Source organism: Ceratotherium simum, chromosome 22, assembly GCF_057802395.1.
Source record: "Ceratotherium simum simum isolate JZ-2026a chromosome 22, ASM5780239v1, whole genome shotgun sequence".
In the NCBI taxonomy this organism is placed as follows: domain Eukaryota; kingdom Metazoa; phylum Chordata; class Mammalia; order Perissodactyla; family Rhinocerotidae; genus Ceratotherium; species Ceratotherium simum.
The window spans coordinates 16,198,508-16,266,676 of record NC_141921.1 but is presented as its reverse complement, the minus strand read 5'-3'; the positions used below and the strand labels follow the sequence as shown (position 1 = coordinate 16,266,676).

At 50.6% G+C, this 68,169-nt stretch overlaps 1 protein-coding gene and 1 long non-coding RNA gene across 2 annotated transcripts; one reads left to right on the top strand and one right to left on the bottom strand.

Moving 5' to 3' along the window:
• Positions 1-7,621: 7,621 nt before the first annotated feature.
• On the bottom strand, positions 7,622-36,413 carry SLC2A1 (solute carrier family 2 member 1). Its single transcript, XM_004443143.3, has 10 exons — positions 36,193-36,413; positions 24,314-24,409; positions 13,001-13,161; positions 12,602-12,842; positions 11,740-11,902; positions 11,463-11,650; positions 11,119-11,223; positions 10,544-10,645; positions 9,113-9,316; positions 7,622-8,720 (listed from the first exon to the last, which is right to left on the bottom strand). The coding sequence occupies exons 1-10, from the start codon at positions 36,208-36,210 to the stop codon at positions 8,520-8,522; spliced, it is 1,479 nt and encodes a 492-aa protein (XP_004443200.1). The 5' UTR covers positions 36,211-36,413; the 3' UTR covers positions 7,622-8,519.
• Positions 36,414-36,586: 173 nt separating this feature from the next.
• LOC147914075 (uncharacterized) lies at positions 36,587-46,026 on the top strand. Its single transcript, XR_015555768.1, has 3 exons — positions 36,587-39,565; positions 40,228-40,365; positions 45,192-46,026. It is a non-coding gene; the product is annotated as an uncharacterized LOC147914075 (long non-coding RNA).
• Positions 46,027-68,169: the final 22,143 nt, after the last annotated feature.

Below are 68,169 nucleotides of genomic sequence, written 5' to 3'. Positions count from 1 at the left end.
AAGAAGCACAGTTTTTGTATCTTATTGAAGCTAAGCTGTTATAAATTCAAACTAGAGTGTTATAACTTAGGATGTTAAATAACTTAGGACCCCATGATGATCACAAAGAAAAGAGCTATAGAACGTAAACAAAAGGAAATAAAGGAATTTAAATGTTTTACTACAAAAAATCAACTCAACACAAATAGAAGACAGTAATGTAGGAAATAAGGGACAAAAAAGCTATGGGGCATATAGAAAACAAATAGCAAAATGACAGAAGTCCTTCTTTAATCAGTAACTACTTTAAATGTAAATTTTCCAATCAAAAGACAGAGACTGGCAGAGCGGATAAAAACACACAACCCAACTATATGCTGTCTACAAAAGACTCATTTCAGGTCCAAAGACACAACTAGATTGAAAGTGAAAGGATGGAAAAAGATATTCCATGGAAACAGTAACCAAAAGAGAGCAAAGATAGCTATCCTGATATCAGATGAAATAGACTTTAAATCAAAAAAGGTTACAGATTACTAGGAGTATTAGCAGGAAGTAAGGATGTAAGAAAGTGCTGGCCAGAGAGTACAGAGCCTTAAACGGCAGGCTAGGTATTCTTGCTGCAGTGTACAGTCACCAAGGCCATCCAGCGAGGAGGAGCGATAATCCCAAATCTGAGTAAGAAGAACTAAAACGAGAAGAGTGTGAAGAAAGTGAACGTGGTTGAGGAGATATTTCAGCTTACTCAGAGAACAATACATCTTTTTCTATAAATATCCTGACTTAAAATATCCCTTATAGGGCCTGCCTTTGAAGATACGTCTCAAAGAGCTAGACCTGATTTTGTTTTTTTTGTGAGGAAGATCAGCCCTGAGCTCACATCCGATGCCAATCCTCCTCTTTTTGCTGAGGAAGACTGGCCCTGGGCTAACATCTGTGCCCATCTTCCTCTATTTTACATGGGAGGCTGCCACAGCATGGCCTGACAAGCGGTGCATCAGTGCGTGCCCGGGGTTCTGAACCTGGGCCGCTAGCAGCGGAGTGCGTGCACCTAACCGCTGCACCACAGGGCCGGCCCCCTAGACCTTATTTTTGAAAGAATAAAATGAAAGGCTACAGCTCGCCTGAGCTCCAGCACCTAATGCCCACAGAACAAAAGAACAAACAAATTTACAGATTTTGACCCAGATGTTTTTGATCTAATTGGTTTTTAAGAGAGCCAGCACAGGTTGGCTGTATAGTAATATTTAACAAAAATAATTATAGTAACCATTTAATGAGCACTTGCTATGAGCCAGGTACCATAAATCTTCCTCATTCAATACTCACAACAACCCTGCGATATAGATTCAGTTATTATCCTTATTTCATAGATAAGGAAACTGAGTCTAAGAGAGGTCACAGAGTGAATATGCAGCATTACTTAGATTAAAACTCTGTGCTTCCTCTTTGAAAATCATGCTCTTAGCCACCGCACTTCACCTACCGAGCAGTGGCACTTGACAGAGAGCATTAGCACTGCCCCTAGGGATGATGACCTGACAAGATAAGAACTGCTTGACTTCTTTGTGTCTCAATTTGTTTAGCAATAAATGGAAATAAGTGCTTCTTTTCTGGGCAGAGTAATAGGAAATAAGATGGGGTTTCTCTCTTGATTTGATTGCAACGGAGGCAGCTAAGTCATGATGGAAACAGGAGGTTGAGTGTGGGTTATGTTGGTGGCCTGACTGCAGTTACCTCATCTATACAGTGGGCATAACAATAATAGTATCGACCTCCTAGGGTGTTTGTAGGGCTCCAGAGTATTAATATATGTCATGGATTTAAAACACTGCTTGACAAATAGCACTCACCACCTAACCACCAGCTACCACTGGTGTTAAAGATAGAAACTTGGCCACCAGGGATCACTGTGGCCGTAAATACATGTACCCTCCAAGCAGAGACAAAGGAGAAGCTTGCCCTCACCTTGGCTTCCTCTCAGAAGGCATTTAGTTTGGAAGATTAGCTAGCCATAGAATCTTGGCCAATAGAAGGCAGAGCTTGAAGATATGACAGGGATGGAGAAATAAAGTGTCAGGAAATAATAATAGCTCCTAAGTTTTACCATTTTTATGGTCAAGCACTACATTAAGAGTACACCAACTTGGTCTTGTCTAATCCTCACAGTTCTCTGGGGCAGGTATTATCAACTGTGTCCCATGTCTTAGCCTCCACTCCCACATCTGTAAAGAGACAAAAAAAGTGATGAAGATTTGTGCCTAAGCAATATGACCCAGAACCCACACTTCTCACCTCTACCCTCACTGCTTCTTGAGGGTCTACCACTGAGAACCAGATGTCAAGGCTGTGAGAGGGACTGAGACACACTGTAACTACATCACAACCTGCACTAGGGTGTGTGGAAATAAACTATAAGCCCTGAATACTTTGATGTGCCTTGTTTAAAATTAGATTTTAAACCTTGGGCCACAAGTGTCTATGGTATGTCATGAGAAACTGTGAGTGAAGCCTGTTAGCAAAAGCCCTTTTGAAAATACAAAGCACCAAGAGATCTTGTACTCCTTGCTTATAAAGAAAGGAGAGAAGTGAGAGAATATTTACCTACCAGTTTTTATAGTTTAAGTTAAATCTATACTTATTCTTTCTACTTATTTCTATCTTAGAGAGCAACTGAATTTCAGACTCCTTACTAGAAAGGGCGATGAAACTCTCGAACTAGTCACAGGTTTGTTTTCCTAATTATCTTCCATGAGTGTTGTAACCTTACAACTGTACTTTTATATAGAAAACTATCTATGTTGAAATGTGAGGAATTGTGTTGGGCCCCACAAAGGTGTAAAATATGCCATAGGAAGTGGGATTTGCTCACCAACCCTACAATAACTAACCTGCTGAACATAACCACTTACAATTAACACAAGTAAAATAACAAAACTGAGAAGTCTCTTCTTACATTAAAAAAAGCAAAACAAAACATAAAGTCCTCAGGTGATCTACAAGGCCCGACAGGATCTGGCGTCCTGCCACCTCTCTGACCTCATCTACCTGTCACCCTGGTCCAGCCACGCCGGCCTCCTGGTCGTCCGACACACCGAACACGGTCCCACCTTTGCATCTTTGAACTCGCTGTTCCCTTGACTGAGATGTCTTTTGCCCCAGAAACGTGTATGATTTGCTCCCTTACTTCACTCAAGTCTGCGTTCAAATATCACTCCCTCAGGGAGGCCTTCAAATTATCCCATCTAAAACCTACCCATTCATCCCTGCCCTCACAGTCCATCATCCTCTATCTATCCCCTTAGATTGCCTTTTTTTTCCCATAATGCAAATCACCATCTGACACTGTATTATACACTTGTTGATTGCTGACTGGGTTTTGCCCATCAGAATGTAAGCTCCATGAGAGCTATGCTGTATGCGTACGCTGTACCCCAGCCCTGCAATGAGACCTGGCACCCAGTCGGCACTCAGTAAATGACTGAAGTGAAACTAAAGAAAAGATTTGAGGTCCACGACAGGAAACAGCTTGCACTGGGAACCCTGTAACAGGTAGTTTAGGAGATGCCAGAGATGACCTTGAGCATGGAAGAGACCCCTGGGAATTCACAGAAATCTTGGGGGTGATTTTCTGAATGGGGTGGAAAGGGGAATATGGAGTAACGCCAGCTGATACCTGCACTACACATACATTATCTGATTTCATCTTAATATCACAACAGATGAGGGGACTGAAGACCGGAAAGGTGAAGTGACTTAGCCAAGGCTATTCAGGTAAGTGGCAGAGCAGGAATCTGAAATCAGCTCTATTTGACTCTAGAAACCATGTTCTTTCCATACACCACATAGCTTAGGAGAAAGCTTGGCAAAGAGTGTATGCTCAGTTAAGTAACAGTTGAAGGGATAAACAAATGCTTTGTGGAGAAAGTGACAATTTGGTCTTTTTGAGATCAAACAGCCTTTGAAAGGCAGACCAGGAGAAAGAAGGAGCTTGAACAAAAATTTTAGGGTTAGACAGGGGAGGAGCTGTCCAGGGAACACTGAGTACATCGCTTGGCTGGATCTTAGGGTGTCGAAGGAGTGCATTGGGAGATAAGGTCTCAAAGGACCAGAATGTGAAAGATCTTGACTGCTAGGTTTAGGAATTTGGGCTTTACCATGAGACAGCAGGGAGCATTAAGCCATAGAGTAATGTGGTCAGCCACTGCTTTAGGAAGGTCATTCCAGGGTGCCATGGACAGGGTTACCAACGGATTTGTTGTAATAGTCCCAGTGAAAGGTTATCGCCAAAGCAATCTCTTCTCTCTGAAACCCTGAGAGGTTGAGGTTAAAACCTGCCCTGACCTAAATGTTTACACAAAAGCCCCTAGTTGGCAGCAGTGTCCCAAGGAACCGATGAGCCAGGCCCCCAACTAGGAGCTTCTCCAGCCAACTCCTTAGGCTGTGATGGGATGTGATCACCTGGTGGAAAACAAGAGGAGGTGGGAGGGCAATCTGTATGGAGAGAACCCCAAAGGCCTATAGGGAAGGGAGTACATGGAGGTCAGAGGACAGAGTGATGAGTGTCTGGAGGATGGTTGGGGTGGCGTGGGGACAGTGCCGAGATGAGTCTGCATCTGAGAGAAAGAAACTGATGGTGAATGGTCTTGAGTTTCTGGGCTGAGGAAGCTGGACGTTATCCTAAGGGAAATGGGGACCCAGGGAAGATCTTAAGTAGGAGAGAGACGCGACTAAATCTGCGTTTTAGAAAGACCACCAAGACTGCAGTGTGGAGAATGAGAGGAAAGAGACAGGAAGTGGGGAGGACAGGGAGGAGGAGCTGCAGTGATCTTGGGAGAGATGATGAGTGGCCACACAAGGGCCAGCAACTGCAATGGACAGAGAGGGTTAGATTTGTAGGAGATTTAAATAAATTTCATAGAATGAGACGGGGGCATTAAAAATGTAGTTTTGAGGGGCTGGCCCCGTGGCCCAGTGGTTCAAGTTCTGCACGCTCGGCTTCAGCGGCCAGGGTTCCCGGGTTGGGATCCCGGATGTGGACCTACTCCATGTCAGCCATGCTGTGGAGGCATCCCACATGCAAAATAGAGGAAGACTGGCACATATGTTAGCTCAGGGCTGATCTTCCTCAAGCAAAAAAAAAAGAGGAAGATTGCCAATGGATGTTAGCTCTGGGCGAATCTTCCTCACCAAAAAAAACCCACCAAAAAAACCCCCTAAATATAGTCTTGACAGAAGAGAATGAATGTTTTTTCCGTTATTAAATACATTCTGAATTGTTGGGTTTTCTGCCTAAAATCACACTGGAAGAACTCAGATTGTGGAACTTTGAGTCTAAATTCTAGTTCATTCATTCAATAATCCTGACCAGTCTGTGGTGGGAACTGGGGACAAAGGGCTCACTTAGCAGTCGCCTCCCCAGTCTGGTGGAAGGACAGTCAACTCCTGTACAGTGTGGACAGCGCTTTGATGGAGGAAACAGGATACCGTGGGGTCCAGCGGGGGAACCTGATCCGGAAGGTTTCCAGGTAGAGGAGACTTTTAAGCCCAGGATATCAGATAAAGGATCTCACAGAACAGTCAGTGAACTTAACTTAGCCCTGGAAAAGAAGGGGACCTGGAAGGAGCGTCGTTGTCTATTCACCCCTTTTCGTCAAAAACCGTAGACGTCACCTTATGCGCCACAGGTAGCCCAGGTGAGCTACACTCCCCAGGGGCCCGGCGCTAACAAAGCCACTGCAGCTCGCTCTGGGAGCGAACGCACCTCCCAGACTACCACGTGTACAGCGTCCATAAGAGCCGGGGCCGGGACCAGAGCCCGCAGCAGCCAGGCTGTGATTGGAGGAGGCCTGGAGCCCGCCCCTCGCCAGCCCAAGAGTGCGGCTCTGATTGGTGGAGACACCACATAGCTCCGCCCCTCCTGCGGGGACAGAAAATGAGGCTAAGGATGTGGGTGCACGATAGCTGAGCCGGGCGTGGGGCATGGCTGTTAGGGTCTGCGGAGGATAGAGGGTCGCTCCGGTCCCGTCTGCACCCGCGGTGGACTGCTGCCCATAGAGAAAAGGCGTCAAGGGACCGGAAGCTGTGCCTCCAGGAGCATTGTGGGCCACGGCTGGGGCGGGCCCGGTCTCCCGGCGCCTGCGCGCACCTCGTAGTTTGGGAAACGGCCGGCGCTCTGCACGGTGGTGCGATCCTCGTGCGGGGAGGGAACCGGGGGGTGAGCTCTGGGGCCTTTTCAGATCCGCGTCTGGACCCTTGGCCCGGGGTAGGGGTAGGGTGCCGCCGGGCTCTGCCCCGCTTCAGCGCTTCTGGCGCGCGGACGCCGAGCAGCGGCACGGGCTCTGCGCGCCATCTGCTTTGCACACTTAAGCTCTGGTCCCTGGTGCGCCCCTCCCGTCCCATCCCCACCCCACTCTTGTGTCTTTTCCAGTCAGTGGGAACAGCCGCCAGGGTGCCGGCATAGATTTTAAGAGCCCCGAGTGCAGCCCTGGCACCCCGGGCTCCTGACTTTCCTTTTTGCGCTTCCCCTCCGGGGGAGCCCCCGTGAAGCTTACCGAGAGAACTCCTTTCAACAGAAGCTTTTTTGGGTACACATAAGGCTTCCTCCGTCCCACTTAACCTCCCACTTGACCCCAGCCCTTCTCTGACCCTCACTCCTCACTTGTGAGGTGGGGATGGATAACTCCTCAGATTCTTTGTACCTAATGATAATACATATATTCACTTCCATTTACTAAATACTTCTTTTCCCTTCTCACTCCCTCCTGAGAACCTCTTCATGTCAAGATTTTATAATTTTGCCTGTGCGCAGTTATGAAGGCTTCAACAGGCAAATTACCGCCACCACCCCCCCCCGCCCCCCGCCGTTTCGACCGCTGAGCCTCTAGGGACAAATATCCTTGGTGCTTTATTACATCAACTATTTTCTGAGTGCTCGCTGCGTGCCAAGCCCTACATTTAGTGCTGAAGACCCAGCTGAACCAAATCGACTTCTTTCCGTATAATGCCACAGGAAAGGAACAGATGAAGTGCTCTTGAAATTCAGGGGTGAGAGATGAGGGTCAGAAGTCTTTAGAGAGGAGGCAGTAACATATAAGCTGGAACCAGAGGGCATTTCCAAAAGAAATGTGTGGGAGAACATAGCTTGACAGCTCACTGGGCCCATGAAATGAACATGGTTCATTTTGCTTATATGGGGGTCGGGTGGGGCTAGGGAGTAGTTGGGTATGGGATAGGGGTTGTGTAGTATAATTGCTAAAAAGCAGGGGTTTTAGCATATTTGCTGTGAGACTTCAGGCATATAAGCTCTCTGAACCTGTGAAATGCATATATAGTACTTACCTCACATTCAAGATAATGCATGTCAAGGCCTGGGCATCAAGGCCAGCACATAGCTATCATTTTTTGAATACCTTCTATCATATGTGAAGGAAAATGGGAATGCCTTGAATGCCAAGATATTTAGATTTTCTCTGGGTAAGAGGGATCATACAGATTTTTGAGCCATAGAGGATACTGATCAGAGGTGCTTGGAAGGGACTGGATCTCAAGTCAAAAAGTCTAAAGCCACTCTAGCAGCTGCTTCTCTCCCACTCCCATCCAAATCTCCCTACCCTCAACCCACAAGCATTTCAAAACCATGTTTCTAAAAACCAGCCATTTATATCTGTTTAGGTAAGTTACAGAGGGAGTAAGGTGGTGTATTTACAAGTTGGTTTGTCCAGAAATACTATAACTTAGTGTCTGTATTTAATATTGACAACCAAAAAAATATATATAAATATCTTCCATCTATACACAGCAGGGCAGGAGTGTCCGTGTCTTCTTGAGCAGTGAGTTAGCCTCCCGGCGGCCCTCCTCTGATAGTGATGGATCGTCTGGCCCTCAGTGCAAAGGAGGCTAGAACCTGGCAGCCCATTCTGGCCCTTCCTCTCTCCTCCCTGCACTCCAGTGCTTCCAACTGGTCTCAGGCAAGGAAAGCCTAATTTGAGTGGTTGGGTAGGAAGAGATAAGAATGGGCAAATCCTGATGGAGCCTGACCACTAGGGTGGGGAGATCCAGGCCAACAGAAGGGAGTGGCCAGAGCCACCTCTTGAGTAGAAGCCTCATAGTTCATAGTTCGTAATTTGATTAGTGTGTCCTTGGTCACGGGTCCAGCCCTACAGATTAGCTTGGTGAAGAAGGCAAGTGTCTAGGCAGGGCTTGGTCACCACGCTCCGGCACTGAGCCATTCAGGGTGAAGCCTGGGGGGTGGGTGCAGGAGATTCTGGCTGATAAAAAAATAATAACAAAATCAGTAATAAAAAAAATTATAAAATCTGTTGCTTGTCTGAATAGATCTGAGCAACAGTGTTGCTTTTGTTAAAATCCTGGAGCCAGTAAAGTCCTGAATATTCTTCTGGACATCATTGCTGGCTGAAGAAGAGCCCCAGGCCCGGCCCTGCTGAGATCTGTCAGTTTGGAAGTCTCATCCAGCTGCCTGTGCTCTGAAAGATACTTGGGGCTGCCAGGAGCAGGCCGGGCTGGTGGTGTGGGGCGCCTCACACTTGGGAATCAGCCCCCAGCGGGTGGAACAGCTCCTCGGGTGTCTTGTCACTTTGGCTGGCTCCCCCCTGCCGGAAACCAGAAGCAATCTCATCGAAGGTCCGGCCTTTCGTCTCGGGAACTTTGAAGTAGGTGAAGATGAAGAACAGAACCAGGAGCACAGTGAAGATGACGAAGACATACGGACCACACAGTTGCTGAAAGACACAGACACACTTGGTTGAGTCCTGACCCTACATCCTGGTTGTAGGACCTTGGATACATCTCTACCTCTGGGCCTTTGATCTGAAAAAGGAAGTAACCACCCCCAACCCAGGAGGGCTGGGATGACAGATGCGACTCTGCCTGTACCTGGCAGGTCACAGACTCCAGGGAGTAGTTCCCACTACAGAGCAGTATGGAGATAATTCAAAGCTGAGGAAAGAACCCTGGACTTGAGGTTAGGATTCTTAGCTGTGTGACCTGGGCCTCTGAGCCTTAAGTTCCTCCTCAGCGTGATTCCAATGAGAATAGCTGGGGGAGCACTCTGCACAGCACTATGGCGTCCTGCATGTGAAATGCTGAGTAGGGAGACAATGGGGGTTCTCACCTCCACATACTGGAAGCACATGCCCACCAGGAAATTTGAGGCCCAGTTGGAGAAGCCAGAGACAGCAATGGCAGCTGGGCGAGGACCCTGGCTGAAGAGTTCAGCCACAATGAACCATGGGATGGGGCCAGGGCCCACTTCAAAGAAGGCCACAAAGCCAAAGATGGCCACAATGCTCAGATAAGACATCCAGGGCAGCTGCTCCTGTTGAGGACAAGAGAGAGGAGGAAAGTTAGATTGGGCTGTGATAGAGCCTCAGAGGAGAGAGAAACTGCAGAGGCAGCCAGCCCAGGGCAGGGCTAAGGGCTCTGGGCTGGAAGGCAGGAAGCCTGGGGTTGATCCTGGATTTGCAGTGTGACTCAGGTACCCTGCAGTGGGTCTCAGTTTCCTCATCTGAACAAAATGATCTAAGTCCTGCAGTGACTGTGAGCTCGAGTCTACCCTCTGGAATGGTAAAGTGGTGTGCATGTAGGAAGTGCTAAGAGGAGGTCCCTGTGGTCCCTTGGCTCTGGCTGCAGAGCCGTTGGCCTGCAGCAGGAGGATGTGGAAGAACATTCCTGAGGATGAGTGTTAGAAGGCTTGTAAGGTGCTCTGCTCAGGGCTGGCACAGAGGAGGCCCCAGGCATGTGGTTCTGTACAGAATCATTCTCCTTGAGGAGGCCACAATAGAAAAGTTACAGGCTTTGGTTCAGATTCCGGATCTGCCGCTCATCACGTGCCAGACGTCTCGGCAGTCACCAGACTTTCTAAGCCTTAGTTCAGCTGTAAAATGAGCACACGAGTGCTTTTCTTGCCCTGAGGTTGGACAAGTGAGTGTTCATGCATGTGAAACACCTGGCACAGGGTTATGACAGAGGTTACAGGCACAGGCGTGGGGCCAGCAGACCTGAGGTCCTTTCCCAGCTTCGGCCTTTATCTGCTGCGTTACTAACCTCATGAAGACTAGGGTTCCTCACCTGTGAAATGGGAGTACTCATTGAACTACACCTGCCAATCATGAGAACTGAGCGAGATGGGGCATGTTTCCACGCCTGTGGTGAGGTAGTGAGGAGGGCAGTACTTTCTAGGGCAGTTCTGAAGATGAATTGAGGCTACAGATGAAGACCTGGAAAGGTTTAATATTGGGCAAAGCAGCTCCCTGGGGAGAGGGAACTTGGGGTCTGGGGCCAGAGGTGCTGTCGTGAGAAAGCCCCAAGCAGGGAGGAGCCAGTTCAAGACAGGAAGTGAGGGGGCTGGAAGAGACAACCTAAGGAGCCAAACGGTCAGGTCGGAGCCAGGAGAGCACGGAACCAGGGGGAAGGCAGCGCCCCCCGCCCGGCCTCTGGGTGCTGCTGGCCAGGTTGGGGCTGAGCCAGGCACTCTGGGATCTGAAACCCATGTGAGCTTTCCACCCACCCCCTGCCGCCTCACCCCGAGAGTGTGGCAACTCACCAGCAGTGCCAGTGCGATGGTCATGAGCACAGCACAGCCCGCCATGCCACCCAGCCCGATGAGGTGCAGGGTCCGCCGGCCGGCTCGTTCCACCACAAACAGCTGTGGGCAGAGACAGTGTCAGTGCCACCCCTGCCTGGTGCCCCTCTGAACCCCTCTTCCCAGAGGCTCGCCCCAAGTGCTGGGAAAGCCACATGGCACTGCAGAGACCGAGAGTAAGATGGTATCACCTCCTCCCTGGGGCTTGGCTTGGGAACCACATAGGATCCAGAGGAGAGAGCTGGCTCTAGAGCCCGACAGCAGTACAGAGTGGGAGAGCTGGCCCTGGAGAGCCAGACAGCTGAGCATCCTGGCTGTGACCTTGGGCGAGCCATTGCACTTCTCTGAGCATCAGTGTCATCAGCTGTTTGATATGTGTAATGAACTTGACAAGTTGTTGAGGATGAAATAAGATAGCACTTATGGAGCATGTGACACAGGCCTGGCCCGCAGTAAATGCTGCCATTCGGTCATGAGGCCCTGAGGCTGAGCTGGACCCTGGCTGTTGACTGGTGGGGGCAATGACGCAGACTCACCGACACGACTGTGAAGGCTGTGTTGACGATGCCAGCGCCGATGGTGGCATACACAGGCTGCTGCACCCCCGCCTTCTCAAAGATGCTTGTGGAGTAATAGAAAACCTACAGGACAGAGAAGTCGTTGGGGCTCAGCCGGGCCCTGCCCCTGCCTCTATCCCAATGGGTGCAGGACACAGGGTGAGTCAAGAGTGCAGGGGACACTGCACAGTGCCCTTATGGGTTTAGGTTCTAAGGGAAAGCTTCTCCTTTGGCAGGGGCTTCTTAAGTTAGGGATCTGTTCGCAGCACACACTTGACCAGAGTTTGGCTGGGGCCCCGGGAAAGGGTGTGTGGGGCACTCACGGCGTTGATGCCTGACAGCTGCTGGGACAGCTGCAGCATCACGGCGATAAGGATGGGCTGGCGGTAGATGGGTGAGCGGAACAGCTCCAGGATGGTGACCTTCTTCTCCCGCATCATCTGCCGACTCTCCTCCTTCATCTCCTGCAGGTCGCGGGTCACGTCTCCCGTCCCACGCAGCTTCTTCAGCACTGTGGGGACCGGAGGGAAGGCGGGGGTGGCTCAGCGGGAATAAGGCCAGGGCCAGGGGCTGGGGAGCAGGGCAGGGTCTCGCCCGTACCACTCTTGGCCCGGTTCTCCTCATTGCGGTTGATGAGCAGGAAGCGGGGGCTCTCGGGGCAGAAGGGCAGCAGGATGCACTGGATCACGGCTGGGAGGAAGGTGATGCTCAGCAGCAGGGGCCACAGATCCTCGGTGCCCATGATGGAGTCCAGGCCAAACACCTGGGGAAGCAGGGCAGGGGGTGGGGGAGGGTGGCCACGAGTGCCCTCATCTTGGCCCCCACTCCAACCACGGTGGCCTTCACCTGCTTTGTGTCAGCTGCTGCTTTAGAGGAAGGCCTCCAGTAGTTCTGGAGGCTCTGCCACTAAGATGTGGCTTAACTTCTCTGACCTTCAGTTTCCTCATCTGTGACAAGGGGCAAGTAGGACCTACTTTACAACGTTAGTGGAGGACAAATGGCACAACTACAGATGTGTCCGGCACAGGGCATGGGGGCTGCTCCTCTGCCACAGGACGATTTTAAGGATGGGGAAGGGAAAGCCTCCTGGAAAGAGGATAGTCTATCTATAAAGGCCTCAAGGCCTGGAGGCGTGGAAGAGCCCGGCATGCTGAGGAAGCAGTGGGCTTCCCTGTGGTTGGATCCCCAAGGTGAGAGGAAAGGACACGAGGCTGAGTGGGCTGGGACGAGAGGGTCAAGTCATCTGGACTTGCTTTCCTGCCAGGGAGGCCCTGGGAGCACCGTGAGTGGTGGTGTGTTCTCTGGGCCCTGTGCCTAGGATGTGTACCATGAGGCAGGCTGTCCTTTGCAGGGTTGTGGAAGGCTGAAGTCTAATCAGGGGACTGTCTGGACACAGGCCCAAGATTCACTGGAGCTGTGGGGTGGAGGCAGAGCTGGGCGAGCAGACCCTGCCCCAGCTTACCTGGGCGATGAGGATGCCAATGACGACGCTCAGCTGGTGTAGGGTGCCCAGGGCCCCGCGAAGGGCCGTGGGGGACACTTCCCCCACATACATGGGCACGAAGCCCGTCGTCAGGCCGCTGTACACACCGATGATGAAGCGGCCCAGAATTAGCATCTCAAAGGACTTGCTCAGTTTCGAGAAGCCCATGAGCACAGCAGACACGAAAGCCAGCACGTTCACCATCAGCATGGAATTCCGCCTAGGGGTGGGGTCACCGGTCAGGTGGGTCCCTGGATTCCCCCCAGACTCCCCAGGGGCTGGGTCCTAGAGAATACCCTGGAACAGGCAGGGAACTCTCCCCCATCTCCCACTCCCATCTGGGACTCCCTGGGCAGGGCCAGGACCCCTTCTGCTCACCGGCCAAAGCGGTTGACAAAAAGGCCCACAGAGAAGGCACCAAGCATGCCCCCTATGGAGAAGATGGCCACGGAGAGGGACCAGAGCGTGGTGAGTGTGGAGGGCGAGATGGGTTCCCCATAGCGGTGGATCCACGTCTCGTTGTAGAACTCCTCGATTACCTGCAGGGGGAGAGGCAGCCTGGTGGGTGGGACCAGGACCCAGTCTTCTTTTCCCCTTGCACTCTCCCTGCAAAGGCGGCCATTTCATCCCGAGATGCCGGAGAGGGCCCTGCATCCATCCAGGCTAGGCCCCAAACTCACTGCATGTTCTTGAGCCAAGTCCCTTCCCTTTTTCCAGCCTCAGTTTCCCCATGAGAGACACAAGAGACTGGCTCCATCTCCGAGAGCGGGGCCAGTGCTCACGCTTCCCCCAGGTGTGGTTTCCAGTGCCCTGTGGTTTCACAGGCTCCACAGGACTTGCTGGGGATGATGGCAAATGAGCAGTTGTGGAAGTTCAGGCACAGAGCAGAGAGAGGTTCAGAGAGGAAGTTCTTTTCCCACTGGCCCCTTTTCTCCTCGAGGTGCCTAAGGCGCCAGTTCCTGCCAGCTGGCCCTCTCCTCAACCCCCCTGCTGGGGAGGAAATACAGCTGGACAGACAGGTCCTGCCATTCCCGAGGCCCTGGGAGAAAGGGAAGGGCAGGTTCTCTGACTGTGCACTCAGAGCCTGGTGTGACCAGAGTGCACACAAACCATGCTCGTGAGACTCACGCTGCTGCGTTCTGTCCCGCAGGCCCAGCTCCTCGTGGCTGGCCTAGGAGTTCCACCTTGAAGGACCTGTGGCCTCCTCCCCTCTCCCAGATGCCCAGCTGGGAGGTAAAGGGAAGGCTACAGACAAAGAAGCAGTTCCAGGAACTGGAGACACCTGCTCTAGCACAGGACTACTCGCCAGCTTTGCCCCTACCCAGGGAAGGGTCTGGCCGGCTGCCAGCAATGGGGCAGGTGGGCAGCACCTGTTCTGCCCGAGCACACTCACCCTACTCTCAGGCAACGCAGACACACACCCAGTGCCATGGGACTGGCCAGACCCACCCAGCCACCTGCGGTGCTGGGCACAGGCCCAATGTATTCAGAGACAGCTTCCTGTGCACACATGCCATCACACACACATCCTCTGTTCACATCATCTGAATATTCCTGGCTGAAGCCAGTTACAAACCTGCATGCCCCTCCTCCCCTTACCACTTGCAGCTCAAGCTCAACTCCGTAGGAACCCAGCCCATGCCACAGCCCTCGCCAAACGCAGGCTGCATGTTCCTACATCACAGCAGTGCAGTCTCCCATACAACCTCCACTCTCACTGCTCCTGGCCCTCCCTGAGCCCCCTGAGCCCCAGGGCTCGAGCAGACAAGGAGGCTGTGGGTAGCCACAGTTGCCAAAGGGGAAACTGAGGCCCACAGGCCCAGGAATGCCGACTGAGTATGCTGGGCATGGCCCCACAGTTGCAGTGGGTCCTTGGCCTCTAACCATCCTTTTCCTGCCCTGCTGCCATGATCTGTCCCAGATCTGGAGACACTTGACAGAGGCTGGCTCCAGGGGGTTAGCATAGATTGACAAGGGGATGTGCGGGGGGCGAGGCAGCCCAGGGAAGCCAGACAGTGCAGGGGTTAGGAACCTGGACACAGCCAAGTTCAGATCTCAGCTCTGCCACTTATCTCCAGTGTGACCGAGGGCAAATTATTTCATCTCAAATGACAACTTTAACAATATCTCCTTCATAGAGCTGCAGGCAATTAATGACACATACTTACAGAGCCTACCCAGTGCCTGGCACCATCACTGAGCCAAGGGACCCCACCACATTCCAGTAGTGACCTGAAGGCAGTACAGACCACTGACAAAGTTGAACCAAGCCCGCATCCCAGACTTCAAAGTCAAAGCTCCTGCCAGATATCAGTCCTGATATCACCTCCCATTATCTCCACCTTCGCTGGACGCACCATTTCCCCACCCTCCGTGGTTTCTCTGTCTGGAGAGCCCACCCTGCCTTACCAGACTGAAACCTTTTGAGATCCAGCTCAAAGGGTCCCGGGAGTCTGTCCTCCCTGAGGGCAGGAACCCCAGTGGAGTCCCATCAGTGCCTGTCCCAGAGCTAGTGCCAGGGACGCCTGGTGATGAACGGAGGAGTCAATGAGGAAGGGCCCTGGGCTCTCCTCCTGGAAGCCCCTGCTTTCTGCTGGGGGCAGAGGGAAACAGAACAGAAAGGGCTTGTGTTCTTCAAGGGACAAAACCAGCCCCAGAGGAGGACTGGATGGGAGCAGGAATGCTCCATTTATTGGGCTCTGCAGAGAACAAGCTGTCCTGGGTAAGGGAACTGTCCACATAGATGACGCTCACCCCTCTGTGGGCCCAAACTCCCCTGACCCATCATCTGGATGGAAATCATTCTCCCTCCTGTCACTCTCCCTTTGCTGCCCACGAGCAGGGCTCCAGGGCACTGATGTCCATGAGGCTCTCTACAGGGGCAAGGAGAGGTGTTTGCCCCAGATGGCTTTTAATATTTGCATTCTGTAGTTCTCAGGGTCTTCCCCCGCACCCCCGTGGTTCAGATGCTTGTCTGATACAGCTTTCCACATATCATATTAAATTTTGCCAAGAAGTCAGCTAATGGAACCTGTTTCAATTGTGTGCAAAGAAAGAGTCAATAAATAAGGGCTTACTACTTAAATGAGATTAAGGATCAGGGGTGAGGTTTCTGTTTTGGCAGCTCAGGTCTTTAACCCTCTTCTTAGAGTGGGCTGGAGATGCTGAGACAGACAATAAGAGGACCATGTGTAGATGAGGTGTTACCAGAAGCCCCCAACTTAACTCTCCAAGCTGCGGTAACATGTCAGAGGGACCAAACCTTGTCCAGAGCTAGCTCCTCCTCTGTGGCTCGTGAGCCCCTCTGCTACTTAAACCATTTTATGGGGTTGAGGAAGGGTGTGCAGCCAGCCCCCTTCACCTTCACCTTTGGCTCATCCTCTCCTGGCCCCCGTAGCACTTCCTGGTCAAGCCAGGGCTGCACAGTGGGTTCCCATCTCTTGATCTGGTGCTTGAGATTTCTGAGAAGAAGCTACGCCCAGTTTTCCACTCCTGCTGCTATTGTGGGGCTCTATATCCTCTACCCCCTGGGGGGGCATGCCCATGTGGGGCTCAGAGCTGGCCCCAGGCCCAGGAAAGGCAGGGAGTCTCTAGAGAATCAGAAGAACCCCATGGGGATAAGTTCTGGAGTCATTTCTCCCACCCAGTCCAGCAGTGGCTGGGTGGCCCCAGGGGAAGAAGAGCCTACTGACAACTCCCTCACAGGATCCCACAGACCCCGTCTCCACAGGAAGGTACTGGCAGCCTCCTCAGCTCCAGCTCACATTTGAGATGAGGCCTCGCGTGTGCCTCTTCTGAACGCTCCCACCTCATGCGCTTGTCACAGGCCAGGCAAATGCCCTTGACCCTGCCATGGCTCCCCATCCAATCAATCACCAGGTCCTGTCTTGTGCCTCCAAATCTGTCCTACTCTCCACCCATGCAGCACCTGCCCTAGATCTCGCCTGGGCTCTGTTCCTGACTCCTCCCATCCATCGAAGCCAGATTCTGCTTCCCACAATTAATTACTCCCCAACGTGGCAGTGGAGCCCTGCACGTTGAATGCCCCAGGCTCAGCCATTGCCTGTATCTCTGCTTCCTTCTTAACCTCTCCACCTCGCCAAGGGTCTCCGTGAGTGCATGCGTGCTGGGGAGAAAAGAGGCGCCTCACCAGTGTGAGGGGGGCTGTCATGGTATCAGCCTGTCTAGACTTGGGGGCTATTAGAGATCTCTGTCCAGTCACCTGCTCATTGCACTAGAGGGCAGAGGTGCACTTGGCGACACTGTGGGGCCAGCATGGAGAAGCTGCGATCACTTGGACTGGAGGGTTTCCAGTAAAAAGCTATTCTTCACCCCGGCAGTTCTCCTGGGGGTGGGGGAGGGAGGCTCATGTCCCTTCTGACTCCTTGGGAATCTCCCCTCCTCCCACCCCAGGCAGCTGTGGGTGATGGACCACAAGTCTGCCTGTCTACAGAGGAAGCTCTGACTTCCTCTGTGTGCAGGCGGTGTCTGCAGTGAGGCCCTGGGCATGAGGCGGAGCACGCTGCCCGGCACGCGGAAGAAGCCGTTACTCTCGCTGTTATTGTTCTCTCAAGGAGAGAAGCCGCCACCTTCCAAGGAGCATTACAGACAGGGTTTTCCATTTTTAAATTGCTGGAAGACAAAGCATTACCATTAAGGAAATTACAGAGTAAGCAAGAACCTGAAGGAACTAGGGGCCTGCCTCAGGAAGTAACGCTCTACCTACAGACCCTGCCTGGCTGCGCCTGGCAGAGGGACCCAGAAGGCTGCAGAGCCCCAGAGCAGACTTCAGCTCAGGGGAAAGAAGAGCTTTCCAGCCTTCAGAGGATAAGATTACCCACCTTACAGGTAGTGAGTTCCCTGTCAGTGGGGAACATGCAAGTCCAAGTTATCTAGAGCAGGGATTGGTAAACATTTCATGTAAAAGGCTAGATAGAAAATATTAGCGTCTGCAGACCACATATGGCCTCTGTCACTTATTTTTCTTCTTTTTTCCCCCCAATCTTTTAAAAATATAAAAACTATTCTTAGCTCACGGGCCATATAAAAACAGGTCGCTAGCTGGATTTGACTCTCCTGCCCACCCTTGATCTAGAATTCTAGACTACTGCCAAGAGAAGGAGTCTATGCTTGGAACTTCTGGCTGGTCTCACCATCATTCCCTGTAGACATTCCTCTACCCCAGGAGGCCTGGGTCGTCTAGATTATCCCAAGAGGGAGTTAGAGCTCCCTCTCAACCCTCTCTTCTCTCTTCTAGATGTTACTGTGGGGATGAAGGGGTTAAACAGCCATCCAAGCTTTGAGCTCCAGTTAGAAGGAGGAAAGGCCAGCTTGCCCAGTTTAGTCCCTCAGCCTGGCCTTGAGGCCTATTCCCTCTTCTCTGCCCTCCCCTCCCCACCAGCTGGGGCTGCCCCCCACCCAGCCCAGAGCTTATGTCTCCATAGCAACTCTCAGCCACACCCCAGGGTCGGCTGGGAGTTCAGAGCCAGAGGCTACTGGTGGGGCTGGACAGATAGCCCCGCCTGCTGGGGCCCCTGGGGCCTCTCCCTGGGACTTGGGGGAAGAGGCCCAGGCAGCCAGATGGAGTTAGAAGCTGGGCCCCGACTTCACAGCAAAGGACCGGACCACCCAGGATGCTTCTTCAGAAGAGGCCTGACATGACTTCTCTCTAAACCCAGGCCAGGCCTTCGCTTGGCCCCTCACTGCTCCCTGGCCTCCAGGTCTCCCCTGCAGACAGGGGGATCTTTACCTCCCCGTGGCAGGCTCTGCTCACAGCCTTTCTTGGCCCCCACCCCCAGCCCTCAGGACAAAGTGTCTTCTCCCACTCCCACACAGCAACTCCCCCTTACCACCTGGGAACCCCACACCTCGGCATCTTCCCTCGTGCTGCTTCTTCGCCTTCTGCCTGGTGAGCTTTCCTTCCAGAGAATGCACAAACACTCCTTTCCTGATCACCACCCCTCTTTCCCTGTTGCAGTGGTTCTCAAACAGGGGCGACTTGGCCCCCCAGAGGACATCTGGCTATGCCTGGAGACATTTTTGTTGTCACACTGGTGGGGTGCTCCTGGCATCTAGTGGGCAGAGGCCAGGGATGCTGCTAAACATCCTAGAACACATGGGACAGACCCCACAACACTAAAGAACTGTCTGGCCCAAAACATCAATAGTGTTGAGGAAAACCCTGCTCTGTGGGCCAGGTACCTTCTCCCTCCCCCTTCTCTGTCCCCACTGGCCTGTCCAGATTTCCATCACTGCCCTGGACAGCTAACTACGAGGTGCTGTGTGCTCCCTCCAGACTCATTTTCAACATGGGGACGGTCTGATCCATCTGTGTTGCTGGGTCCCAGCACAGGGCAGGGGGTGGAAAGAGTTGTCACTAATTGATCCACAGGCCGTCAATCTGAGGGACTGAGATGATGTAGCTCTGACAGGGTATAATGGTGAGAGAGGCTATGCAACTGTTGAGCTGTCTGTACATGCCTGAGCTTGACTCAGCTCAGAAGTCAGAGCAGGAAGGACCAGCTGGGCAACAGCTGCAGGTGTGTGAAAGGGTGTCCACCTGACTATAGTGTAACAGCCATTCTTTCTGCACTGGTCACGGATGCAGACTGGAGCCAGACCCCCTGGATTCGAATCCCAGCTCTGCCACTTACTAGCTGTGTGTCTTTGGTTTCACTGCTTAACATTTCTGTGCCCCAGTTTCTTATAAAACAGGGATTATAGTGCCTACCTAATGGGGTTATTATAAGAAACGAATGAATTACGGTCTCTAAAGTACTTAGAACACCTGGCACACAGTAAGCTGTGAGGGTTTGTATTAGTGGAGATGGGTGAAGGGGAGAGGGGACCCAGAACTCTTTGGATCTAGGTAGAGATAAGGAGAGGGTGCCTGGAGCCTGCAGCCTGGAGCCCAGCTCAGCCCAAGGGGGCAGAGGGCTTGGGCTGGGAGGTGGGTCCTGCCTCCAGTATTTTCACTCACCAAGTGGGTCAGCTTGGGCAGAACTCGTCTGCTCTCCAGACCAAGTTCCTCCTTTGTCAAATAAGGAGGGTTGAGCCAACGGACCATCAGGCCCCTTTTAGGCCAAACTGTCTGGTTTCTGAGGATGCCTCATTCTCAGACATGCCTGACACTGTCCCTTGGCCAGGAATTCATGGTTTCTAAATGGCCTTTAGTCATCTCTGTTGGCAATTAAGCCATTTGGGGAGGGGAGAGGCAGTTCTCCATCCAGCCAGGATGGTGGTCAGGATGCCCTTGTTCATTTATTCACTCTCTGTGGCTGGGCTCGCCTCCTCTGCCTCCTCCCCGCTCCGCCAGAGAGACAGGAGGCCTGGTGGGGGCACGCCACAGGGATGTTGTCATCACTCACGCAGCGTGGGGCAGGGGCAGGGCGGGTGGGTGAGGAGGGGTGAGGCCTGGAGTCCAGTTGCCAGTTTCTTCCTTTATGAGAGGGGAAGACAACCTCAGCCCCACCCCTGCCTCGTGAGGCTACTGTTAGGAGATAATTTATGGGGAGGTGCTTTGTAAACATTTAAGGTAATGTTATGATTAATTAAGCACTTCCAGGAGGAAGCCCTTGGGGGCCTGTTCTATGGAGCAGACCAAGCTTCTGCTCATGAACAGCAGTCCTGGATCCTCACCATTTGTGGGGCAGTCTCCTCTGGAGAGAGAGCAGGCCACCCCGCCGGCCCAGCACAGTTTCTGAAGAGAAGTTCTAAACAGAGCAAGTCGGTCGGCATGTCCATAGTCCTCCATCAGTGGAACACTTCAAGCCACTACATCTCTGCACAAGCTGTCCCCATTGCCGGGGAGACCTGCCCCTCCTTCCCATGGGGCCAACTCGCCCTTCAAGGTCTAGCACAGTAGCCAACTCCTTCATGAAGCCCTTCCTCTCTCTCCCATCACCCCACCCCAGCATTATTCATTCCTTCCTCTTTGCTCCCATAGCACCTTGAAGCCCTACATTAATTATACTCTGGCTTTTCCAAGGGGTCTCCTCTGCCCCTCTGGATGGGGAGTCTTTGGAGGGCAGGGACAGGGCCCAGCTCAGACCATGAGTTAGGCAGCTCCCTGAGGGCCAGGATGTGCCTGCTGTGTTCACAGCTCTATCCCTCCCCACTTTCTAGGACAGTACCTGGCACAGTCCCTGTTGAAGGAAAGTGTTGGCAGAACCAAATCACTGTGCCGTCCCAGGACAGTGGCTTCAGTGCCTCCCAAAGCGTGGCAGTGGGCTCTGAGCCACACTTTCATCTCTTGTGTCGTCCTAGTCCCTCTTCACATGTGAAGTTTATCACTTCTAATCTGCTCCTGGTTGGAAAAACTACGGCCAGGCTGGTGTAAAGTACAAGAGTAAACAGATGGAGAGGGCTGAGTGCACGCCCCAGGAAATGCCACTAGAGCTCAGTGTGTGCACTGTCAGGGCTGGCCACTCGGGTCTCATGCGCTGGTTTCTGGCACGACCTTTGGACAGGCGCCCACAAAGCCTCCTATAAATGCTGTTTCCAAGCTCAGCTGAGCCCTCTGGGCTGCCCACAGGGCGTTGTGGACACCTGGCCAGCGGCCCCTCATCTTCCACGGTTCCCTTGTTTCTGAAGAGACAGGAGGCCCCAAGAATTGGAGAACTTCACTCTGGATTCGTCCACTTCCGCAACCTCAGGAGTATCTTAGTCCCTCCAGGCTTCAGCTCTGCTCCACCTCCACCTGCCTCCTAGAGGACCCCTTGCCTTCCCTCCTTATCCGACCTTCTCCTCTGCTGATTCCTTACAACTTGTTTAAAAATGAAGCCTTCATCTTAAAAAAAAAACCCTAGCCAGACAACCCCCCAGCTACCAGCCCCCTTTTTTCTCCTTTCTCCACAAGTCTCTTGGAAGGGCTGTCTCTACTCTTTCCATCTCCCCCTCTTTCTCCAGCCCACTGCAGGGAGGTTTCTACCCACACGGCTCCACCCAGCCAGCCTGTGCCACCACAGGCTCCTGGTCAGGTCTTTCACGTTGAGCATTCAGCAACACGGGGCCGATTTGTCCAGTTTGTCCAGGTCAACCTCTGGGTCACCTGACAGCACTCCTCCACTCCGCTCATCCACCCGCTATTTACCGAGTGTCCATGACTACGGGTAGGACTGCTCTAAGGACACCACTGTGAACAAACCCCACCAACACCCTTGCCCTCAGGCGCTTCCATTCTCCTGTCTTTGAGGTTCTATCTCTGGCTTAGAGGTGCCTGCTCTTCTTCTACTGAGGACCCTCTTCTATCAATGGGGATGTCCTTTGGGGCTTGGCCCTCACTTCTTTTATTCCACAGCGTCTCTCTAGGACATCTTCCGCTACTGCTCTTTAGATACCAGTGACCAACTCACAACTGTCCTCCAGCTGACTCCCCTCCTAAGAAATAGACCCCCTGCCAAGTGCTTCCTGTACGAGTCCGGCTGCGTCACCCCAGACCTCCCTTCCTGCACATCCCACGTGCACCTCTTAGCTCCTCCCATACCTGCTCCTCCTCCAGACCCCACATCGCCCAAGCCAGAAAAAACCTAGAAGCCACTTTTAAACCCTATTGTCCTCACACTGAACTGATGACCAAATCCTGCCGATCTTCCTACTTAGTGTTTGTCTTTCTGCCCCTATTGCAACAGCAGCTTTCTCACCAGTTTCCCTGTCTCTAGTCTCACATTCTCAGAGCCATTCCACTGCACCAGATGCCTGAATCATTTCCCTAAAACGCAAATCTGATTATATCTGCCCTCTTCAACGGGTGCCTATTGTCCTCAGTCTAAAGTCCATACTCTCTGGCTTAGCCTACGTGTTGGTGCCCACATGCCCATTCTGATTGTGCCAGGCCATGCCGGTGGCTGGGTATTTTGCAGATGAAATCTACCCACAAGGCTCTTTGTGGTCAGGCTCTGCTTACCTTGTTGGCCTCCCAGCTTTCTCTCTTCCTATTCACCTTAGTGATGCACCAGACTTTCTCTCCTCTGGGCATTTTATTCTCACCTTTGCAGGCCCCCTGCTCACCCCAACCTTGTTTTGTTTCTGGAAAACATCTCCTGTATCCTGACCTTACAGTCCTAGTTCTGTCAATAACTCTGTCATTAACTAAGTGTGATCACTTAATCCAGTAGTTCTCAACTTGGGCTACATGTTAGAATCAGTTGGGGAGCTTTAAAAATGTGATGCCCAAACAGCATCCCAGACCAATTAGATCAGACTCCCAGAGTGTCCAGGGGACCCCAATGTGCAATCCAGTGGAGAACTCCACCTCCCTCTAAGACTGTACAGACTTTCCATTTGTAAGGATCCCCAAAGGGCACGCACACCTTGGCAAGAGCTGTTCAGAGCACTTAGCAAAACCAGGGCCTGGGGCTGTTCCAAGCATGGCCCACAGTCACCATTTCAGACAAGCTTGGAAAAGTCCCGGCACCTCCGCTGCAGCTGAGCATGACTCAGCAGCCCAAGCCTTCCTGGTGACCTGCTCCCCAGCATGGGGTGTGGCCCCTACAGCCACCCTCCGCCTGGTTGGAGGAAGCCCAGCTGTGACTCCAGACACTGCCCCAATGCTCCAGAGCCAGACACACTCACTTTTCAGCCTGTCTGGACAAAGAATGTGGTCTTGACAGGAGGACTGTCCGCTCTCGTTTCATCCTCTCCAGGAAGGTACAGATTTTTAAACTGACAAGGCGGTTGGTCAGGAAGGCAGTCTGAGGTCATGGAAACAACCGAGTTTGGCTCCTGACTCCACCATTCACTAGCTGTGTGACCTTGAGCCTGCTGGTCATTATGTCTGCCTGTGGCCTCGTCTATAAAATGGAAATCACCACCCAACCTCATAAACATATGCAAAAGCCTGGTATAGAGGAGGGACTCGGCACAACTGCCTTTCCTGCCTCCTTTCCTCTTCTCTCCTCCCTAAAGCAGGTGGGCTGGGCTGGAGGTGATTGCCAGGGTCCCTCCCAGTCCTGACATTCAAGTGAACAAGTGAGGACAGGTCTGGGACAAGTTGTGCGGAGAAGGAAGTAAGCGCAGAACTCCACCCTCTGCAGTTCCCTAGGGCAAGAAGTCCTTTTTGCTTTGACTGGCACAGGGCCTCCAGGGAGAAGAGGCAGTTTCAACCTGGAACAACGGGATGCCTTACAAGGGAATGTGCTGCATGTGAACGGGTGTGAGCACAGGCTCGGGGCCCATGTGGTGGGAAGGGCTCCCAGGCAGCCTCGTGCTGGATACCAGCTCCATCCCTGACTAGCTGGGCGATGCTGGCCAGTTCTCTTCTCTGGCCGCTCTCCCCGCCTACAGGATGGGAGCGGTGATGGCAGCCTGCCTGCCTTACAGCGCCGTGAGAGTAGCAAGGGAGATGAACACCGTGAAAGCCTTCTGTGCCCCGGAGTGCCACATGAATGCAGCATCATTACACCAAGGATTGCTCTGATTACTACAAATGTCTGTGTTGGGTGGGAAGTTGGCCAAGATGACCTACAAAGACCCCGTGATTCTGTGGGCCCTGAGCTCCTAGAATTCTGCAGCCCCAAGACTCCGAGGCCAAGAGTCTCTAACCCATTCAGGCCCAGGACATTGGTTGGTGATGCAGATAGTGAGCTGACGTAAAGGACTCTGACACCCAAGGGGCAGGGGGAGCGTGTGGGGGCGTGCGGTGTGCAGCGGAGCAAACCGGTGTCGATAAGCCAAGGAAGGCAGAGCACTCACCTTCTGGGGGGCGTTGATGACTCCAGTGTTGTAGCCATACTGCAGGGAGCCCAGCACTGCCCCTCCCACGGCCAGCATGAGGCGGCCCGTCAGCTTCTGCAGAGAAGAAAACACACTGTGACAGGCATGCCTGGGCCCAGTTACTCCAGAGCAGGGCCTGGGCTGGCAGGTTCCCTTGGTCAGATATCTCGCCTGACTCCTGGCACCAAACCAGTCCTTCTCCCAGGAAATTTGGCCACGTCCTGGCCTCAGGTGTCTGAACCAGCCCTGCTGACTTCTAGACACTGGGCTGGCCAGACTCCTTCCCGGGGAGACAGGTGATTAGGGTCTTCTCTCTCTCTGTAGCCAGGTCTTGGCTAAAGAGGGACAGGCCTTGGCATTCTCTGGGGTCTCATTCCCCTGGTGGAGCCTGGGGTCCAGGTGGCTCCAGACTCCCTGATTGGGAGGCCCAGGAACCAATGCCCCATGCAAGGGGAGCCAAATAACATGGGAGGAGCAGCATAGATGGGGGAAGCGCCCTGGATTTGGAGCCTAATATGCTGGCTTCTAATTCCAGACCACCTGCCTACTTGCTCTGTGAATTCCTGGAGGCTGTCACCCTTCCTCACTCCTCCCAGACCCTGTTTGCTTGTCTGCAAAATGGGAACAGTTATGCTTATCAGCATTAGAGACGTGGTCCTGCCCTCCCCTCCCCTCCATTCACAGAGCTGGAAACTGAGCCTCGAGAGGCAGTGAGTTCCAGCTCACTCAGGGGTCTGCAGAGAGCCAGGCTGGAGCTCCGAGCTCCTGATTCCCCACCCACTGTCCTGCACAGCAACCATCCCAAGACCACAAGCTTCCCAGGGTTATCTGGACACAGATGACATACCAGCCAGGAATGTGCCTTAGAAAAGTATATGACACAAGGTGAGTAAGAGTGTTGGGCCAAGGTGTTTCCAACGGCAAAGGGCTGGGGGAGAAAAATGGCAGTGGGTTTCTGTCTCCTAGAAGCCAAGGGCGTGTAGGCAGCAGGCAGGGAGGAGGCCAGCGGGCAGCAGGGCCCTGGGTGAGCAAAGTGCCTTCCTAGAGAAAGGGAGAGGACTCTTTTTCTTTTAAAATGAAGAAGTCAAGAAATGTGACAATCTGCAGGCCCTTAACTGGCTGTGAGAGAATGGAGCCGGGGGGCGGGACACCAAAGAAAGGACTGGCATTTGCTACGTGCACCACACTGGGCCGGGCACTGGAGGGCAGGGAAGCACAGAATCCTGAGCCACATCTGTGGAGGGGAGGGTCTCAGCTGGGCCACGGCCTTGCTGTGGGCCTCGGTGTCCCCACAGAAACCAGAGGCGCCCTGACTTCAAGATCCTCACAGATAGTGCTGGACTTAGCTGTTAATCAGACATGTTCCTAGTATGGCCTTTTCATTCTCTAGAAGCCATCAGGCCAACGATTGTGAAAGCCAAGGTTCTCACATCAGAGGCTAAGAGGAAGGAGGCCTTGGCCAGCCTAAGTGCACAAGCCAGAGTCCGTTGTTTGTCAGGGGAGAGGGTTGGGTCCTTCCTTCCCACTGGGCCACCTGGCCCCTTCCTGGCCAAAAAGGACATTCATCCCAGATGCTGAGACTTTCCTTATGGCAGGCTGCACTCTCTTTAAATCCTATCCTAGCTCCCTCAAAAACACTGCCTACCCAGCATGCCCTAGCACCCCCCGGAGTCTACCTTCTCTCAACTGCTTAGGGAGCCTTCAGACCAAGGGCCGTGGGTTCTGAGTGGGTGGTAAGCACCTGACAGACCTCCTCTGGTGGGCCCTGGCCAAGCCCAACTCATAGGGTAACTATTAGGATTAAGTAAGAGGATGCCACAAGGCACTACGCATTGACAGGAGGAGGGCTCAACCGTGGCCGTCGAACCCCACCAGCGAGGGCTTTCTGCCTGGTGAGTTACATGCATCAGCTCAGGGTTGTCCATCGTGTGATACTAATGGTACACAAGATATTTATTTTTCTAGTACACGCTAGAATAAATATAAAACCAGTAATGCAAACCTATGATTTCATAAAATGTGGCATAGCTACATAATGGAATACATAAAAAAGAAAGCTCTTTTGGTATTGCCTTGGGATCATCCCAAGTTATCTGAAGTACAAAGCAAAGCTTCAGAGCAGTGTGTGTTGCATGCTACCTTTTTCTGCCTGGTGTGTCACACGCGTTAGTGTGTTTTCGTGTAAAAAAAAAAAGAAAATGTCTGGGCGGGTAGAGAATATACATATCTACTTACACAAAAGAACGCACAAGCAAGGTAACATTGTACCTGGGGAGATTTGGGGGGGCAGAGCAGAGTGGGAGACTTTCATTTTATACCCTTTTGTACTTTTTTTTTTTTTTGTGAGGAAGATCAGCCCTGAGCTAACATCCATGCCCATCCTCCTCTTTTTGCTGAGGAAGACTGGCTCTGAGCTAACATCCGTGCCCATCTTCCTCCACTTTATATGAGACGCTGCCACAGCATGGCTTGATAAGCGGTGCGTCGGTGTGTGCCCGGGATCCAAACCTGCAAACCCCGGGCCACCAAAGCGGAGCGCGCGCACTTAACGGCTCCGCCACCAGGCCCGCCCCTCCCTTTGTACTTTTTTGACTTTTGAACCATGTGAATGTATCCCCTATGCAAAAAATTTTTTCACAAGCCCTGTGGTTTCATGTTGCTTAGAACAAAGCAATTTAAATAAAAATCTAAGTGAAAAATAATGCAGCTGTTATGTGGATCTGGTAAGAAGCATGCTGGTCAGTAGCGCATGAATGAATGATGCTGCAGCAGGGGCTCTGTGAGAGGTGAGCACTATTATTACAGGCCTTGTTTGCTTCAGTCTGGCTCTGATGGTCCAAGGGTCTCTGGGCCTCTGAAATCACCCTTGGGGCCCTGCTCAGCAGCTGTAGCCTCTGGGAGTGGGGGCTGCTGGGAGCCAAGGACAAACCCCTCTGAAGGACTTTGCCATTTGGCAGGTCAAGGTCAAACTCTGCTTTAGAAAACCTGCCTACCCACGCCCTCAGTCATATCCACACCCACCCAAACAGGCTGCTCCATTAGGACCTACTGAGACGCTCAGTGACCTGTGCCCCAGGCCCCGGATGAAACAGGCCCTAGTCCTGACATCAAAGAAGAGGCTTCAGGTCCAGTGGGGAGGCTAGTGTGGTCTGAGCTTCAACAAGGGGGTGGGAGAAAGCACTGTGGGAGCCCTGGAGGGAGAGACTTATAATTTTGCCTGGGGACAATCAAAGGTGGGTTCTCAGGAGGTGACATTGGAGTTGGGCTGTGAGGACCATGCAGGGAGTCTGCCAAGTGGGGAAGCGGTGGCAAGACTGCATTCCAGGTAGACAGAACAGTATGTGCAGGAGGAAGAAAAGAGGCCTCATATGGCTGGATTAAATGGGCTGCTCACGGTGGTGAGATGCTAGGTACAGAGGAGGAGCATGGCCCTACAGTTCTTGGCAGGCACACGGCACTGAGACCAGTCCCATGTCCTCATTCCCATCTCCTGCTCCCACTGCACCCACCACACTCAGCTTGATCACTGCTGGAATTGGAATCAGGAAACCCAGGCCGAGATGTGGAGAGCTGCTTCCCTTCACCCTGGAGTTGGGACACGTGGTGGTCCTGGCTCTGGACCACCATAGGAAAAGTTTCCATAGGAAATGAGGATAAGAGTTCCTCCCCTAAAGGGTTGCTGTCAAGTTCTGTATCACGGCCCATCATGGAGCCCGGCAGGGTTCACTCGACAAGTTTGTTGAACCAGGAAAGGACGGGAAGCCACCCTCAACGGGGCCACCATGGCACCATCTGCCCCCACCAGCCCTGTGGCTGGAACTGAAACTCGGTGATAAAGTCCATTCATTGAACACGTATTTATTTAGGTGCCACGCTGACAGACTCCTTGGTAATGCCTTAGAGAGGGGTTTGTACAAACCCCACAGCTTCCAGATTTCTTGTGGAAGCCTTTTAGGGGTGGAGAAGCAATGAAGAGCCCAGAATCTGGACCCCCGGCCACCCGTTACCACCCCCTGGGGATGGGGCTACCTTCTAGAACATACCATCTCTTCCAGTCCTTTGCCCTTGCTGTGTCCTCTACAGTCTCCAGCTTTTGCTCCAGGCAGTTGGGAATACCCATCTGCTGTTCCACCAGACTGGAAAATCCCTTAAGAATGGGACTTACAGTGCCCAGGGTGAGGCATAGCACAGAACCTTTGTAAAACAAAGAAAACCCCCCACTTCTGATATTAGCTTTTGGACAAGACTTATCTGTTCTGCCAGAATGGTGTTCATCCTAACAGATTTTAACTTGGCCATTTACCAAACCCCTGATGAGTACTGGAACATCAGCTCTGAGAGGTGGAAACAGGCTAATAGTCACCCCCAACTCCCAACCCCAACCCCCAGGGCTACAGAGCAAAGACCTCCGAAGTCAGACCCGAGTGCAATCCTGACCCTCCTAGGAGTGGCTCAGGCCTCTCAGTTCAGCAAAGGCCTGGGCTCAGGGTCCAGCAGAGGAGGATGTCACGCCCCTACCCCTTGCCACCCTATCCCGATTCTGGGGGTATGGAGGCCCACTGGGAGCTCTCCCTCTCCCAGAAGGCATCAATGAAGTGTCAGCTTCGGGACCTCTCCTCCCACACACTGGGAAGCTGATGGCCCGGCCATGTTGCATAACTTGCTGAGCACTGTGGCCTTTTGACCCGGAGGGCCCTTCCTCAGCACAGTGCTCCAGCCTTGGGTTGGCCTGCAGCAGGCCCTTGGTCAATATTGGTAGAAGGAGGGCACAGGGCTACTGTCATTCAGAGGCAGGGCGTTCCCTATGGGAGGAGGATCCTGGAGCCAGCACAATCCAGATATCACTCCCATCCCCTCCTCCTCCCACAGCGCCCCACATGGCTGCCTGAGGTACCCTGGAGCATGGGACAGGAGCCTTTTTACCTGCTTGTTCCCCAGTTCTAAGGACAGCGGGGACAGGGCGGGGCAGGAGTTTACGGGATCCATGACAGCTCCAGCTCCCTTATTGTTTGTTTTGTCTACGTTTCCTTTCTAAGATTTCATTTGAACAAAATTCTGGGCATTAAAAAAGAAAGAAGCCTAAGAAATTGCAGAATTGCTGTTAACACCCTTGTATGATAGATGGGGAGCCTAAGGTCAGAGGGCAGGGGCCCACGATATTCAGGAAACAAAAGCCAGGGCTGGGACTGGAGTGTTTTGTATTCCTAGACTGGCATTTTACCCTCGGACCTCCTCCATCCTGCCAAGTCTTTTCAAAAAGACGACTGATGGGTTAACCCTCCCAATCCTGACCTTCAGCTGACCTCAGGCATTTACTCCTCTTGAAGCCATTTCCTTCAAGCCTTCCAGTGATGTCAGGGCTTCTGCACGCTGAGCCTCCCCTGCACCCCAAAGGGGCCCTGGAGGCAGAAGGTACTCATCAATCTTTAAAGCACAGAGGAGGGGAGGGAGCTGCTGCATTTATCAGCACCAGCAGCAGCACTAGTGGCACTGGGCACTGTGCCAGGGGCTGCCTATGCATCCTGATTTAACCACCATGACACGCTCTGGGTGAGATTGCTCCCACTTCACAGATGAGAAGATGGCAGGCCAGAGAGGAAAAAGCAGATAAGCAGAAGACCCTTGGCTTCTGTGAAGCTTCAACTTGGGGGGTCTCTGATGCCAAACTCTATGCCCTTCCTGCTCATGTCCTCCCCGCTGCTTCCGGGTACTGGTCCCTGAAGGAAACAAGGTTTCTACCTGGTGCTTCCTTTGGAGGTCAAATTCCATTCCAGCAACTCGCTGGGCCTTGTCCAGTCTGAGCCAGGACAATCTAGGCCCAAGCTCAGAAACCTTTTGGCCATTTCAGTGGATTTCGCTGTAAGCCAAGGTTGGCAAACTACGGCCCATGGGCCAAATCCAGCTAAGAATGGGTTTTACATATTAAAGTGGTTGGAAAAAAGAAAAAGACAACTAATATTTTGAGACACATGAAAATTAATTCAAATTTCAGTCACCATTAATAACATTTGATCGGAACACAGCCACACTTATTTGTTTATATACTATTTATGGCTGCTTTTGTATTACAATGGTAGAGCTGAGTGGCTGTGGCAGACGGGGACCTTACCCAGGTCCCTTGAACTGCTATGTGCAAACCCAACACATGAACTGCACAGGATTTTCAAAGCCTTCCAGGCAAAACCAAATCTCCCTCCCCAAATATCCAAAAATGTGTTTGTCCTAAAACAGGATGTTAAATGCTAACAACTGGCTCCCTGGGCTGTGTGCGTGGCCCTAGGTCAGGACCTGGACATCTGGAGAAGCTGACACCCCTGAGAGGTATCCATTCGCTGGTGAGATGGGCACCAATACGATGATGATAAAATTAATGTGATAAGACCATGGGAACATGCAAAAGTCCCCGATACTCGCTGCAGACAAGTTTAAGTCCAAGCTCCCCGACTTGTGTGAACCGGAAAAAATCCCTTCCCCTAAGACCGCCAGTTCTCTATAAGAGAAGTTTTCTAAGAAAAATAAATTATATTACTAAGGAAAGATAATGCCTGAATGCTCATTTCCAACAGTATTCTAGTCAATGGGGATTCAGCAATCAACTTAACCTAATTCCTGCTTTCGTGGAAGTTGATATTAGTGGGGGTGGGAGGTGAGCAGAAAATAAATACCTAAAGTACATCAGGTGGTGAGTGGTATGAAGAAAGAAAGTGATGGGGGTGCTATGTCCTAATCCTGGTGGGACATGCCTGTAATGGAATATTATGCAGCTCTTGGAAAGAATGCAACACATCTGTATGTACTTGATATGAAAAGAGCTCCAGGGTAGATTGTTAAGGGAAAAAAGCCAGGTCCAAACAATGTAGAGGATGGACATTTGGTGTAAGGAAGGGGGAGATAATGAACTTGTACAAGGCACTTGCTTGTACGCACAGAGAGAAACACTACGTATTTACCTCTAAAGGATGGTGGGCAAACAGGATGGGCTGCACAGGGCTGCACAGAACTACGTAGAAAGTGTGATCCAGTTACATAAAAAATACACCTGTAGGCACCATATACACATGCACAAGAGGTCTGTGAATAAGCACCAAACCATTACAGCTGGGAGAAGACATTTCCTCTTTCGCTTTGTATGCTTCTCTATAGGTGGCTCCACTACTTCTGTAACAAAAAAAATCCACCACCCGACCCAGAGAGGTAGCTATTACACCACCACAGCTGAGAAACAAGCTCCAGCAGGAGCTGTGGCTGGCCTGAGGACAACCGGTAGAGCCCTTTTCTCCCCACACCCAAATGCCAAGACTCCGGGCTGGGTCATGTCCTGTCCAGCAGAGGCCTTGGTGGCCAAAGGCTCCATAAGCTGGGGTCTGGCAAGAGCTCTCTCCCCTTCCAGGGTGCCGAGGCCCTGGGGAGGCAGAAGCCAGCAAGGTGGTGCTGCTGAAGCCTTAGAGAGGGTGAACTCTGCCCTCCTTCTGCTGAGCTCAAGGCCTGAGAGCCCTGCTCAGTTATGGCAAAACCCCAACGCTTCTGCATTAGCTACGGCCTCCCCGGCCAGTGGCTGGATGGCGGAGCCTCGGGCTCCACTCCACCCCTCCCATGCAGGGAGGGAACAATTGGAGGTTTGTTTTGGTGGCCAGGCCTGGGCCTACAGGCCTGGACCCAGCCTTTCTGAGCCCAGGAGTCCAACCAGGAGCCTTCTCAGCTTCCACCACCCTGAGAACTGAGTGGCTTTGTCACCTCCATGCCCAGGAGTGAGCTGGGGGAAGGGGTGAGGCTGCAGGTCCCAGGCCAAGGCTGCACACTTCCCCCTTTGTTCCAGGCCTCCCCGGCTCTGCCAGCCTGGGGGAGGGGGACACTGGAGGCCTGTACCCTTGGAGCAGGAGCAGAGCACTGGGTAGAGCTGAGCTTCCTGAAGTCACAAGCTGATTACGGGGGATTAAGGGCTGACCCAGCTCCAGGGCAAGCAGGGTCGGGTCTCTGAACGGCTCAGAGGCACGGGACAAGGATCATCATGGAGATGTTTACACTCTGCACACCCTAACTGCCACACAAAATGTCTTTCCACTTAAAATCGCCACCACCCTGATTTAGGGCACTGGGTGAGCCTCATCACATCCACAATGGGGGAACCCCCATTTTACAGGGAAGAAAAGCAAGGTTCTGAGGCAAGCCACTTCCCCAAGGTCAGAGTTTCGTGAGGACATGTTTTGTTTCCATCACAGAAGGCTTTCAGTTGTCAAGTTATATCTAATCCAACTTTTAGACTCCTACTGCACCCAGAAAGAGCTCGGAAAGTCCTGGAGTCTGGGAATTCTTGCTCTCTCGGGATGAGTGGAGGTGGCACAGAAGACAGGGCTGTGGAGAAGAAAGCATCCTTTTTTTTTTGCATTGTAGAACATCTCAAATTTTTTGTGACAGCCTTATCTCGGACAAGTCTTTTTCCTTCTCTGGCCTCAGTATCCCCATCTGTCAAATAGGAAGGCTGGGCCATGCACTAGAAAAGTCTCTTCCTGCTCAGATTTTCGTTTATCCTCTTATATCACCCTAGAAAGGCTGGCAGTGTGTTTTGCAGTAGGAGGCTAATGTGTGACCTTGGGAAAGTCATTTTTCATTGGACCGTGATGTCATTGCACCTTGTATCTCCCTCACAGGGGAGGCTGGGCAGCCACATTAGTTGACCCATCTCTAGGCCTGGCACCCTCAACCATGTGCTCCCTCTGCAAACCAGCTTCCCTACAAACCCCTGCTGCAGAAGAATTGGCCAGCAGGAGCTTTAATGATTTACCTGACCAAGTGATACTCATGGCCTGGGTATCCTGGGGCTCCCCAAAAGCACACATTGCCAGAATGCCAGACTTCTGGACAGAGGCCGCATCCCAGGTACAGGTCACTTGGTGCCTAGCTAAGTGCAATGCATCATGAGTGTGCAAAGAGGCAAGGAGTGTTTATGGAGAGCCTATGGGGACAGACACTTTTTTTCCTGAATTCTTACAGACACTCTAATGATAAAAATGACATCGTTCTGCAGACAGGCAACTGAGCTAAGCTGGAATTGGAAACCACATTGCAGGACTTCAAAAGCCTCTGCTCTTTGTACCGCTGAGGGGCTGAGGCACCCTGCAGATTTCTGATTTCCCCTTCGTCTGGAGGGCAGAGCTGGCAGGCAGAGGCCATGGAGCGGCACCAGGAGAGACTAGCTGGGAGTTCTTCACAAAGGGCTGGGTGGGAGCACCGGCCAGAGCACTCACCCTTGCCAGCTGTCCAGGAGGGAGCATGAGCAAACCCCTTGCTGGGAGGGGAGGGGATTCAACCTGTCCCCTCCCTACTTCCTAGTCAATTAAACTCCTACAGTGAGCCGCAGAGGAGCCGACTGAACACGGGGAAGTCCGCTGAGTCAAGTTCCAGTTTCCAGGAGATGAAGAGGGACACAGCGGAGAGAACTTGGGAGCTAGACACACCTGGTTTTAAGACCTTGGCAAGTGAAACCACCTCTCCAGGCCTCGGTCTAACATCCTGCACAAAAGGCCTGTGCTTGCTAATCACATCAGCAGTCTCCAAGGGGAAGGGCTTTATTCCAGAACCTATACAGGATGATCCATAGGTTTAGCGAGAAAGAAAAAAAAAAAAAATTTTTTTTTTTACTATAACTGCTATCTGTATTTGTCTTTTGAAATTTCTATTTCATGTAGGTATATAATCTACCAGTACAACAGTGCATGTACATGAATTATTAATACAGATTAATAAATACAGATAAACCACTGGGAAGGAGGTACTCCAAAATTATTTACTGATGGGGCAGACAATCAAAAGCTTGGAGGGTACTATGTGAAAAATACTCACCTACTACGGCACTTAGAACCAGCTGGCACTTGGGCAAACTCTCTCCCCTCAGGCCAAAATTCAAGAAAGGCTGTGGTGCAAAGGGGCGGTGGAGGCTGAAAGCCCTTTCTGATTTGCCTGGGCTCAAATCCAGCCACTTACTAGCTGTGTGACTTCTGGATAGTTACTTCCCTTCTCTGAGCTCCAGGTCCAAGAACCAGCAGGATCATATGGAGGGTCAGTGACACTGAAAAGCATTTTACCAAAAGCCCAGTAAACTGTAATGGATTGGTGGTTTTCTCCTCCACTTTTCCGTCTCCACTCAGAATAGTCACTTATCCACTCAACAAGCACACACCCAGGTCCCGCAATGGTGCAGGAAGTGAAAAAAGTTATCACTCTCTTACGACGGAGAAACTGAGGCCCAGAGAGGTGAAGCGGCCCGCCAGAGCCCTAAGGTAGCACAGCGACTATCTGGACTTCGGGGTCTCAAGCCCTTACCACCAGCTAAAACCGCTTCTCGTTTTATTTTTATTTTGTTATATCCCAGCTCACCTATGTTATATAATGGCTCACCTACGATTGCCAGGAATTGCCTGCGGGGCTCAGGGTCTCCCCTCAAGACAGAGGGCCAAGGCAGGGAGTAGCAAGCTGTCTGGATTCAACAAGACCCTCTTCCCGCTGAGGGTACAGCCTGGCGTCACTGTCACGCACCACTCTGCCCAGCCAAGACCCCGCGCAGTCCCACCGGACGCCTCCACAGTCCCCAGGAAGGGCGGGGCAGGGTTCAGTCCTATCCCCGCATTCCAGGTAAAAAAATGGGCATCCTCGCGCCTTCCCTGCCGAGCAGATGGGAAAATCCAAGAGGATAAAAGGGAGCGTTTCAAAGAAAAAAGTGACTTGAAAATATTCTATACAAGGGGGAAGAAGGGAGGCAGGGAAGAAACAATGCCCGCCCGGCACACAGGAGAGGCTTAATAAGTATCTGTTGAAAAGGAATCGTTCTGGGAAAGTCACAAAGATCCTCGGCAGGACAAGCCCGTTTAAAGACGAGTAAAGAGATCCTATCTAGGCAGCGGTTTGCTCCCAGAGGGAGAAGAGTCCTCATCCATTCAGGGTACGGAGTCCTTCCTCCCCCGGCCTCCAGGCATGCGCTCCTTCCGCTGCACTCCAGCCTGGGCCCCCTGCCCGGCGCCGGCGCCCCGGGTCGCGGCGGCGCCCGGGGTGCTCTCTCCGCCCGGCCCTCAGCAGCCCCGCCGGAGCAGGGAAACGCGCCACCTCGGAGCACGTCTCCCCGGGGAAAAGCTCCGTGGCCTCCACTACTCGGAAAGAAGGGCCTCAGAGGCCGGCTTTCCGTCTCCACCCTGGAGCCAGGCACCCTGGAGTTGGAGCCCCGGCCTGAAGAAAGTGTCCTCCGTCACGAAACCTCGGAGGGCTGGAGCGGGGACGGCGCGAGGCGGCGTTAAACACTAAGCACCAGGCCGCGCGCGTAGTTCGGCGCCCGGGAAAGTGGAGCAGCGGGTCCCGCCTCCTCCGCGCGCCGGGGCTGGGGCCGGGCCGGGGGCTCGGCCGGCTCAGCCAATGGGCGCCGCGCGCAGGCCCCTCCCGCGCCGGGAGGAGTCGGCGCGGAGCCGCAGCCCCGGAGATCGTGAGCGACGTGCCGCGCCCGGGCCCTCGGTCCCCCGGCCCCTCCGGGCCGCGTGGAGTGCGCGGCGCCCCCGGAAGGAAGCCAGACACTCAGTTCGGGCGCCAACCACGCACGCGGCGCCCTCGCGCCTGCCAGATCCCGAACCCATGCCCACCCGCGTCCCCCGCCCCGGCAGGGCGCTGCGCTCTAGGCCGGCGCCGAGAGAGGCTCAGAGACGCGCGCCGCCCAGCCGGGCGCACAGCGTGGCCGGGAAGCGGGGGAAGCCCAGGCCGGCGGAGGGGTGGGCAGGGATCCGCGCCTTTGTGCCTCTGGGGAGGCCCAGGCCAGGGGAGGGGTCGGGGGGTCCGCGCCTTTGTTCCGGGTCGGGAGGGCCCGCGGGCGCGCGACTCACCTTGCTGCTGGGATCCATGGCCGCGCTCCGCCGGAGGCTCTGGCAGCGCCGGGGGTGCGGGCGGCGACGGGCGGGCGGGCGGCGCTCTCCGGCTCAGGCTCCTGCTCCGGCCCCGAGACTCCGACTGCGACTCTGACTCCGGTCGCTTGGCCTCCGGCTCCCTGGCGAGCTAGCTCCCAGGCCCGCGATCTCCACGCTTGCCGGAGCTACCTCCAGCTTCTTGCGGTGAGCTCGCGGGTGGTAGTGTTTATAGGACCCCAGCCATTGGCTGGCGCTGCCGGTGTGTGGGGATGTGGGCCGAGTCTGGGGGGCGGGGCCTGGGGCACGTCCGGGGCGGGGCTCCGCGGGGAGGGGGCCCGGGACGGGGGACTGGGCAGCTGGGCTCCGGGTCCGGTCCTCGCTCTGGCTGCAGGTCGGCCCCGCTCCCTAGACCCCGGGTTCGGGGACCGCTCTCGCTGTGTGACCTTGAGCAAGTGTGCACGCCTCTCTGAGCCTCAGCGGCCTCTAGCAAAATGGTGGAGCTAGTACCCGGCTGTAAAGGCAAATTGGGAGCGGCATAGGGTAGCACTTAAAGAGCGAGGACTCTGGAGCCTTCACTCCGCCACTGGATAACTTCGGTAAACTAGGGATAATAATAGTACCACCTCATAGGTTTGTTATGAAGACTAAGTGAGTTAATGTTTGTAAAGTGTTGAGAACAGCGTCTGTTATGTGGTAAGTGGTATTTAAGTATTTGTTAGACTATGGGAGGTCTCGCTCCACGCTTTTCTTCCTTCCCTCTCTCTACCCCCCACATTCTTGTTTGCCAGCCAAGCCTTGCTTTAGCACAGGCTGGGCCCTTTGCCTGGAAATCCGTACCCACCTCTTCTTTGGGCTTTACTGTCACCTCCTCTGTGAAGCCTTGCTCTACTCCTGACAGTACCTGTGAATCTATGGTGATAGGTAAGTATGAAAAATAGGAATGGTAATGGGCCGGCCCGTGGCTTAGCGGTTAAGTGTGCGCGCTCCGCTGCTGGCGGCCGGGGTTCGGATCCAGGGCGCGCACCGATGCACCGCTTCTCCGGCCATGCTGAGGCTGCGTCCCACATACAGCAACTAGAAGGATGTGCAGCTATGACATACAACTATCTACTGGGGCTTTGGGGGGGAAAAATAAATAAATAAAATCTTAAAAAAAAAAAAATAGGAATGGTAAGAACACAGGAGACCTTGGGTTTGAACCAGCTCCACTGGCCTGATCCTAGGCAAGTGCTGGTCTACGAGCCTCAGTTTTCTTATGGGTGAGATGAAATTAATACCACCATCAACCCTGTGTGCTATCATGAGTTACAATTTCCAGATAAGCTCATGAAGTACTTAGCACATGCTGACACACGGTAAATCTTCCTTTAGTGGTAGTGGTATTGTTTCACCTGATTTCCTCTTCTAGACCCATGCCTTACTTGAGACACAGTGAAGGAAAGACCTCAGTCCAAAGGTCTGGCCAAAATCCCGAGGTTAAGCTGAGGGTCCCTTTCCCTGTGGAGGAGTTAGTTTCTGATGGAAAGGAGAAGGCAGAGCTGACCATATGATCCCTGGAGTCCTCTGCCTGGGCTATGTATCCAGTGCTGGCCGAGGGGGCATCCTGGCTGGGCATGGGGCCCTGTAAGGGAAGGCAGGCCCCTTCTGGCACACCCCTGCCCATGGCTCCTATTTCTGTGGTCTCCCAGCTGCTCAGCCTGGAAAGCTTGGGGCCACCTCTCTCCTCTTCCCGGTACCAGAGGCCACCAAGCGCTGCTGATTTCACCTTCTCCACCACCTCATCCTCCATCCGTCCCCGCTGCCTGCAGGGCCTCCAGTTCCTCTGGCCTCTCCTCCAGTCCCACTTGCCTGCTCATATGTCCAGCATTGTCATGGAGGGAACAAGGCCCAGCCTGGCCATCACGGCCCTCAGGGCACCAGTTTACTAGCTCAGCCTCACCCTCACACCAGCACTTTCTACATCTCTACCTTTGCTCAGGTTGCTTTCTCTCCCTGGCTCCCTCCACCTCCACCTCCACATGCCAAAATGCTTCTGAGAGCATAGAGCACCTCTGGACTGGGGCCTCCTCCGGGAAGTGTCCCCGAGTCCACCAAGAGGGAATCTTGCTCTCCTTTACCCTTTGGTGTTTCTTAATGTGCTGCTTGTCCTGTCTGCCTTCCCCAGACTGAGCACCTGGAGGACGGCTTCAGTAGCTGAGATAGATGGGTGAAGGAGTACAGGAAGGCAGGAATGAATGAACACAGGAGCAGCTAGTCTGCCTGTTTCCTGTCAATGCTTCCAGTCTTGTACCTTTCGGGTTTTCCACTTCCCTGCTCGGAGTCTTTACATAGCTCCCTGTTTCTTAGCACATCAAGTCTACTGTATATGCCTCTTCCCAGCTGCAGGTATGCCCTACTCAGCCCATGGGTCACACTCACAATCAGGCACCCTTTCTTTCTCCAGGCCGGCCCTGTGCTGGCCACTTCCCCAGGGACAGAGGCATACGAGCCTGTTGCTAGCCTATGGAGCCCCAAACTGGAGAGGTTGCAAGAGGGGAGATGCAGAGCAACAGTACTGAGTTGAGTGTACAGGGATAAAAATGTGTACAGGAGCAGAACTTGGACCACAGAGGAAGGAGAGGGAGTAGAGAGAGCTTCAGGGAAGGGAGAGGGTGTGCTGAGGAGAGTTTAGAAGGCTGAATATGAGTTCACCAGGTGGATCAGAGGGAAGGCAATTCTTGGCAGAGAGAAGAACATATGCAAAGATAGCAGACAGGCAGAGAGTAATTGCTGACAGGAAGAAAGAATCCCTAGACCACACTCAGAGGCTGATGGTGGAGCCCTGGATTGGACTCCTGAGTCCCAGCTCTGCTGTCTACTTGCCAAACATCACTGAAATTTCTTCTCCTCTCTGAGCCTCAGGACTCACATCTGTAAAATGGGTATAATGATCCCCTCCTGGGATGGCCTGACGAAAAACAGACGTGTATAAAAGTTTATCCAAATAAACGGTGCTGATTCATGACGTGAGAAATTCAATCAACTCCCCTTCCTAGGTCAGGGTGGCACTTGAAGACAAAGCAGAATGGCCAGAAAAACAGCCTTACTTTTGCCCCACCCCACCGTACCTGCCCAAACAGACCCCATGACCTGCTTGAAATTCCATTTCTGGGTGTTCTCTCTGTAAAACTTTTATGACTGCTGGAGGCTACTGTTTAGAGGTAAATTCATCAGAAGCTACTGACACTGGATCAGAGAGAGATTGTCAGGTGGGCAAGTTTAATTTTGGGATGGCTGAGTCCTGGGAAACAGGATTTAACTCCAGCCAGGGAGGGAACACCAGAAAAAGCCCACGAAATGGCATCTGAGCCTGGTAGGTTGCGATGGGGGGGTGGGGAGGTGCAATGGTTGGAGGGGGCTGTGAAGGAGCAGCTTCAGGCAGAGAGAGCCAGGCTAAGCAGCCCCTCTGGCTGGAGTGTAGGGGGTTGGGAGAGACAGGAGATAAAACGGGGATTTTTGAGTGAGAGAAGCTGAAGAGGTGGGGTCACAAAGACCCTCCAATGCCAGGTATGGGAGTTGGGCTTTATTCAGTGGGCAGTGCGGGACCACGGAGAGTTTTTGAGCAGAGAAAGGATACGAGGAACTCTCAGCCTCCTCTCCCCTGAGGCTGTAAAGGGGGTGTGAGGAGGCTGTGGGGCCCGACCGCTCAGCTTGGAGGGAGCAAGCACCACCCCCCACCCCAAGCCGCGCTCACACTGGCAGCTTTGCTCCCTGGAGGCTGCCTTTACCCCTGGAAGAAAGGCGGGCTTTTTCTGGGTCTGATTCCAAGCAGCTCCAGCCCTAGCCAGTCGGAGGAAAAGAGCTCTCTGGGACTGGCGGGGCGGTGCCAGGTGGCCGCGCGATGCCGGAGCCTGGTTCGTGCCGGAGAGCACGCACGCGGTTCCGGCGGCTGTGCTGGGCGGTCCTAGCGGCTCTCCAGTCACAAGCAAGTGAGTAAAGCGGCCGCGAAAAGGCTTTTTTTTTTGGTATTTGAAGGCAAGCGTCCCTGACAGCCAACGAGAAGAGGCTGTGCTGAGTCAGCGGCCTCTGATGCAAGGGGGGCTCTCTGGGCCTGGGACGCGAGAGCCCCTAATCCGCAGGATGTTTTGCAACTCAAATCCTCCCAGGCTGCAGGTAAACACGGTGTTGGACTCCAGGAAGGCCTGATGGGCCAAGCGGGACAGTTGTGTGTGTTTAATTTCTCATTCTGATTTGCACACTTGTTCAAACCACCTGCTCTCGGAGAACTCTTTGGCTTGCCTTCTTTATCTTTCCGTGTGCCCCTCCCCGGCCTTCTTCAAGGCTCTCATCAGGGCACCGCTTGCTCGCTGATGCTGGGGGATACTGAAGGAACATATCCCTCCTCCATTCTCTAGCGAGCGCCAGGCTTGTCTGTCCAGCTGCCTCCAAGACAGCCCTCTGAATGTCCCACAGGTATCTGGCATTCACCGCGTTTAAATCTAAACTCATCATCTTCCCCGTCCCTCCTAGTTCCCACCCCAGAGATGGCTCCTCTATCCACCCAATTGCCCAAGCCAGAGATCTGGCATGTTCCTTGACTCCTCTCTCTCCCTCATCCCCAATATCCAGTCAATCTTGTGGACTCTGTCTTTCCATAATACCATTGGACTCCATCGCTTCCTCTCCCGCTGGCTCTGCGGCTAGCACAGTCTAGAGCCCCTGCTCTCTCATCCCCCCACCTGCCTCCACACTGGTCTAAAACGCCCTCTAAAATGAGCGGACCGCGTCGTTCCCTTGTTTAAACGTCTTTTCACGGAATGCAACAACATGGATACATCTCCCAGACATAATGTTGAGTGGAAGAAGCCACATGCAAGAGAGTGTGATTTCATGCATATAAAGTTCAAAAACAGGCAAAACTTCTACATGGCATTAGAAGTCTGGAGAACAGCTACCCTCGGAGGGAGGGTAGTTACTATGAGGGGGGCTGATAATCAGGGCTGGGACTAGGGTGAGGCAGGTGATCAATATCACTGATTTTTTTTCTTTTTGCCCCGAGCTTTAATATGACTCAATACGGCACTGTTACTAACCCTGTCTTTATTTAATATTTTGATATTTTGTCATCGTGGATTTTTTGCATTAATTTTGATTTTTTAAAAATATTGCATTAAAAATATTTATCTTGATGACTGAGCCTTGTGGCCCACTCTTAAATTTTACTCGGGGAGGTGAGTGGCTCACTTGCCACACCCTAGTCCTGACCTTGCTGGTAGGGTTTTGTAATCAGGGTGCTGGTTACATGGGTGTGTTCGGTTTGTGAAAATTCATCCAGCTGTACACTTCCAATTTTTGCACTTTTCTATGTGCACATTATGCTTCAATAAAAAAAATTTTTCTTTTATTTAAAAAACAATCTTTCCGTGGTTCTAAGGGAATGTCTGCTGTCTGCTTCCTCTAGCATCCCCAGCACCAAAACCAGACTCCAGCGTACTGGGACTCGTACCTGTCTGTTGAATGAGTGAATACAATATTATTCCAGTTAACTTAATCCCCACAAGAACTCTATGAGATGAGTATTTTTGTCTCCATTTTCTAAAAGAGAAAACCGAGATTCAGGGAAGTAATTTGCCCAAGATCACACAGGTAGTAGGTCTGAGTTCTAGCACCTCAATTAAAAAAAATAAACAAACAAAACCTCTGAGCAGCAGTGTTTGTTCAGGCACCTGAAGGCCAACAGGGATGGAGAGGAAGGGATGGAGTCCATTGTATTCTGGAAAGGCAGCACAAGCAGGTACCAGGGCCTGGCTCTTATCACTTAAGTTACAATTATTTGAGCCTTATCTTTTCTCAGATAATGACCTCTTGGGGCAGGGGCTCAGGCATGCCTGTCTTCCTTCTAACCAGCTAGTTACCTAGCACAGGGAAGAGCTATACGTGTGTAATAAATGAATGAAGCAATGAATGAATGAATGAGGAGGCCGACAGTGACACGTGCTGGGTAGAGCACAGGCTTCGGAGACAGATCTGCTAACTGTATGTCTTTGCACATATTACTTAGCCTTTCTGAGTCTCAATTTCCCCAGCTGTAAAATGGGAATAATATCAGTACTTACCTTCAAGATTTACTGAGGACAGGAAGTGAGAACATGACTGTCAGGTGACTGGCATATAGTAAATACTTGAAAAATGGGAACTATTATTGTGATTTCCAGGGTTTTCCATTCTCAAAGTCTGATTTACTTCAGGGTGGCAGGGATCTGCCTCTTTGGATTTCCATGTATTGTTTTCTGAGGCGTCTCTGGAGTTGGAAGGAGGGGACCCCAGGAGCTTTCTTCCTCTAGCCCACAGAGAGGGTGAGTGCTGGAACAGTCCCCAGGCTGGCTCTGTGCCCGGCTCCACCTGGCTAGGAGTGCCATCTTGACGAGATGGCTTCCTCTCTGTGAGCCTCAGTTTTCTCTCTGTAAAATGGGGCTCAGAATAATTTTGACTTTGTGGGGCTCCAGGGAGGGTTCAGTGGCTTGTCCCTGGGCCCAGCGTACAGTAGGCCCTCCATAGAGGTTGCGTCTGAGGAATTAACCTGGCATCCTGAGGCGTGGGGGAAGAGCAAGGAGACTGGAGTGTCTCAGAGACCCTGAGACATCCAAGGACTAACGGGAAAAACAGATACATTAGCCTGGCTGGGCTCTGCTTTGTTCTTAGAACCTTATTTTTCCTGTGAAGTGAAATAACAGTGTCCTTTATGCTGATGCCACTTTTTAGCTATGCAAAACACCTCCCACACCTCATTCCTTGGGTCCTCCCCACACCTTGTGCTGAGGGCAAGATCAGGTTTATTCATGTATCAACTGCACAGTTGAGGAGACCAAGGCACACTGAGGTTAAAGCCACTGGCTTCACACTGAAGGAGGAATTTGGTAGCAAATTGAAGATATGAAACCTGGACCTCTTAATTTCTAGATACCACCACGTGGCAATATGGATCCAAAAGAAGGCACACAGCTCACCCCATCCACCCCCACCTTCCACCCCAGCAAGCAGCCACGATCCAGCTGGTGTCTGGCTGTGCTGGCTTCCCCCACCCAGCCCTCACCTGGATGCCACCTGGCAGTCACCTGCACGTTGCTCACGGAAGAGCTGGCTGACTCACTTCCTTATACCAGAGCTGACTCACGCCTCAGAAGGGGGCGAGTGAGAACCAGTTGAGAGCTGGAGGAGCCCTCCCTTCCTCATTGAGGCTTGAAATTAATGCCCCGAATCCATGGCACTTTAGCTCTTAAGAAAGAGAAAGCACTGTGGGCTGGCTGGAGTCATAGATCTCTGGACTCAGAGAGGGGTGGTTAGGTTGGTTCCACTCTAGGCTCTGTTACAGGTTCGCTGGGTGACTTCAGGCAAGTCTCTGTCCCTTTCTAAGCCTCAGTCTCTTCAGTTTTGTGATGAAGGGGTTGAAACAAGTGGCCTCCGAGGCTCTTCTAGCTCCAGGTGGAGAAGCCTCGTGGTAATAATGTTGTGCATATTGACAGTTTACCACGCGCAGGTGCAGGGCTAAGGGAGTGGTATGGAATTATCTCCTTTAATTCTCATTACAAATCCTAGATGTACTGCTTTATCCCATTTCACAAAAAGGAAACTGAGGCACAGTTTCAGAGTAATTTACTCCAGGTCAAGCAAGTAAGCAAGTGGTAGATGTGAAGATTGAACCCAGTCTGTGCCCAGAACGCTCATAAACTGGTCTGCGCTTACTCCCTTTATCCTGCTAGACTTCAGTTTCCTCATTAAAAAAATTGTGGTAAAATATACATAACATAAAATTTACCATTTTAATCATTTTTAAGTGTACGGTTCAGTGACATTAAGCACATTCACATTGTTGTGCCACCGTCACCACCATCCATCTCCAGAACTTTTTCATCTTCCCGACTGAAACTCCTGAAACCCATTAAACAACAATTCCCTATTCCTCCTTGCCCCCAGCCCCTGGCAACCATCATTCTACTTTCTGTCTCTATGAATTTAACTACTCTAGTTGCATCCTATAACCTTTCTTCATCTTTAAAACTGTGGTCATAAAGATCAAGGATTATTTGATCCTTCTCTCAATGGGGCAGCTGGCTCAGACTTGGATTTAAGTTCCAGTTCTTCCGTTCAATAGCTGTGTACCCTCAGGCAGGTTGCTTCACCTCTCTGCTTGTCCCATTTCCACATCCCTAAAATTGGCCTAATGAGCCCTGCCTTGTGGGGCTGCTGGGAGGATCACAGGAGACAATGGGTGTGAAGGTGTTTCAAAGTTCAATTCCTCTTCTATGGCTTGTTATATATACCTTCTTCCTGGAGGGCTGGGATCCAGACCTTGTCTTAGATTTAGAGGTGTGAGAGCTGGAAAGACTTTAGGATTGTGCATTTCAACCCGTTTACAGATGAGAAGACTGAGACCTAGAGAGGTGGAAGTGACTTGCCCAGAGTCGCACGTGGAACTTTATGCGTCTGTGTGCATTTGTGCCCCGAGCACAGAGCCCTGCCTCTGGCAGGTGTCCAACAGATGTTTGCTGCTGGGGCTGGAATGTAGAGGCCACAGCAGAGAGGGTGGGCTTGACTGCTGGGCTCTGGAGCCCTCCCATCAAGCAGCTCGCATTCCAGCCTATGTACCTGGTATTGTAAAGTGGCTGGTACAGCCTTTGGTTATAGAAGCTGCTGGGGCAAGATGCTCCTATCTTGGGTTGTTCTTCTTTTTACTGGTTCTCAGAGGTCTGGTCTTGTGGCTGAGAGTCCCATCTTCCTTATTTCCTTAGAGTAAACATTGTTATGATTTTTTGGTTGTGCGTATCAACATATTCGAGCCAATTTCAGCCCCCAAAAAAGAATTTTTTAAAGGTTAGAGTCTCACAAACCAGTGGCAGGGATGCAGTCAGATGCTGACAAACATCTGGACTCAGTGAGTAGACTGCCCCCAGGATGGTTTGCATCCCTCATTCCTGCTTTATCCCTTTTTCTCTTCACAGACAGGCACGTTCTGCTCCACATGGCAGACTGTGACCACTGTATAATGCCAGAATTTACAGGGGACCATTGCAACAACCCTCAAGGCTGACTTGACTGTCTCCTGATCCCAACCCTAAGTTTCTACATGAGAGAAGTGGATCGGCCCAGTTTGGCTCAGGCAGTGGGGACCTAGAGTGCCCACAGGAGACAGGGTGGGCGGGCTCACCTCTGTGTGGGAGTGAGGCGGAGCACGGGTGTGTGCCTCCTGACTGAGTGACACAGGCAAACGTGTGCAGCCATTGAAAACGTTGTTGAATGGAGATAGACATTCAATGATATGGGAAGAAAGTTAAGATTTTTTGAATGGAAAAAACAGGTTACAAAACAGTATGTTTATCACATTTTTGAAAGGAAATATGCATATGTAATTTAATTGAATTTCTATACCTATATGCTAAATGTTAATTGAAATTATGGGTAGTAGAATTAAGGGTAATTTTTATTTTCTTCTTTTGTAATATCTGCATTTTTCTCTTGTGAATGACTATCAGTTGAATAATAAAACAATAACTCTTACCTCACAGAGCTGCAGTGTGTGTTAACTAGACATTTATTCACTTATTCAATAAATATTTATTAAGCACCTACTACGTGACGGTGTTTGTGACAGCTGCATGATGACTGACGAGTGGTGGAGTTTCAATAATTGGGGTGACCCAAGGCTCTGCCTTCCAGGAGCGCACAGCGAGGCTGGATGCTCAGACACGGGGGCTTCTGCTCCGATGGTCTACATTGCATTCTGAAAATCTGGGAAATGAAAGCAACAGGGCGTTTCAGCTATCTATCTGCTGTAGAACAACCACTCCAAAACTCAGTGGCTTTAAACAGCAACAATGTATTATTTCTCCTGATTTTGTGGATTGGGCGATTCTGCTCCCCATGCTGCTGCCGAAGTTACTCATCAGTGGCATTCAGCGGGATACTTGGCTGGGTCCATTCTCTCCATACGGGGTCGCGTCCTCCTCTGTCTCCAGCAGGATAGCCTGGACTTCTGTACAGCATGGCAGCTGGGGCCAAGAGGGAGCATTCCAAGAGGACAGGCCCCAATGTGGAAAAGCTGATTAAGCTTCTGGGAATCAAGGCAAATCATTCTGGATGGGACTTGCTTTGTCTCAATCTATAATGAGCATTTTCTTTTTTTTTTTTTTTTGTGAGAAAGATCAGCCTGAGCTAACATCCGATGTCGATCCTCCTCCTTTTTGCTGAGGAAGATTAGCCCTGAGCTAACATCCATGCCCATCTTCCTCTACTTTTTATGGGACGCTGCCACAGCATGGCGTGACAAGCGGTGCGTCAGTGTGCGCCCGGGATCTGAACCTGTGAACACCGGCCGCCACAGCGGAGCGCGCGCACTTAACCACTTGCGCCACTGGGCCGGCCCCAATGAGCATTTTCTCTGTGAGTCAATATTCTTTCCAGCCTGATTTGTAATGGCTGACTGATAGCCCATCCTTAATTTAACCAATTCCCTATTGATAAATATTTAGGTGGCTTTCATTTGGGGGCGGTTATAAAAAACTGTGTGAAGATCAACTTTGTACCAAGGACTTGGTACAAATCCTTGTAGGAGAGGGATTACAGGGTCAAAGGACAGGGGCATTTTTGGCTTTGCCAAATCACCCTTCAAAAACATAGGATATATGACACTTCCACCAGCTATAAAAGAGAGAAAATTAAAAGTAAGTTGTCCAGAGCCAGAAGTTTAAGAAGAGTTCTTGCGTTTTACTCAGAAATGGCCCTAATAAATCAACAGGGACTTGGGCAGTGCGATGCAGCGTCTCTCTTCCCGGCTGACTCAGGCTGTAAAAAGAACAGCGCTGACTGCTGAGCTCCTGGCTCTGGAGACGAGGTCACTGTGTCCCCTCTGTGCGGTTCATTCGGACAAGCCTGCTGCTTTCCTGTCCTGTGTCTGCCAGTCTTCCAGCGGGCACAGGGCACACGGCCTCACCAGCTATGCCCGCCGTGCCCATCTTGATAATGGCCCTGTCCCCTCTGATTCTGGAGGGCCTGGTGCTGAGGTCTGGACGTGGCTGGCTGTGCCTCATGAGACCTGTAAGGAAGATGAATAAAGCGGAATCCTGAGACTCGTCCTTGGCCTCCAGCAGCCAGAGCCGTTCCTCATGGCCGCAAATACTCATGGACAAGGGGACACTTTTCTGTGAGGAGCGGGAGTCCTGGACTCAGAGCCAGCACTGCTTCTTACTAGCTGAGGCAAGCAACGGAGCCTTTCTGAGCCTCAATTTCTTCATCTAGACTATGGGGGTAATAGAGCTTTGAGGATTATTATGTACTTCCTCTCTGCCTGATACTTGTAATCCAGACAGGACCCCTCAGAGGTTGGGAATATCCTGCCCACTTTACAGATGAAGCAAAGTGAGGCCCAGAGAAGGGAAATAACTTGCCCAAAATCACACAGTGAGTAAGCAGCAAAGCTGGAAATGAGCTCAGGCCAGCCTGGAACCAGAGCCCATGCAGACTCCTTGTTCAGACTCTGTAAAGGTTTGGATTACAAAGGACATGTTCAGAGAGCTCTGCCACTTCTGTCACTTAAAGAGTGTCTGCAAGGGCAGGGCAATTTTTAAAACCTGCTGTCACCCGGCTGGACAGTTAATGAGGGTTGTTCTCAGTGGGTAGACTGGCTGGGCTGGAACCCACCCTGGAGGGCCAAGTTTCCTGCTGGAGTTCTCCAAAAAGGTGCCTAATTTCACAGCTATGATTCTACTTTAGCCTGCTCTCTCCACAGAGGGAGGCAGGGCCCTCTCTGAATAATCACTATCATTTCCCTATGGAGGAAGAGGGTGCTGGGGACTCTTCATATGCATCTAGTGCTTTATCATAGTCAATTCTTACCTTGATTTTATGTGGAAGATACTGTTGTGATCCCCTTCTTTGGATGGGGTGCTGGGGCACAGGGAGGTTAGGTGACCTGCCGGGGTGGCAGAGCTGGGTTCCAGGCTAACTTGTGATTCCACCCTCCTAATCAGGGCCCAGGAGTGAGGGGCTCAGGGCTGGACCACCAGCATTTACAAAGCCTTTTACCCTGTGATCATCAGAGCCTCCTCTCAGCCCTGGAAGGCAGCCAGGGCAGGACCATTCTCTCTGCCTTACAGATAGAGAAACTAAGGCCCGGGGAGACAAGGAGGCTTGCTCCCTCCACTGCCTCAGCCTGCTCAGTCGGGAATGCTGGAGGGGGAAGTGATGGGGAAAAGTTCACCAGTGGTGCTGATCTTCTGCCTGCCAGCTGAGCTGTGGCCTTAGTCAGGGCTGGGCGTTCCTTCCAGGGAACACGAGGTGGAGCAGGATGGGTAGGACTGAGATCAGAGGGCAGGCCAGGCCAGGAAGAGGAGAGGGCGGGTCTCTGGGGGATTGTGGAAAGAGGAAGGGAGCCTAGAACAGGCCAGGAATGGGGCTTGGCTCCGGGATTACTTTGATGGAGCTTTAAACAGGGGCCATGTGGGAGTGTGGAGCTCTGGGATCAGAGGCTCCTGGGTGCAAATTATGACTCCGCTACTTATGGGGATGGTGAGTTTGGGCAAATATTTCCCTGAGCCTCATCTGTAAAGGGCCAAAGCGCAGTGGTAACACCGTGGTATCTGGAGCACTGCCTGGGTTAGATCCTGGCTCTATCTCTTCCGTTGTGACCTGGGGCAAGTGAATATGCCTCTCTGGGCCTCAGTTTCCTCATCTGTAAGACTGGCCTGTAGTAATAGTACCCACCTCACCCAGCTGTTGTGAGGATGGAAGGGTATAACAGCATATGTAGAAGGCTTCGAGCAGGCTTTCCACCTGGTCCGTCTTTGCTACCATCGTCATCATTGTCTTCATCATCCACCTCACAGGATTCTTGGGAGGCTTAAACAAGGCCACTGGTGCAAACTGGTGGCACAGGCATTATTAGGTAATTACCGGGCAGAGTGTTGGGTACCGTGGCATAGGGTGGTGGGAGGCACTGTGAGGCTCCCAGGAAAGAGACAAGAGTTCTGCCTGGCTGGGTGCGAGAAGGATATGGAAGGCTTCCTGGGGAAATGGCATTTTCTGAGCCTTGAAGGACGTGTAGAAGTTCTCAGGGTAGAGGAGGGGAAGGTAGAGAGATGAACTTGTGCGAAGGCTCGGTGGTGAGAGAACCTGAGCGTGTCTGGGGAATGTGGTGTGTGTTTGGGGTGAGGGGCAAGGTGTGAGGCTGCACAGGGGCACTGGGTCCAGATGGCAAAGGGCTCAGAATGCCTTGCCTGGGGGTTTAAACTTGGTCCAGTTGGTGGGGAGTCCCTATGCCTGTCTGCATGGCAGAATCACCCAAGGGACTTAAAAGAACACAGATTCCGTGGTCTCACTCAGCAATATTCTGAGTAGGAGGTCTCAGGTAGGACCTGGGAATCTCTACTGCTTAAAAGTCCCCAGGAAATTCTGATGCCCGCCCAGTTATGGGAACCCCTGTCATGCTGGGCTAAGACACTAGAACTTTCTGCTGTAGGCAATGGGGAGCCATTGGAGGATGGGGAGGATGGGAGGGACATGGTCAGATTTGCATCTTAGAACAACACGTGGAAGCTAGTTTGGGGAAATGGGCTGGAGAAGGAGACACCAGCAGAGTAGCCAGTGAAGAGGAACAGACATATCCAGGGGGGAAAAGCCAGGGCCTAACCTGGAGCAAGGGCAGGTGGCTCAGCAGGTGTGAGCACCTCTGGGTGCAAGAACCGAGGTGGGCGTGGGGCAGATGGGCTGCAGAGCTGGCCCCACTCAGGGCAGCTGGGTGTTTCTAGGGCTCGAGGTCAAAGAGAGGCTGAGGCAGGCAGGAGCTCCAGGAACTCACGGGCTTTGGGCCTGAGCAGGCTCAAGGTCAGCAGAGGCAGCTGGGTCTGTGTCTCTAAGCAGGGAGAGGCCCCACTGAGATACCAACCCCAGGCCTCCAAGATTTGAGCAGAGAGCTTGAGAAAGTGGGGAGAGGGTGTAAGAGACCCCTGACTCTGACCCCTAGCCTCCCACCCCTCTCCAAGGGAGTCCTGCACTCTGATGGCTACATTTGCCGTCAGGGCTGGCCCCTGGAGATGCTAGTGCCCTATAGCCCTCTGGCCCTGAGAAGGACAACCACCCATCCATCCCTCCATCTATCCATCCATCCATCCATCCATCCACCCACCCATCCAGCCATCCACCCATCCACCCGTCCATCCATCCACCCATCCACCCATCCACCCTTCCACCCATCCACCCATCCACCCATGCATCCATCCATCCATCCATCCATCCATCCATCCATCCATCCATCCATCCATCCATCCACCCATCTACCCATCCACCCTTCCACCCATCCACCCATCCACCCATGCATCCATCCATCCATCCATCCATCCATCCATCAGACAATGGTTTTTGAGCTCCCCTACCATGTACCAGGCATGGTGTTGGGTCCTGGAGGTACAGTTGTGAATAAAGCGATGCAGACACTCTGTACCCCCTACAAAGCTTTCTGTCAGTCCTGGCTCCTTCAGCTGGCTGAGCATGGAATGCTTTGTCATCAGGAATGTGGCTAAGTACAGGAAACCCACCCAGGGGGTTCAGACAGTGGCAGCTGCAGGGCCCAGTTGTCCAGCCTCCAGGCCCCATGGCTTTCTGGTCCTCCCCTTCCCCCCACAGGCCCAGTCTCCTCTTCCATATGGCTCAGGCCTTGCCTCCCAAATCCAAGGCCCTCCCTGGGGTACCCCGTGCCAGGAGGGTCCTGATGAGCTGTGCAGTCCCATCCTCCCTCCCCAGCCCACAATGAAGGCAACAGCCTTGGGTAAGACCTGAGCAATTCTTCCCAAGGGCAGGATCAAGGAGAATTTCCTCACAGGGGTAGGAGAAATAACAAACATGAGGAAATGACAGGGATTCCGGGGATTTCAGAGCACACAGCTTGGATACAGGACAGACCCACGCAGAGAAATGGGGTTAGGACCATGTTGCAGCAACTTCCTCATCTCCCTCTTGGAGCCTTCTCCTTGTGTCTTCATGCTTTTGTTCTGTTCTTTTGTTTCATTGTGATCCCTTGCCCGCTCCAACCCCAACCACACCATCACCAGTGTGGATGCTGCGATGTCGCTGTCCCACTCACTCAGTCATTGCCATTCATTCATTTCTTCCTTCATTCATTCACCACATAGGTACTATGAGCCAGACACTGAGGATGAAACTATAGGCAGAAGATGGCCTCCCATTGAGCTCCCAGTTGGGTAAGGAAACTAACACGGTCGGACAACTCTAAGACAATGTGATTATTGCCACCATGAAGTTGTGCATAGGGTGTTATAAACCCGGGGGGAACCAAGGGAAGGCCGATTCTGGACGAATGAGTAGGAACTGAAGGAGAGCATGCCAAGCAGTGAAGACAGTAAGTGTAAGGAGGAGTGAAAAGGTGGTCTGCAGAGCCCAGAGCACAGGGAAGGGTCAAGGGACACAGAGAGTGGAGGCTGGAGAGGTCAGAGGCACAGTCTATGAAGGGCCTTGAATGCTGGGATAAGACACTAGAACTTTCTGCTGTAGGCAATGGGGAGCCATTGGAGAATTGGGAGGATGGGAAGGACATGGTCAGATTTGCATCTTAGAACAGTATGTGGAAGGTGGTTTGGGGAAATGGGCTAGAGAAGAGGACGCCAGGCAGAGCAGCCAGTGAAGAGGACGAGACATAGTCTAGGCAGGAAAAGCCGGGGCCTAACCTAGGGCAGGGGCAGGTGGCTCAGCAGGTGTGAGCACCTCTGGGTGCAAGAACTGAGGTGGGCGTGGGGCAGATGGGCTGCAGAGCTGGCCCCACTCAGGGCAGCTGGGTATTTCTAGGGCTCAAGGTCAAAGAGAGGCTGAGGCAGGCAGGAGCTCCAGGAACTCCTGGGCTTTGGGCCTGAGCAGGCTCAAGGTCAGCAGAGGCAGCTGGGTCTGTGTCTAGAGACTTGGGAGGTCCACAGCGGGACCCCAGCCCAGACATAGGAATCAGGGAAGATCGAGCCCTGGGGAAGAGTTACCACGAGCCTGGCAGAGTGTCAGATGGGACCCTGGTCCTGAAGGGAGAAGGAGCTACAGGCAAGGAGCTGAGGACACCTGGCTCCAGCACCCTTATGTCCTGGACCACCTATGAAGATGGGCTATGGGGGCACCCGGGGCTATTTTCTTGCCCATGTCTGGCCCCCTCTAGATGAGGCTCCCCTCAGTCTCCTCATCTTGACTCCAGTTACCATCTGCCCTGACCTGACCCAAAGTCTGCCTCAGGTCTGTCCTGCCCCTGCTCCAAGCTCCTGAGAAGATGAACTCTGGCCTGGCTGCACCTGCTCACGTTCCTTTGGGAGGGTGCCCCCCTTGCCAGCACCCATCAGTACACAATCACAGGACGATGATCTAGGAGTAGACGGACACCCAGAGCTCACTCCCGAGCGCCCATTTGGCCAATTAGTCACTCACATGATAAACATTTACTTAAGCACCCGCAGTGTGCCTGTCCCTGGACTGAGGGCTGGATTTAAAAGGTTGAATCAGATTCAGTCCTTGTCCCAGAGGGTTCACAGTACAATGGAGACAGACAAACACATTCAATACAACACAACCTTTTACAACGCAACACAACACAACTCAATACAACTCAACACACATCTCAGGTGTCAGGTCTGTTTTCCAGCTTTCTGGGGCCTGAGCTGCAAAAAGGGCAGCTCATAGGCGAGAGTGTTGTGAGGGCTTCCTGAGGGAGGGGAGTGCTTATAGGAATGCCAGCAGGAGCGGGTAGAGTTAAAGAGGCTCCATGGTCGAAACGCATGGCTTCAGTCTTGCCATTGTAATCCTGGGCTGATGACTTAACTCTCTGTGCCTCAGTTTCCACATCTACAAAATGTGTATCTCATAGGGTTTGAAAATTAATTGAGATAATGTATGTAAAATGACTGGCACTGTGCCTGGCATGTGGTAACACAATAGCATTGGCTGTGGTGGTGGTTGTTGTTGCCTTAGAATTATAAAACCTTATTATCCTCTTAGATTCTTGGCGTCAGAGAACTGTAGAATCATAGAATCCCAGAATCTTAAATCCTTAACCATAGAACCTAAATAAAACATAAAGCCTGAGTATTAGTGGGATGGGCCTCCCTGTCCCTTCCGATGGTGGGGGAATTTCTTCTGATGCCCAGGGCCGGGTCTGTCACGTGCAGTTGCTCAAGTCGTGCAGGATATGCCTCTAGAGAGAGCCATTCACAAGAATCTTGACATGAGTAGAGTCCCCTAGATGCCATATGACCCCTAGATGCCTGTACCACCACACAAGGAAGCCTCACTCTCTCCCAGAGAAACCTGCTAAATCCCAGAGGTTTCGCATCATCCCCATCCTCTCTGCCTCCAGCAAAGCGTGCTGGCTCTGTCCAGAACCGCACTGACTTCAAGGTGATGAAACTCAGACCCTTATTTGGATTTCACATAAAAAAATAAAATAACTCCTCCCAAGCATTCCTGAGAGGAAAGGGTACAGAGGTTTCGGAATGTTCCAGAAAAGGATCACATCTTGTGGAGCACAGCCTACTGGCCTCTAGACCATACAATGGGATGTGCGCTCCCCCTCCCCCACTTTACATCTCTCTCCCCACCCTTCTCCCCCTTCCTCCCAGTGAGCTCCTCAGGATCCCAGGTCCTCTGGGTGGGCTCTTGAAGCCCTTAGCAAAGCATTTCTCCACAAAGATAGTTCCTTCTCTTGCCAAGAGGAATTCTGAGCCATATGTTTAGGTAGTAATTTTTGTATACCTCACTACATTTAGTACCAAGTTTAAAATCTGAGACTCACAGAACATGAAAATCAAATAATCTTGGAAGCAAGAATCTTGGAATAATCTAGCCTAAGGATCACAAGTGCTAAGAATCATGGAGAATTTTAGAATCCCCTAAATCCTACAGTTGGAAGGGGCCATAGAGGGTCACAGAGTCCACACCTTATTCAACGCATACATCTCCTCTTAACAACATGGCAGGCAACTGTTCATATAGCTCATCCTGCCTCTGCTTAGCACAGCTCTCGCTCTCTCGCCAGGTGATCTGTTCCACTGTAGGGTTACGACATGAGTTGCCTGTAGAAAAGCTTGCAATAAGGAGGCCCTTAACTAACTTCCTTTCCACCTGTGATAACTCAGGAGGACTCCAGCCCAAGTTGTGCTGAGATTTGAGAGCAATAACCATTGGGAAGACCAAGATGCAATTAAGTAGCTAGACCCAAGAGCTGGGACCTGGGTAGTTCAATGCATGATAATCATGATGAGTGAGCTCATCTATGACTGGGGCAGGACCGCAGCCAGAAGGTGAGGTTAATGGTGGTGGCTACCATGTACTGATAAGTTGCAGTTTCGTTTTCATTTAGTTCAAAATATTTTAAAATTTATCTTGAGATTTCTTCTTTGACCCTTGTGCTATTTAGAAATGTGTTGTTTAATCTCCATGTGTTTTGGAATTTCCCAGCTATCTTTCTGTTACTGATTTCTGGTTTAATTCCATTGCACTCTGTGAGCAGATATTGTATGATTTCTGTTCTTTTAAATTTGTGAAGGTATGTTTTATGGCCTATGTATGGTCTATCTTGGTGAATGTTCCATATGAGCTTGAGAAGAATGTGTATTCTGCTATTGTTGGGTGAAGTAGTTGATGTCAGTTACATCTAGTTGATTGATGGTGCCTTTGAGTTCAACTATGTCCTTACTGAGATTCTATCCATTGGACCTGTCCATTTCTGATAGAGGGTTGTTCAAGTCTCCAACTATAAGAGTGGATTCATCTATTTCTCACTGCAGTTCTATCAGTTTTTGCCTCCCATATTTTGATGCTCTGTTGTTAGATGCGTACACATTAAGGATTATTAGGTCTTCTTGGATTGTTGACTCCTTTATCATTATATAATGTCCCTCTTCATCCCTGGTAACTTTCCTTGCTCTGAAGTGCACTCCGCTGAAGTGAACATAGCTCCTCCAGCTCTCTTTCGATTAGTGTTAGCCTGGTGTATCTTTCTCCATCTATTTACTTTTAATCTATATGTGCCTTTATGTTTAAAGTAGGCTTCTTGTAGACAACATATAGTTGGGTCTTACTTTTTGATCTGCTCTGATAATCTCTGACTCTTAATTGGTATATTTAGACCATTGATGTTAAAGTGATTATTGATATAGTTGGGTTAATACCTATCATATTTGTTACTGTGTTTTATTCATTGCCCTGTTCTTTGTTCTTATTTTTGTCTTTCACTTTTTTTCTGCCTTTTGTGGTTTTAGTTGAGTATTTTATATGATTCCATTTTCTCTCCTTTCTTAGCACATCAATTATACTTTTTTTTAAACTTTTTTTAAGTGGTCGCCCATGAGTTTGCTCTATACATTTACAACTAATCCAAGCCCACTTTCAAATAACACTATGCTGCTTCACAGTAGTGCAAGTCCCTTATAATAACAAATATTCCCAATTCTTCCTTCTCATCTCTTGTATCATTGCTGTCATTCATTTCACTTATACATAAGTTATAATCATCAAATATATTGCTGTTATTATTTTGAACAAACTGTTATCTATTAAGATCAGTTAAGAAGAAAAATTAAAAATTTTATTTTACCTTCACTCATTCCTTCTCTGATACTCTTCCTTTTTTCATGCAGATCCAAGTTTCTGATCTATATCATTTTCCTTTTCTCTGAAGTTCTTTTAACATTTCTTGCAAGGCAGGTCTACTGGCAACAAATTCTCTCAATTTTTGTTTGAGAAAGTCTTCATTTCTCCTTTACTTTGAAGGAAATTTCACAGGACATAGAATCCTAGTTTATGGGTTTTTCTCTCGACACTTTAAATATTTCACTTCACTCTCTTCTTGCTTGCCTGGTTTCTGAGGAGAAGTTGGATGCAATTTTTGTGTTTGTTCCCCTACTGATAAGTCATTCTTTTTTCCTCTGGCTTCAAGATTTTTTCTTTATTTTTGGTTTTCTGTAGTTTGAATATAATCTGCTTAGCTGTGGGTTATTTTTTGGCAATTATTCTTCCTGGTGTTCTCTGATCTTCCTAGATCTATGGTTTGGTGTCTGACATTAATTTGGGGAAATCTGTAGTCATTATTTTTTCAAATATTGCTTCTGTCCCTTTCTCTTCTTCTTCTTCAATATTTCCAGTACATGTATGTTATACCTTTTGTAGTTGTCCCACAGTTCTTGGCTATTCTGCTCCTTTTTTTTTTCAGTCTCTTTTGTCTTTGCTTTTCAGTTTTGGAAGTTTCTACTGACATATCCTCAAGCTCAGAGATTCTTTCCTCAGCTATGTCCAGTCTACTAATGAATCCATCAAAGGGATTCTTCATTTCTGTTAGAGTTTTTTTTTGATCTCTAGCATTTCTTTTTGGTTCTTTCTTAGAAATTCCATCTCTCTGCTTACATCGCCCATTTGTTCTTGCATGCTGTCTACTTTTTCCATTAGAACCCTTAGCATATTAATCATAGTTGTTTTAAATTCCCAGTCTGATAATTCCAACATCCCTGTCATGTCTGAATCTGGTTTTGAAGCTTGTTCTGTCTCTTTAAACTGTGTTTGCCCTTTTGTATGCCTTGCAATTTTTTGTTGAAAGCTGCACATGATGTACTCGGCAGAAGGAATTCCATTAAACAGGCCTTTAGTAATGTGGTGGTAAAGGTGTGGAGGATGGGAAACATTCTATAGTTCCATGATTAGGTCTCAGTCATTTAGTGAATCTGTGCTCCTGGACTGTGAACTTCACAAGTGCTTCTCAGTTTACCCCTCTTTAGGTGGGACAGGGTGGCTGGAGGGGGATGGAGTGGATATTTCCCTTCCAGGTAGGTTAGGCTCTGATAAAACCCCAATAAGTTAGGCTCTCGTAAAATAGTGTCTTCTGAGGGCAGGTCTTGTTAAGAGGAACAGAGTACTCTGGTGTATTTCAAAATGGTTCCTTTTCCCTTGCCCCTGCCAGAAGCAGAGGGAATTTTTCTTAGATATTCTCTGTGAGGACCTGGTAGAGCTCCTGGAGGTAAAATTCACAAACGTGTGGAGGTCCCCCTAGAGTTTTATTTTATTTTACTTTATTTATTTATTTTTTTGTGGGGAAGATCAGCCCTGAGCTAACATCCATGCTAATCCTCCTCTTTTTGCTGAGGAAGACTGGCTCTGAGCTAACATCTATTGCCAATCCTCCTCCCTTTTTCCCCCCAAAGCCCCAGTAGATAGTTGTATGTCATAGCTGCACATCCTTCTAGTTGCTGTATGTGGGACGCCACCTCAGCATGGCCGGAGAAGCGGTGCGTCGGTGCGTGCCCGGGATCCGAACCCGGGCCGCCAGTAGCCGAGCACGCGCACTTAACCGCTAAGCCACGGGGCAGGGCCCCCCCCACCAGAGTTTTAAACTCTCAGCTTTGTCCACATGGAGCCTCCAGCAATTCTTCAATTACGCTTTAGGTGTTCCTGTCCAGTACAAGTCCCTGTGGAGGTTTCTACTCATGGGTTTCTGCTCTGGCAGGTTGTTATCTTCTGTATTCACTTGTCTGTCTCTCCAATTTCTGGTGCACTGGTTTGCCCTGTGACCTCACTTCTCTGACAGATCTAAGGAGAGTTGTTGATTTTTCAGTTTATTCAGGTTTTTACTTGTTTTTAGTAAGGACTGACAACTTCCAAGCTCCTTACGTGCAACACTGGAAACTGGGGGTCTCGCTACCGTGTACCGAACACCCATGGGAAGTAAGCACTTTTTAGATATTATCTCATTTAATCTTCACATCAGTCCTGTGAAGTAATATCATTATCCCATTTTGTAGAAGTGATTCTTGTGGCTCAGCAAGAGTAAGTGACTCCCTCAAGGTCATGCAGTTAGAAAGTAGGATTTGAACTTGGGTCTGTCTGATTACAAAGCTTGTGCACATCCCACCCACATGCCACCTCCCACAACTAGGCAGAGTCTGGATAGAGCTATAGGCCCAGAGGCAGACACAGGTCAGAACTAGAGACAAGGGTCCAGACCAAAATGGAAGATGGGACCCAGAGGCTAAGAAAGTTCCCAGGACTCATTTCTGGCAGGCCAGACACCAGGTGTCTGGAGGTAAAATGCTAAATCCTGATATTCTAACCCTTCCAGCTATGTGATCTTGGGGAGTCACTTTCCCTCCCTCCCCCAGCCTCAGATACTTAGTAAGTAGCCCAGGGCCTGGGAAATGGCAACTGCTCAAAAAATGGAAGTTTTTACTGTTGTTGCTAGGTAGCAGTTAATTGCCATCTGGGAGGCTGCAGGTGCTAATCCCCTTCCAGCCCTGGCCAGGTGAGGTCAGTAGCAGAAGAGGTCAGAGCTGTCAGAGACCCCAGCTGGGATAGCTTGGGGAGGTGGAGGCATTGGAGCATCGGTGAGGAATCATTTTGTTGATTAAGTTGTACCGCAGCTGTCTTCCCATGTGGCACACTGGTTATCTCCTCTTCCTGGTTACTGCCCTGGTTGGCACTCAGTGCCTGAGAGCTTGATTGCACAGTAGGATCAGTCCTTCCCTGGGGCCAGGTGTGCCACCTGGTGTAAGGGAGGAAAAATCTCCTAGATCCAGCTCGGAGCCAACCCTGACATTTCCTGACCAATTCCAATGCCAACACTGCTGACAGGAACTTCTGCACCAAGAATAGGTTCTGATAGGCTTTAGCCAATCCAAATACCCACAGCCTTTGTCCAGGGTTGGCCCAGAACCAAGTAAGAGCCAACGAAAACCAAGGAGACTTTTTCTGGCATTCCTGAGAGAGAGAAGTGGCCTCTCATTTCCATGGCTGCTACCAGGGAGACTCCCTTTTATGGAACAGTACGGGGAGGGACAAGGAGGCTTTTAGCAGAACAATGGTGGGCGGTGGGCAGCCTTCCACTGACACTGCAGAGGTCAGAGCAGAGAGGAGAGACCTCTTCCCCCATTTAGCCACCTGAAGCCAACCAATAGATTCCTTTTGTTTAGACCAGTTTTGAAGCATTTATTTATTTGACCAATGTATTCTGACCACTTACTATGTGTTAGACACAGTTCTAGGAACAATAGAGTTAGGTTTTTCATGAGTATAATCCTAAATTTAATCTTAACCTAATCCTTAGACATAAACTAGAACTCTGACCCTTTTCTAGTGAAAAGCTTTTAGTGGCAAGAAACAAAGGACTAAGGGGCATTAGTATAAAAATATGTTTGGTGCACTAAAAATCTCAACTAACAAAGGGATCCTTAAATAATTTATTCCCTGGACGAACTCTGTGACCCCTTTATAGGTCTTTAATAGGTAATCTCTACTGGACAAATACTATAGCCCATATATAGATCCTAAATATTTTACTGGACAAATTCAGTAAACTCTTTCAAATGTACAGTATTAGAACTCCTTTCAGATTTAAAAAAATTGATAAGTGCACTTTTCCTTTCCCGGGTAAACTTCCCAAGGTCTCATTTTTTCTACCCTGTTGTTTATAAGGCCCCTCCTCCACTACTGACCACAAGGCCAACCTTGCAGGTGGCCTTCGGTATAAAAAGAAGCCTGTATTTTTAAAAAATAGGCTTTATTTAGGTATAATTTACACATAATAAAATTCACCAGTTTCAAGTGTAAAATATGATGAGTGCTGACAAATGTATATAGTCGTGTAACCCCCACCAGAATTGAGATATAAAACATTTCTATCACCCCAAAAGTTCCCTCTGCTCCTTGGAGGCAATCCCTTCCCCTACCCTCCCAGCCCCTGGAGACTACTGATCTGCTACCTGTAACTATAATTTTGACTTTCCTGGAATTTCTTATAAATGGAATCATACAATATGCATTCTTTTGTCTGGCTTCTGCCACCCAGCATAATGATTTTGAGAGTCATCTATATTATTGTGTATATCAGTAGTTTGTTTCTTTTTATTGCTGAGTAAATTCCATTACATGGATATACCACACATTATTAACCCATTTATCCGTTGATTGGCATGTGGGTCATTTTCAGGTTTTGACTATTGTGAATAAAGTTGTTGTGAACACTCACTCACAAGTCTTTGGGTCCACACCTCTCTTGGTACATGGCTCTGGGGTAATATGTAGGAGTAGGATTGCTGGGTTGTCATGTAAGTGTACATTGACCTTTTCAAGAAACTGCCAAACTGTTTTTCAAAGTTGTGCCATTTTACACTCCCACCAGCAGTATATGAGAGTTCCACTTGCTCCACATCCTTGCCAACAGTGGTGTGGTCAATTTTTAGTCATTCTAATGGATGTGTAGTGGCATTTCATTGTGATTTAAGTTCACATTTCTCTAATGACTAATGATGTTGGGCATCTTTTTGTGTGCTTATTGGCCATCCACAGATCTTCTCTGGTAAAGTATCTGTTCAAATCTTTTGCCAATTAAGAAAGTTGGTTGTCTTCTTTCCTTTGAGTTGTAAGATTTCTTTATATATTCTGGATAAAAGTCCTTTCTCTGATATGTTTTGCAAGTGCTTTCAACTCATCTGTGCCTCGCCTTGTGTTTTTTTTTATGGTGTCCTTCAAAGACCAGAGTTGTTCATTTTGATAAAGTCTAATTTATCAGTTTGCTTTTCTTTTATGGTTTCTGACTTTTGTGTCCCATCTAAGAAATCTTTGCTTAGCCCAGGGTTTCTCAATTTCAGTACTCTTGTTATTTTGGACCAGCTCATTCCGTGTTGTGGGAGGCTGTTGTATGTATTGTAGAAATTTTAGCAGCATTCCTGGCCTTTACCCACTACCTGCCAGTAGCATCACGCTCCAGTTGGGACAACCAAAAATGTCTCCAGACATTGCCAAAGGTCCACTGGGGGTGGGGAAATGTCCCAGGTTAAGAAACTTTGGCATAAACCAAGATAAAAATAATTTTCTCTTACATTTTTCTTCTAGAAGCTTTATAATGTTAACTCTTACAATTTCTATGACATATTTTGAGTTAATTTTTGCATTTGATGTGATGGTTGAGATTCACCTTGTTGCATATAGATACTTAATTGTTTCAGCCCATTCGTTGAAAAGACTATCATTTCCCCTTGAATTACCTTGGCCCCTTTATCAAAAATTAACTGACTACATAAGTGTGGGTCTATTTCTGGACTCTCTATTCTATTCCACTGATTTATGTCTATCCTTACATCAATACTGCACTGTCTTGGTTACTGTAGCTTTATATTGTCTTGAAATCAGGTAGTGAATCCTCAAACTTTGTTCTTCCTTTACAAAATTGTTTTGTTTATGCTAGGACCTTGACATTTTCATATAAACTTTGGAATCAGCTTGTTAATTTCTAAAAAAAAAAAAACAACCTGTTGGATTGAGATTGTGTTGAATCTTGAGATCAGCCCAAGAAGCGGCGTCTTGACAGTATCGAGTCTTCCCGTCGTCGAACATACTGCACCTAAAAATGTCTCAGAGAGGTTTCGTTGTTTTCAGTGTGCTAGTTATAGTGGTTTTAAAAATACATTCACAGATTCTTTGCTACACCTCCCTTCCACAGGTAGAGCCTCATTCCCCTCCCCTTCAGTGTGAGCTGGACTTAGTGACTTGACTTGCTCTGACAGATGGAATAAAGCAGAAATGACATGTGGGACTTCAGAGACTAGGTCATACAAAGCACTGTGGCTGTCTAATTGGGTTGCCCTTTCTCTCTCAGATCATTCACTCAGGGAGAAGCCAGCTGCCATGTTGTAAGCAGTCCTGTGGACAGATTTTTGGAACCCCTCTCCCTGGTCTAACAGGCAAATCTAGCAAGCAAACTGCATAGGCTCTAAGTCGGTACAGTAATATGCAGGCTGTACTGGGAAGCAGCCGTGCAGGCCATCTTCAGCCTGTGTCAAATGACCTTGCAACCCCACATCTCATGACTGAAGACACCAGCTGGACAGATCCACTACAGGAAGAGATGAAGGGGCACCTCACTCTCACATTCCCCAGCTGCATTTCTTAGAGACTGAGAGACTAATCAACGACTCTGGTCCTTGTCTCCCTCCACACCTAGACAGCATCAGCATCTCTGAACTTGTTAGATGTATAACAAAGGAATTCTTGCTTATGTAACCTTCAACGTATAACCTAGAGAAAAGCCCAGATGTACGCTCTTTTTTTTTTTTGAAATCTAGTTGTAACTTTTTTCTTGTCATTGTCTCTGTACTACACTGTTTGTGAAGCTGATATAAGCTGCACCTACACCCCATCCAGGAGCAGCTCCATCAGAGTGCTCTGTGAACTGTTTCCCGGGGTTCAAACTCCTCGCCTGATTATTAAATAACCTCCTTCTCTGATATCACCTGGGCTCTTGATCCCAGTTGAAAGGCCTCTGGAGATTTCCACGAGGTGAGGAATGGAGGCCTCCTGTTAACAAGCACATCAAACCTGCAGATGGCAGCAGCTCTGGTCAACCTCTAGGCTGCAGCCCCTGAGGGACCCTGAGCCAGACTGCCAGCTAAGCTGTTCCTCCACTCCTGACCCAGGGAAGCTGAGCTGGTAAATGTTCGTTGTTTTAAACCGCTAAGTTTGGGATATTTTGTTTTGTAGCAATATCTCGCAATTATTTTGTTAAATGTATCACTAAGTATTTGATTTTTCTTTTTTGGCTTAAACAACAGAAATTTATTTTCTCATAGTTCTGGAGGGTAAGTCCAAGATCCAGGTACCATTAGGGTTGGTTTCTGGTGAGGACACTCTTCCTGGCTTGTAGATGGCCACTTTCTTGCTGTGTCCTCACGTGGCCCTTCTGAGTGTGGAGAGAGAGCAGGCTCTCTGCGTCTCTTCCTCTCATAAGGACACTAGTCCTATGGATTAAGGCCCCCCCGCCCCATATGACTTCACTTAACCTTTAGTACTTCCCCTATAGGCCCTACTCCAAATATAGTCACTCGGAAGGGTTGGGGCTTCAACACATAAATTTGAGGGAGGGGCTCACAATTCAGTCCATAACAGGTGGTACTCTGGGGACTCTTATTACTTTGTTGAAATGCCCCAAACTACTTCTGGAGTGACAGTCTGTCATCGTCCACAGGTGATCTCGAGGCTCAGGCAACAGCCCTGGTCAGGCTCTTATTTTTTCCCAATTGGTTATCAAGCTTAGTACATGTTTCTCTGGCTTATAATATTTAACAGTCCTCCACTAACCCTCTAATACCAAATACTTGCACCGTGGACTCTCTTCAAAGAGCTGCTGTCTGGTCAGCTTGAACTATCAAAAGGCTTGCTGAGAGGAGTACATTCATAACACATGAGTTGATCCATTCAGTCCTATAAATTCCCTAAATTCTATCCTTAGATTAAAATGGCTCATCGGAAAGCTTCATACTTGGACTATCTTCAGAGTCTTTCAAAATCTGTAGGCCTGAGCTGCATTTTAATGTTATGTTCTTGAAGGAACTTATAAAAAATGGCCACGTAAACTTCATTACTTTGACTGTTTTCAGAAGGTTGTTGAGGACATTGTTGGAGGACATGTTGTATAATGTCTTCTTTGTTTTAAGTGAAAGGACTTCTTTTAGAATTTAGGACTAGTTTAAAGTGTGCTTCCTCAGAGGAACTGGAATCGACCTTTTTTTTTGCCGAGGAAGATTTGCCCTGATGTCTGTTGCCAATCTTCCTCTTTTTTTGTTTGAGGAAGATTCACCCTGAGCTAACAACTGTGCCATTCCTCCTCTATTTTGTATGTGGGTCGCTGCCACAGAATGGCTGACGTGTGGTGTGGGTCTGTGCCCAGGATCCGAACCTGTGAACCCAGACTGCCAAAGCGGAGCATGCCAAACTTAACCACCATGCCATGTGGCCGGCCCCACCTTTTTGATAATGAGAATTATTTAATTGGATATGTTTCCCTTTTTGCATTGGCTACTAGGAACCTCAGAGTTAGACTGGGGACTCATTTCATATCAGCTATGTTTGCCCATATGACCCGCATACCTGTGTTTTACATTTATATGGTGGTGTTTTGTCCCCCATCTCTTTAACTAGCTCCACTTTCTCATTTGTATTATCTCTATTTTTGTACAAAACATCTTGGATCTTTTTGGAAAGAGTTGGGATAGAATTAAAATGAAGGGGCTGGCCCGGTGGTGCAAGTGGTTAAGTGCGTGCACTCCGCTGGGGCGGCCCGGGGTTCGCCGGTTCGGATCCTGGGCGCGCACCGACGCACTGCTTGGCAAGCCATGCTGTGGCGGCGTCCCATATAAAGTGGAGGAAGATGGGCACGGATGTTAGCCCAGGGCCAGCCTTCCTCAGCAAAAAAAGAGGAGGATTGGCGGATGTTAGCTCAGGGCTGATCTCCTCACAAAAAAAAAAAAAAAAATCTTATAGGGCCGGCCCTGTGGCTTAGCAGTTAAGTGCGCGTGCTCTGCTACTGGCGGCCTGGGTTCGGATCCTGGGCGCGCACTGACGCACCACTTCTCTGGCCATGCTGAGGCCGCGTCCCACATACACCAACTAGAAGGAAGTGCAACTATGACATACAACTATCTACTGGGGCTTTGGGGGGGAAAAAAAAGGAGGAGGATTGGCAATAGATGTTAGCTCAGAGCTGGTCTTCCTCAGCAAAAAGAGGAGGATTAGCATGGATGTTAGCTCAGGGCTGATCTTCCTCACACACACAAAAAAAGAATTAAAATGAAACTTGAAAGTAAATATTGTTATTTAGTATTAGTATTTACCATTAAATCCTGGTTGAAAAGCTGTCATTCTTCGCCTGGGTGCTAACCCTCTAGGTGATGTTTTTTGGATGTGATTTTAAAAGATATTTTTAAAATTTCAGTTTTCAATGGTTTATTGCTAGTATATAGAAATATAATTCAGTTTATTATTATTATTTTTTAAATTTTATTTATTTACTTATTTTTTCCCCCAAAGCCCCAATAGATATCTGTATGTCATAGCTGCACATCCTTCTAGTTGCTGTATGTGGGATGCGGCCTCAGCATGGCCGGAGAAGCAGTGCGTCGGTGCGCGCCTGGGATCCGAACCCGGGCTGCCAGCAGCAGAGCGTGAGCACTTAACCACTAAGCCACGGGGCCGGCCCTATAATTCAGTTTAGAATGTTGACTTTGTATCCTGTGACTGCTAAACTCAGTTCGAGTAGCTTAGAAGTGTGTAATTTTGATGTTATGAAACTGGTGTGGTAGTCCTCAATTCCTGGCTGTGAGCGCGCTCCTCCTCCTTTCCTGCAGTGTGCTTTTAATAAACCAAGTTCTTTCTAATTCTAAGCCCACGGTCTTTCCCCTCCAAAGCTAGGAAGCTTTAGGACCACCAGCAGCAGGAGGGCATGGACTTGCACTTTCACGGCTTAACATTAACACAATTCGACTACCACCCAAGTTTGCTTCACTTCATTCCACTGGCTACTAACTCACTTCCTTTAATTTCTCTTTCCACTCATTCACTTGAACAGGCTCAGATCTCTGGACTTCTCCATATCGTGACTTCTTTGCCATTTTCCTATCATGTTTTCCCATGTCTCCCAGATCAAGTTTCCAGGTGTGAAGTCTGGTTTGGCCCATCCCAGCTTTACCCTCCATGTCACTGGTTGTCAGGCAGCCCTCTGGTCAGTTCCCCTTGTTTCCAGTGGGTTCTGTCCACAGGTGACAAGGTTCCACAGTCCAAATGTACCCATTTGGGCTGTGGGAGTTGGGGGCAGAGCCATCTTCCTTGAAAGGAGTGTGATGCAGTGGGCCCTGTGATGCCAGGGACGCCTCTCATGCAGACCTCGGACCCCAGGCCCCACCTCCTCCCAAGGCTTGAATCACTCTGTGACCTCAACACTGCTCCTCTAGTCCACGAGAGAAACCCAACCCACTCACAGAACTGCACATTTTCATGCTTAGCATGGATTATCTTCCTCCTCCCTCCGAAGCCCTCCCACCTTTTTCTTTGCTCATTCACAGTCAGAATTGAAAGGACCCAGAAAAATCATGCACTCTGGCCACGCCATCCAGGCATCTGACAGGTGAGAACGCTGTGGTCTGGAGAGCTTAAGTGACTTGCTCAAGTTCATATAGAGGCAAAATTTAAACAGAGACCTCCTGATTTCCCCAAGTTAGTGTTTTTTCCCCACTAACTAGTATTTGGCCCCAGCAGGCATGTCCACCTCCCATGCCCATTGGGGTCTGATGGGGCAGAGAAACTGGTGCGACAGTCCAATGGAGGCAGGCAGGGCCAAGGAGCAGGTGGCAGCTCCGACCCAGCCTAGGCCGCGGGCAGCAAGGGTCCCCCCCAACCCAAGATCAGGCCTTGGGGCTTAGTGGGTGAGTGCGGGGGGGTCTAGGTCCAGGTTTGGCTAGGAGATGAGAGGTATAGAGGCAGGGAACTGGCTGAGTTGGAGCCTGAAGTAATAGACCTATATTAGTTTCCTGTGGCTACTATAACAAATGATCACAAACTGGGTAGCTTAAAACAACAGAAGTGTATTCTCTCCCAGTTCTGGAGGCCAGAAGTCTAGAAGCAAGGTGTCGGCAGCGCTCCACTCCCTCCTGAGACTCTGAGGAAGAATCTGTTCCTGCCTTTTCCAGCCTCTCTGGTGGCTGCAGGTGTCTGTGCCTTGTGGCCACATCACTCCAATCTCTGCCTCCATCTTCACATCTCCTTCTCCTCCGTGTAAGTATGTCTCCTCCTCTCTCTCTGTCCCAAGGACACTTGTGATGGCACTTAGGGTCCACCTGGACAATTCAGGATAAGCTCCTCTTCTCAAGATCCTTAACTTAATCACATTGTTTGCCACAAGCGGTAACACTCAGAGGTTCCAGGGACTGGATGTGGATATCTTTTGGGGTACCATGTTTGGCCTACCGTAGACCACACCACCCCACACCACTACCTTCCTTCCAATGGCCTCTGAACTGGGGGGAAGGAGCAGCAAGCCAGAGTTCTTTCCTTATTCCTCCTAGGAATAGAGGGGAGACTTGAGGTAGTTGAGAAAGAGAACAGTTATGGCCCTCCACTTATTTAGACACTGTACGTATTAGCCCCGGCTGCCATAACAAAACACCAGAGACTGGGCGGCTTAAACAGCAGACGTGTATTCTCTCACAGTCCTGGAGGCGGGACCTCTGAGATGAGGGTGCTAGGGTAGGCGGGTCTGGTGATTGTAGACAGCTGCCTTCTCACCACGTCCCCACATAGCCTTTCTTCTGTGCACATGCCATGGGGGCGAGGGGGGCGTGCACCAGCTCTCCGGTGCCTTTTCTTATAAGGACACTAATCCTAGCAGATCAGGACCCCACCCTTACGACCTCATTTAACCTTAATTACTTCCTTAGAGGCCCCATCTCCAAATACAGCCCACTAGGGGTTAGGACTTCAACATAGGAATTTCAGGGGGTTACAAACATTCAGTCCATCACAGACGTTTTTGCTTATGTTCCTACTGAATCATCTTGACACTGCGGTCAAGATGCTAAGACTCTGCTAAGAGACTGTCATAACAACAAAGCCCTCATCCGTGCACAGCCCTCCCTGGTTAACAAAACACTTCCGCTCATCACTTACCAGTCGAGGGACATTTACTTCCAGTGCATGTGCCTGCCCACGTGCTGGGCAATGCTGGGCAATGGAGGGCAAAGAGAGCTGAGGGAGACCCAATTCCTGCCCTCGGAGAACTGCGGCTGCAGGGATCAAGGCAGATATAAGGAGGGGGTGGGTAAGAGCGAGGACAGGATGGACAAAGGACCCTGGGCGCTGAGGGGGAGGGACTCGAGGGAGGAGCGTGCTGCATGTGACCCCGTGTCCTATAGAGCAAAGAAGGGATTTTTGTCTCCATTTTACAGATAAGGAAACTAAAGCTCAGACAGAGAAGTGACTGCCTCAGGCCACACAGCCGGGAGGTGGACAGGCCCGCCTTCATTCCAGGGCCTTGTCTTCCGGCACAGTTTGCCCTGCACTGTGGGGACACTGGGATGGAGGACCCAAGAGGGAATCTGAGTCAGACACTGAAGACGCCTGTGAAGAGTCCTCAGTGTG

What these genes read in the sequence shown, in the direction of transcription:
- SLC2A1 (XM_004443143.3), bottom strand. An exon ending in TTGGCATCCTCATCGCCCAG is followed by an intron (nt 11,903 to 12,601) that starts GTAAGCTGGGGC and finishes CTGCTTCCCCAG; the next exon opens with GTGTTTGGCCTGGACTCCAT. An exon ending in AGCTGTCAGGCATCAACGCC is followed by an intron (nt 11,224 to 11,462) that starts GTGAGTGCCCCA and finishes TCTGTCCTGTAG; the next exon opens with GTTTTCTATTACTCCACAAG.